Here is a 71020-nt window from a genome sequence, read left to right as displayed (position 1 = left end):
GCCACTTATTAACTGCTTTCTGCATGTCAGGCACTTGATTCCAGTTAGCAATATGTTCACACGCATAAAACAGAAGCCCCCTGAATCCCAAAAGAGTGGCTTAAGCAAGAACTCTTCCTCCAATATGAGCAGTCTAGAAGCAAGTGGAATAGAGTTTATGTAGGTGCCCAAGGATGCCATTTGGGAGTCAAGTTCCTTCCAGCTTCTTTCTCCATTGCCCCAAACATACAATGTTATTCTCATGGTTTCAAGGTGGCTATGTGTCCCACATATGTGTTCTTGTCAAGAAGATACACAAAAGGTGCCTCTCATGAAGCTTTGTCCTTTTATTATTCAGGGAGAGATGCCCTCACCAAGACTTCCTTCTACTTTTCACTGGCCAGAACTGAGGCATGTGGCTACCATAGCTGCAAGGGAGTCTTGGAAGGTTAGTATTTTGTCAGGATGCATTGCCACACCAACAAAATCAGGATAATTACTATAATTTTACGAATGAGGGAACTGAGGGATAGACAAGTTAGGTAATTTTTAAAAGGTTAGATAATAAATGGAGGAGCTAGGAATGGCTTGGTTAACTCTATATCTCCTAGGACAGTGGTCAGCAAACTGCGGCTCGTGAGCCACATGCGGCTCTTTGGCCCCTTGAGTGTGGCTCTTCCACAAAATACTGACTCCTGCGCATGGGCCACGAAGTTTCAATCGCACTGTATGTGCGCTCCCACACGTGGTATTTTGTGGAAGAGCCACACTCAAGGGGCCAAAGAGCTGCATGTGGCTCTCAAGCCGCAGTTTGCCAACCACTGTCCTAGGAGACCATAAGCGATTTGAGGACAGGGCCATGTATTTATTCTTTTACTTGTATTTCTATATCCTTATCACCCGGCATGGTATTAATGGGCTTGATGACTGATTGTATGCTTTATTGACAACCTAATATAAATCAGTACTCATCTCATAGCTGGCTTCTCTGTCCTCCACCTCATAACAATGGAAAGGGAACTCAGGAAAGGTCTCCACCCTGCCAGGCCATTGCTCTTAACCAAGGTCAGCTTGGACTTAGTACAAAGACTTAGTTCTGCAGGCTGCCAGCCCAGCCATGCTTGGGTGAGCACACCAGAACTTAACAAGGTCTGATTTGTTTCTAGGAGTATTTTTAAAAAGTTGTAAATGTATTTCACCAAGTCCCACTGCTGTATATAATTGATGCAGCTGATGAAAAGCAATCATGATCCGTGAATCATTTCTGTCTGTTTACAAGTACATTTCATTTCCCATCTTCCAGAAAGATGCACAAAGCACACTTTAAAGGAAAATGTACTTGATAGTGACATATGGTAAGACGGTCTTGCATTCCACTTCCTCACTGGCTCATGTGATATGTGAAAAAGAAAAAGGCAAACTCATAATTACTACAGGTTTTATTTTATTTTAAATACCCACAGATAATTGCTTTCAAGTATAAACAAGGGCAATTGCAAGAATGATTATATTATCTCTACTTGGTTTACTTTAAGGATAAGAAATATGGCAGGCACCTTGAGATATAATTATTTGCTTACATGTCTGTCTCTCACTGAAAGAAATAAAATGTATTTCATTCCAATCTATAGACACCCCTCAACTGCTCTCCATTGCCCCTGCTAAGCTTAGTACAAGTCTTCATTTGTTGAAGGTATGAACAAATGAATGAACAAAAAGAATACATGTTCTGGGAAAAAACTGAAAAATCTCAAAGAGGAAGTATTTCTTATTTATAATAATGATTGAGATTGTCTAACAGTCTGCATTGGCAGTTGAACTTAAGGAATGAGAGTAGTGAACCTGACCTAGCAAGGTTGTATCAGTCAGTTAGTTCTACATGAATGTTACATAACAAACACCCCCCAAAAGCAGTGGTTGAAATGACATTTTTTCTCATCATCAGGGATCTGCTTACAGAGTGGCTGATCTAGGCTGGCCTCAGCTGGGTGGCTATGCTTCAGGCTATTGGTCGCAGGGAATGGCTTCAGGCACACTGTAGAATCAGGCCTATTCCATATGTGTTTCTTCTGAGGCCCAGTCTGAAGTGGAAGCATCTACCTGGCACATAATCTTCTCAGATAGCTCATTGCAGTACAACCAGGTCCTGAGGCATCTCAAAGATCCTTCCATGTCAAATGCCACAGTAGCACACACCTTACTCTGTAAAAAGCAGTAAATATAATTTCCTGAGAGTCATCAGGTCTGTTGATGAGAGTAGAGACCAAAAGAGCAAAGTGGAGGTGTGGGGGGGCAGGCAGATGTGAGATAGCACCAGATGTGTGAGTCCTCCAGGCCAGGTCAGCCCTCCACGCCAGGTCAGCTCACCCCTCACTCACCCTGCTGCCACCTGGCCTGGGCAATTTGGGCCCACTTTTCTGACATGGCTCTCGCCAGGTCATCAATGAATTTCTCCATGCCAAATCCAGTGGACACATCCCAGCCCTCTTATCCTAATTCTCCGCAGCATGTGACACTGTCAGTCACTCCCTTCCTGAAATTCTCCATTCCCTTGGGATTCTGCTTGGTGATTCTCATTTTCATTTTCCGCCCATCTCCCTGAACATTTCTTCTTAGTGTCTCTTCCAGGCGCATTTGAATTTTCAAGGAGGAAAATGTTGGTGATGGAATTAGAGAAAAGAAGTATTTGGCAGTAAATGGTCCAAAAATCTTTAGCCTCAGAAGCAACTAGAGCCTCGAGCTAACAACGGTGCCTGCTGTGCTATGGAATTGGGTGGATGGTGACTCATCAGGGGCCAATGGAACACTGATCCCCCACCTCCTATAATAAATGCAGACGTAAGCTCAAGCCTGTATTGGCCACACCGTCGTTTCTACTTCCTTCCAAAGGAAATTTCTGGGGCGGGCTTTGTAGTAAATCATCAGTGTCTCCCACACAGCCCCAGCACAGGGTCTGGCAAGTAGTAGGTGTACTCTCTCAACTGCATCAAGTTCAAGATATTGAATATGCAGAGGGGAGGGAAGCACAGCCTTGAGTTATAAGGTTAAAAAATAGGCTTCTCCCACTTCACAACAACCTTCAACCTACCTTCCCACTCCATCTCTCACCACCCTTCACCGGCCCGCACTCCACCAAAAGTGCTCCCATGTTAGTCTGACCGAGCCCACCTCAGTGCCTTAGCTCCTCAAAATGACTGTTTACTTCTCCACCTGTCCCCAGCCCTTCATCCTTCATGATTCAGCTCAGATGCCACTTCTTCCATGAAGCCCTCCATGATATCCCAACAGGAAGAGGCTAGTTTGCCTCTGAACTCCTGTAGCCCTTTCTCTGCAACTCTTCTAGAGCATTCATTACTGCCCACTGTGTATCACCCTCCCTTTGCTGGCTGTTTGTATATTTCCCCACCTGAGCACCAGCCTCCTTGCAGTGGGGAGTTTGTTGCAAGTTTTTGCTTTCCCCATTATTTAGCTGATGTTTTGAATACAGTAGATCCTCAACAAATAGCTGAGTAATAAGCAAACTGGGGAGGGAATGGCAACCTGGAAGAAATCTGATATGTTCTTAAAAAAAAACCTCCACCTCCAAGCTTATAGTTTTGGAACAGAGAAGAGTAAAATTTGTTTTTATTGAATCCATCTCCTCTTTGCAGAATTATTTTGTGATCTCTTCATTGAGCCAATTATGTTTATGAAGATGAATTACGACAGGCGAGAACCACTTGCGCGGATTACTGTGTGCTAACTACGTAATTAGCGGCCGATGTCTAGGAGGGAGTTCACTGGATAGTTCCATCAGAAAGAAAGTACATTATGATCCATAAACAACAATGAGCAATGATCATTTCATTTTTATTGGTCATTTAAAAACACTCACTGATAATTCTCCTATCCTTAATAGGCACAAGTTTGCTTCCTTCAAAATATACCCATACACTTGTTGCAAAAAAACCCCACTCTTACATAATTGTTCATCCTCTAGTCCATCGTAAAACCTAAATGAAAGACTTTCAAAGACAGAAAGTGTGGAGTTCACCGAGGGCATGTACAAGGGTGGTGCAAGGTGTCCTGAATCAGCAGGTCTTTCCTGGGAACCTTCCTCACCAGGCCCAGTGCTCAGGACTGCGTTGTCCTCAATAAGGGAGTCTCCATACCCCAGGGGATGTATCTCTGCTCCGCATTTGAATTCGAGCAGGAGGAGCCCTTGTAACTAGTATCCCTTCTTTTCCATAGATAATCAAGAGGGGGCTTTAGGTCCTTTTAGGGGACCTGAACCCCAGGGCCAGGTCAAAGGGAGACACATGGCAGGTGATCATGAATGTGAACTACGTGAGAGAACGACCCTTGGCAGGCTGGCCGGCTGAATGTGTGGGGGATGGGTGGATGAAGCTGAACTGAATGAGATTTTCCACTCCCGTCCCTTGAGGTTCTGGCAGAGCCTGTGCGCCCCGTGGTCCCTGGCTCCCAGCTCCCATGGAAAGAGGACCAGATTGTTGAGCGCCCAGGGAGCTGATGACAGCCTCAGATCTGCTGCTCGAGTTCAGAAAGGAAAATGCTTTCATGTGTTTCCAAAACCACCTTAGGAAACTACTTCCATCTTCCTAAGTGGAAATTAAGTCCTCCGTGTGAAATGTGTTCTTTTCCTTCCCGCTCCTTTTGGCTACAAAGCTCTGTTTTCTGGCTCGCGACTGACCCCTGGCCCCAAGGTCTACTTTCCAATCCTGTGGGAGACCAGAAATCATCAAGGATGAAAATGGAGACGGAGGAGCTAATTGGCGGCCTCCCAGAGGGAGGAACCCAGCTCACCAGCCTTCAGGACATGCTGGTTTCTCCTCAGAAATAAGATCCATCAATTGACTTGTGCTTGAAGTGCTGGGGGCCTGACAAGTCTTCTCAGTGTGTGTGTGTGTGTGTGTGTGTGTGTGTGTGTGTGTGCGCACATGTGTAACTATGTGTGCATGTGTGATGAATGTCTGTGTTTCTGTTTCCCAGAACCCTCCCTGTGGGGGGCAAGTGGACAGGGTGTGCCCCTTCCTCCTCCTGAGCATCAGGCAGGGCTGGGTGGACGGCAGCAGGCAGGTGGGCCAGGCCCCCGCTGGTGTGCTCACTCCTGATTGAGCCCCAGGGAATGTGGCCGCTCGCTGAGCTCAGCTGTCTGCAGTGTGCTCGCCAGCACCCAGCCTTCTCTGGGACTGGGGGGCAGGTTACTCCTCCCACATCCTTGTATCAGGAACCTCCGTGCTGCCAGCACCTGTGGCTCCACAAGCAAAGCCACAGCTGCAGCCTGGCGTAGGCGGCTCTCCGTCTGCCCTTCCGCTCCTTTCCTGCGTCCCGCTGGGCTTTCTTCTGCCTCCAAACACTTCCTGCCTGTGTTGCTCTGACACCAGCGTTTGTCCCTGGAGGATCATGGGAGGGGTGTGGGTGAGCCAAGGCCACTCACCCTGCTGGCCGGGGCACAGCTCTGAGGTCCTGTCTCCGGGGGGGTCATCAGAGCATTGTCCCAGACCCAAAAGGATGAGGTGTTCTTCTCTGTGTCCCTTGGGAGCATGTTTGGAATGACGCTCCTGGTGCTGATGGCATTGTCCCGAGTGGGAGGAGGCAGCAGAGTGAGGGAAGGAAGCGCTCAGGGCCATGGCTTGGATTCTGGAAAGGGCCTTGCTTTCGTCAAGGAGGTGGATAATTTTTCTATATTTGTGTGACTTTCCCTAATTATTCATTTGCTCATTAATACATTTGCTTATTCATTTAACAAACATTTAATGAGCACCTAATGAAACTACTGCGTCAGAATGATTAGCTCAGGAACTTGGCACCCTGGGGTTCAAGTCCCAGCTCTGCCACTGCACAATCTCTCTGAATCCCCATTTTCTTACCTGTTAAATAGGAGTCAATACAGTGTCTGCCTCATGAGACTGCTCTGAGGGATTCAATAAAGTCACATTTTAAATCCTCCATGCATGTTAGCTTCTACCACTGTTGCTGATGTCATTTTGACTATTACTTTGAGCGAGGTGTCGAGGGGGTGCTGGAGAAACAGAGGCGAATAGCACAGCCTCCGTCCCACAGACACTCACTGTCCAGCTGCAAAGGCAGGGATGAGAAGCATCAATGATGGTTGGCAGCAGAATGATGACAATGGAACCTGGGGGTTCCAGAGGAGAGGCCCATTCATTCTGCTCCAGGGAATTCCCTTGGAGAAGGCGGGTCCATTCGAGTTGGGCCTTGAAGGATATTTAGGACTTTAATAGCCAGAGAGAGGGAAGAAAGACATTCCCAGAAGATGAGAGAGCACAATGGGCAAAGGACAGAGTGGCCGAGCATCAGTGCAAGAGGACAGCCCTGAAGAGGATGGTTCTGTGGCCTGACCGCGGGGGGCCTTGACTGCCAAGCCAAGCGGAGCATTTGCGTTTTATTCTATTGGCCATGGGGAGTGATTCCAGCGTCTTAAGCAGGGGAGCAATGGGATCTGATCATTGCCAAGGGCACAACTTGCCATTATAAAAATAAATACGTTTACCCGAGACTCTGCGAAAATTGGCAGGAACAAGTGGCCAGATTGCAGTGCTTTGCCTGTGTGAGTTTGCTTCCTGCCACCGGCAAAGGGGCCAAGAATAATGATGTCATGGGGGCCGTGGGATGCCTCATGTTCAGAGCAGGCAGCCCAAGTGCACTTCCCCTGGGCCGCGAGGCAGGGGAGGTGAAGAAGAAGGCATTCAGCACCACACCAAAGTTCCTCCAATCCACGCAGTTCCGGCGTGCTTCTAGAGATCTGGGGAAATTAGAGATGGGAAACTGAGGCAGGGGGGGCCAATAACAAGGTAAATTGGAGCCTAATGGACCTGAGTCGGAATCTTCATTCTATCATTTAACTAGCTCTGTGACCTTGGAGACAAATGGTACAACTTTCCTGAGGCTCGGTGTTCCTCATCTGTAAAATGGGTATAATGGTGGCTCTTCACAGGGTCGTGGTGAGGACTCAGGGAGGATGATGGACATACTGCCAGGTATGCAGTAAGTGCTCATCAAATGGTAGCTGTTAGGAGGGGCTTTGGAGACTTTGAAACGGCTCAGCACACCCCCTGCCCCCTTCATCCCCTCTCTCCCTATGATCTGTCCCAGGTCTGGCTAGAGAGAAGTAGGAGTGAAAAGAGCAGCCACCTGCCTGGAGGGTTTAGAGTCAGAGAAAACCAAACCATATAATGCTTTCTTATTTTATTTTATTTTTTTACCACTTCTCTCCTAAGAGGGCAAAATACACATCATACATCGTTTTTCCCTGGACCTTTGAAATTTTTGCTATAAACCATAAACCACATCAATGAATTTCCCCATGAATATTTACTGAAGTAGCACTTTTAATACAAAGCCATCTGAAAAGTGAAACTCCACGGAAAATGCATTTTGTGTCGCCATTGATCTTAAAATATTTACTATGAACATACTCATCCCAGAAACCCTCCACACCGAGTTTTATGATTTGTTCTGGGTGCTGTTGCCGGGATTTGGCCTAGATGGTTCTTACACGCGGAATAGTGTTGGCGAAATGATCTCCTGGACTGCATTCAGCTTTCCTTCTCGCCAGCCCCTGATTCTCACCAGCTGGTGAAGGCGGACTAAAGACACACCTGTAACCGATGAGCTCTAAAAACCGGTAGAGAAACAGGGACACAAGCTAGAAGGAGCTTAGAGGTCACCTTGCCCATGCCCTCCCTGACACATGCAGGAGCTCTTAAAGATCGGAAGTCATTTCTCAACCCGCCCATTAGATGGGCAAAAGTGGAAGAGTGGTAGCTCCTACGACCCTTGAAGATGTAGGGGGAGAAAAGCATCTTCTACATTGCTGGTGGGAAGATGAATTGTTATGGACTTCTAGGAGAGCAGGCCACCGATATCCACTGAAATTAACATGCCGTATACCCTCTGAATCAGAAATTTTGCTTTTGGGACTTTGTCCTAGGAGCTAAGAGCACCCGTGTACAGATGCACATGTGGAGGGTGCTTATTGCAACAGTGTGCAGTGGCCCCAACGAGGAGCAGCCCAGATGCCCACCAAAAGGGAAACGTGTGCCTAAATCGTTCCCTGATTCTGTAGACTGGTGGTCTTTGCGTATTTTTGATTGCTTGTTTAGTGATAGCATGTACCTCCAAAATATGGATATTTGTTTGCATGTATGAATATCTGAAGTGGAGGATAAACAAACGCAAAGTAGACATTTAAAGAGATGAGATAAAAATCAAAGTTAGGGGACCCCTGTGAACTCTGGCCGGGAAGAAAGGCCATGAGGTCAGACTCAGACTCCAGCTCCACCACTACGCTCGAGCGATGGACAGGGTCAGAGTCTTCCGCAGACACATGGACAGTTAGGGGCAGAGTCAGTTCTGGAGCCTGAGTTCCCCCAGGATCCTCGGTCTGGTGATCTCTCCACTCCTCAGCGCTGTCTCATTCTCCACATCCACAGGTGATGGCCCTACACAAGATTTGCTCAGTGACCAACGGGATTAGGACAGGCAAGAGGTGTCAAAAGGGGTGTTTCTGTGGGAAATGGCAGAGTGACTCGTAGAGCAGAATGTGGCTTTTTAGAGGAGTCAGGATAGGTGAGGATGTCTCTGGATTATTTTCATCTGTTGTTCATCTGAAATACAAAGTCTGCCTAGATTGGTGTAGCCAGTTGTGCCATCCCATGCACTGAAAGGTCATAGATTCGATTCCCGATCAGAGCATATGCCCCAGGTGCAGATTCGATCCCTGATCAGGTTGTATATGAGAGGCAACCTTGATTGATATTTCCCACATATATGTTTCTATCTCCCTCCATTTCCCTTCCTCTCTCTCTCTCTCTCTCTCTCTCTCTCTCTCTCTCTCTCTCTCTCTCTCTCTCTCTCTAAAGCAATAAAAAAATATTTTTAAAAATCTACCTAAAAGAGTTCACTTTGGAATTCACTGTCTGGTGCAGCTCTGAGATCTGAAAGTTTGTAGGCATCCTGGGCATCAAGCATCCTCTTCCTGGCCAAGAGGCCTAGCCTGACGCTGAACAGTGTAATAGCTCAGCCCACTGATGACAGAGAGAGAGAGGGGCAGGGGAGAGGGCGGGAAGGAGAGAGAGAGAGAAAGAGAGAGAGAGAGAGAGAGAGAGAGAGAGAGAGAGAGAGAGAGAGATTGCATTCTGGGACATGGGGACTATGGTTGGTCTGAGGGGGCCAGGAGACAGAACCAGGTCCAGTACAAGTCCTTGATCAGAACTCGATGGCATCAGAGATGGTCCTACTGCCCTTGGCTACTGGGCTATTTGAGGGGAAAATTAAATTTTAATCCTAACAACCTTTGTACATCTAGAAGTTTGTCATAGTAATTAAATGCTAATAAGGCGAGGGAGAGTAAATGGATAGTTTCCTTAAAGACTTCACTCCACCACCCAAGGTCAGGTGGAAATTATAAGTAATGTAGTGGTACCGTCAGATCGCTCCAGCTGAATAAATGCCATGACAAAAGTAAGGAGCCATTCAGTTCTCTATATTTGAACATCTCATTAGAGTCTGTGTCATTCAAAGATGTATGGGGTGGCAGAAAGGTGACATTTAAGGTCTCCCACAGAAAGCCAAGCCTTTAATTATCTGATGGAGGTTAATGTGCCTATGGAGCAAGGGAAGCCTGGCTGTAACAGGGAATGACACATTACGCTAAGAGCAGATTTCACGGGGGAGCCCATGGGGTGGGCCATCTCCCAGGATGACTGTCTGGTCAGAGTTTTCCTGCCTTGTTGGTTCTCTGCCAGGATGAATGTGGGACCAGGAGAGTTCTTGGTAGAAAGAAGCGATGGCCGTAGTTGTAAGGGAGAAGGCTGCAGGAAATGAACCCCTACCCTCAACCTTAATGTAGGCAGGAGCTCAGCCAGCCTGAGGGTCTGGAGGCACATTGCTGAGAATGCTGAAGGCTGTGCAGTGGCTCCATGCAGGGTGGACTGTGAGGTGCTCAGCTGGATGATGGAAGGCAGCTACCACAATGGCTCCCAGTGATCCCACCTTCTGTTATAATCCCCTCCCCTGAGGGATGCACCCAGTGACTTGATTCTAACAAATATAATACACTGAGAGGGATGGGATGTGACCTCTAAGATTAGGTTACAAAAAACTGTAACTTCTATCTTGCTCACACTCTCTTTAGCTCGCCTCCCTTTCTCACTCTGATGAAGCAAGCTACCATGTCAGGCGATGCCTTTTGGAGAGGCCTAGAAGGCAAAGAACTGAGGTCTTCAGTCCACCAGCCCATGAGGACCTGAATGCTGTCAGTGACAATGTGAGTGCACTTGGACATGAGTCCTCTCCCAGTTAAACCAGATGAGACTGAAGCTTGGTCAGCTTCTTGATTGTAGCCTCATGAGAGTCCTTGAGCTGGAGGACCCAGTTTAAGAGTTTTCTGACCCACAGAAACTCTGAGTTCATGACTATTTGGTTTAAGTTGTGGCTTTACGTCATGCTTTAGTTTTGGGGTGATTTCTCACACAATGATGGATAGCTAATGCAGTGAGTGTTAGACTCTATGATGATGCTGGGGTGGGAGGTTCTAGGTGCTTGCATGCACCTAGCACCTTTATCTCTGCACTTCTCATCCTTACCCCAGCCTATGGAGAGAAAAGATCCACCTACACTAACCTCAGGAGTGGGGGTCGGGGGAGAAACCTTTATTCTTTCCTTCCTCTCTTTGTCCCTTATCCAAATACACTATCCCTCCTCTTGCTCTCAGAAGGAGTGGATGTCTCCGTATTATACTTTGGGGCATAAAATAGAAAGGAGTTTTTTATTTAAAAGAAAAAAAGTTTTGCTATAGGAAGGATTATCTTTAGGGAATGAGCTGCCAAACTGAGCTAGAGAAGCTCATCTATCCCAAGGCAAACAAGAATGCCCCCCCCCCCCCCCACACACACACACAGCAGTGGAGGCTCACATGGGAGCAAAGGTGGGGCTTATACCATTATCTTCCTGAATGTCCATGAACAGGACTTTGGAGGACAATCCTGCTGATTTATTTCTTGTTCTTTTCCAAGAGCCAGGAACAGAGGGTTGACCTGTACAGTAGTTCAAAATAACTCTTCAGGGGGATTTGGTGGCTGCCATAGTTCTTCACTTTTTTTTTTAATTTTTTTTACCTGTAACACTAAATAGTTATGGCTGAACTCAGTTCCCAATATGCAGGTGATGGAAAAATTCAACCAAGTTTATTCAGCAACATCCTCTCAATTCACAGATAAGCAAAGCAAGACATTATATTTTTAGGAAGATATTATTTTCCTGAAAAACCTTAAAAGCCAGGTGATTTAGGGTTTTCATGCATCCCTCCTTCTAGTTCACTAATACTTCCTGTGCCTCCTGCATCCTTGTCCTGTGCTAAAGGCAGAGGTTACAAAAATAAATACAAGACACAGCCTGCCTCCAATGGTTTAAAATCTAGTGATAGACATCTGTAAATGCAGTTTTCAAGTTAATGAGAAATGTTGGTGAATTGTTAAAATGAAGAGTGGCGGGAAGAAACAAAATTTATCCGAAGGCAATTTATTTTTCCCATGGCACTCTCCATTTGCGGAGATTCTGGACAAAGATTGGCTTCTCAAGTGAAGTTCAGTCTGTTATGACATTTTGGTGAGGGCCTGTATTTTGAGCAGGGACAGAGATTGTTCCTTTTCACCAGATTATGCAGATGAGACAAACACAATTTTAGAAGGCCAAAGCTGGATAAGGCCTAAGACAATTTTTATGTCAAACGTTTCATTGTTTTCATGAATAAGTTGAGATGCAGAGAGAGGAAGTCACTTGTCCAAAGTCACATAGTGAGGAAGCAATGATTCTAGAATAAAACTCTCACTCCAAGCCAGGAATTTTTGCCATCATTTTAGGTCACCCGAGGACATCAAAGATAGTGCTGGTGCCTATGATGAAGGAGCTGGTGTCCATGATGAAGGCTCTGGGGTCCATGATGAAGGAGCTGGTGATCATGATGAAGGAGTTGGGGTCCATGATGAAGGAGCTGGTGTCCATGATCTTGGCAGATTAAGCAAGTGCTTGCTCTGTTTTTTTTGTTTGTTTGTTTTTTTCCTCCCTGAATGAAATGTATATGATAACCTAGCTATGCTTGAGAACAAAAAGAGAACCAGAGTGGACCCCGAACTGAACAAACTCTGAAAGACAGAAAAGAGAAAGATGAGGAAATCAGCACCCAGGACATTGCTGGTAGCTGTGCCTCAGAAAGGTGACTGCTCCCTATCAAAGTTGGAGTTGGAGGGCAGGAGGTGGTTTGAGGTAATTAACAGAGCCATTAGTATCAAACCTGGGGCAGCCAGGATGGCTGACCCTTGCACAATTCTCTTCCCCTTTTATGAATACACAATCGCCAACATTTTGATGAAAACCAAAACTATGGGAAAGACGGCAGAATCAACCAATGAAAAAACTCACACCCCCAAAACAGAATTAATTGAGCAATCAGTAGAGAACATTTACATATGTATATTTAATATCCTCAGAGAGCTATGAAGGGGCATCATCTGTGAAACAAGTTCTAATCACTTAGAGGTATTGGGAATAAAAAGGATAATTATAGAAATTAACAGGTTGGTTGAATAGAATAATGTACACAGTGAAGAGTAAATTATAATTCTTTACTGTCAAAGGTAAGACCCCTCCCAGAACCCAGCAGTGGAATTAAGAGATGGAAAATACATAAAAAGAGCTGAGATGTGGAAACTAGATTTTCGTGTTCCAGCATCAGTGTAAAGGAATGCCAGAATGAGGGATTAGAGAAGGAAAGAGGTGGCAATATTCAAATCAATAATGGTTAATAATGTCCTAAAATTAAAGAAATTATTGAAGGGTCCACTATGTGTTGAGCAAGAGAAATAAAGAGTGAGTATAAAGGTGGCCAATATGAATTGGGGACGTTCCTAATGACTCTGTTAATGTCAGGGCAGTGGACTGGGGACATTAGACTCACACTCATTATCACATGGATATAACTTGATGATTCTTCAAAATATCCACTGCATTCAGTGAAATCCAGTGGTCAGCAGTGCTCTACACAACATAAGGAATGCACTGATTTCTGGACTTTTTCCATAATGGTATTACGATGAACAGATCTAAAGATGGTCCCCAATGGTCCCCAATTCCTGGCATTCATGTCCCTGTGTAATCTCCTAGCCTTGAGGGTGGGTAGGGTCTGTGACTTGCTTCTTATTCAGAAGCAAAGGTGAAGAGGTGGCGTTCCCATGTAACGTATGTCAGACTGTCTCACACTCTGCAGCCAGCCCAAAAAAGCCAACAGCGGTGTTCTGAGCTGTCTACGAGAGGCCCACTTGTTGAGAACTGTGGGTGGGCTGGAGAGACTGAGAGCCTCAATCCTATAACAACAAGTGACTTAATCCTGCCAACAATCCGTGAATTAGACACGGACACTTCCCCAGATGAGAACACAGCCTGGATCACACCTTGATTGTAGTCCAGTGAGATGCTGAAGCAGAGGACCCATCTAAGCTGTGCCGAGACCGCTTACCTCCAGAAGCTGGGGGGTAAAATGTGTTGTTTTCATCTACTCAGTTTGTGGTTATTTATGTAGCGATAGAAAACGAATCCAGGTGATTCTGGAGAGTTGTGATCTCAACCTTGGCAACGTCTGATGGTACAATGTAGATGACTGAAGGGTGGGTAGAGAGGCAAGTATCTGTGCCTGATGCCACTGCTCTGCATTCCCAGGCATTCTCCCAGACACACTGTGTGTGTGCCCTGGCTTCCCTGTGTCATCTGGATGTGGTAGCTCTGCTTATGGGAGGAAGAGTTATCCAAGTGAGTTGATGCCAAAGTCATGTGACCTGGCTCTTGTCACTTGTAATGCTCAGGTAGGCTGGCCTTCGACTCAAAGGGGCAGTTGTCTGTCAGCAGCTGGAGCTCACACCTGCAAGCATGCATACTCATCAACACATACACACTGCTGGGCTCAGGCCTGCCAAAGATGCTTGCCTGTCAATATCTTTTGGGAACAGGGCTTTTCTGGTGCCTGGGATGTCTGTGACACAGGATAGAAACCCCAAATTCCTTCCTTATGGCAAGTTATGGTCCATCTTTCCAACCTCACTCCTGTGAAAGACCTGCACTATCTAACCAAGTTTTCAAGTACTGAGGAGGCTTGATAAATGACTCTTAAAATTGAATTCAGGTGCCCACAAAATAGTACTAGCAATGAAATTAATGGGGTCGCTTCCAAATGAGCTTAATGGCACATTTGCCTCATTTCCAGCAATTTCTTGAAGAGTTCCAGGAATGCAGTATGAGGGTAGTCAGGTGGTTTCATGGAAGAGCCCTCTTTCCAGCCCTATCTCCACCATTCATTCTCATAGCATGACCTCGTGGGAAATTCTTTCCCATTCTAAGTCTCATTTTTCTTATCTACACAATAAAGGATGTGAACTTTGGGTAACATACTCAGAAACTAAATTTCTCTCCTGGCCCTTCCATGGAAATTATAATGTCCACCTCATTGAGGCACATGTGGAATGATGTTTGTAGAACTTCATGACTTGTAAGAACACTGTTTACTGTTATGAATCATCATTGGCCACACCATCAAGCCATGTATCTGTAACTGCTGATGTCTGAATCTAAAGAAATGTCTCAGGTACTGAAGACAACTTGGAAAGGTAGTTCATTCAGCTCATACTTATGCTTACAGCATCAACTGGAATTGTTTTTATTTTTGTTTGATATTAAGATTCCTTATTTGATATAAGCAATTGTTCTTGTTACTTAGGATGGACCTCCTTATATTTCCCATGGCAGAGGAAAATATACTCACATCCACTTCCTGGGATTCTTGGCTTTGACTACGTATAATACAGACCTTCATCCTGCATACTGTATTAGAGTCAGACATTCCAAGGAGAGTTTGAAGATAGGGGCTATAACTCCCTCTGTCCCTCTAATTTTTATCACACAGTAGAGTTAAAGAGGGGAGGATGGAGGAGGGGAACTCTGTTTCATCACTCACCTCTCCTCCAATGGCAGCGATTCTGCTCTGCCCCAAGCTTGCATGTCTCACTCAGCAAACCAAAGCTGTGACTAACCATACATACCCTCCTTTTAAGGCAGTTTACTGCCCATCAGCTATTACTAAAAGATGTCTCTTGAAGGAGGTCACACCTTCAATCCAAATAGTGTATCAAAGCATCCCTTCCAAGATCACATCATATTCTTTATGAAAAGAGTTATGGTAAATACAACAGGGCCATACTCTTACAATCATTAAAGTCGGTGTCCTAGTCCTCCCATCTGTCAAGTAGAGATGATAACAAAGTGTTGGTTAAGGATTAATTTGTGGTTTGAGCTGGACAAGGAATACTTTTCTCAGGATATATAGGTGACTTCACTGTGTACTGACTTAAAAATGCTTCTTGTCCTGGCTGACTAAGCACAGCCTTCTATCAAACATTTCACAACCAGACCCGTTCCTGTAAAAAGCAACTTTCTAATTCTACCAGCTCAAACTGGTCTGAGTTTTGGTCTTTACCTACATCAGCCAGAAACAGAGAATGTCAGGATGCCAGGGCCTTTTATTCAAGCCGTGCGGACATTGCCCTGGGATGTAACCAAAGCCCAACTCAACCCAATTTAAACAATAAAGGGAGTTTATTGGTTCATGGAACAAAACTGTCCAGAGGTGGGGCCAATCGCAGGCAAAGCTTGATCCTATCCTTCAACAATGTCACCAAGGACCTGGCTTCTTCTGCCTCTGGACTCTCCCTTCAGTAGTGCCGACTTCAGGCTGAGAGTGGTTCTCCTTCATGGTCCTGAGACAGCCACCATCAAGACTCAAGACTGAAGACTACCTACTTCCTCTTGCACATCCAGCAGGTGGAGAAAAAGAGCCTCTACCCAACATTCCCAGAAAAAGTCTTGAAATACCAGGTACCCTCTGGATGCTTTGCTCACATAGCCATACCTGAACCAATCACTGTAGCCAGGGGGCTGGAATGTGATGATGGCTTAGTTTAGGTCATGCATTCAGCCCTGGAAGTGATAGTCAAGCCAGCCCAGCCAGATCATAAAACCCTCAAACAGAAATCAGGGCCTGCTGGGAAAGGAAATGGGGGAATGAACACTGGGGATGCAGTCAACAACATCCACCACATCCCTCATTTTATGGATGGAAAACTGAGACCAGAGAGGCCTCCCCAAGATCATAGCAGAGCAGAGCTTTGGGGTACACCCCAATCCTTCAATCTGCAGACCCTGTATTGTTTCTACTCTACTCTACTTGCCCACTACTGGGTAGTCATCAGTGAGGGTTCCGACCAATCAATTTCTCCCTAAACCTGAATGAACCGGAGGCATCACATTTCAAACACCTCCAATGAGTTTCCAGTCAGAAGAACACAAACCTATACAGCCACAAAGACCAAGCCCAGCATAGCATTTTCATCTCCCCTCTTGGGCCCCCCTAAGTACCAAGTAGCGCCTGCTACTTTTAAGAGAAAAAAATGCATTCTGGTGTGCAAACATTACTGCATATTCATGCACTCAAAATCTAATTTTAGCTGCAAGAGACTTCATTACAAGATGCTCACATAATTAAGCAGCTTTCTTCCCAGGATTTGGAAGCCTGTCTATTCTTTTCTCTCATTTCCACATCACTGGGATTATCAGAATGTGATTTAGCTTCTTAAAATTATATATTTTGGTGTTTCCAAATTAATCCACAACAGGAGATGAAATCCATGAAAATTATATGTGTTAGCACAGGTTTGTGCAACCCCAGAGCCTGGCTGTTAAAGTTGGAATCTGTAGACAGTCAGGGTGTCACTCTTCAAAGGTCCCTGATGCATTTACCACACGCTTCCCCTGAATATAGGTCTGCTTTTACTCAACCTGGCTGGTGGGGACAGCATCCTCTTTATGGAGAAGCTGCGAGCTATAGACAAGCCCCAACTTGGACACAAATAGACTTTCTCAAAAGGACAGACGGATCCCCCTTCCTGTGCTCTGCTCTCCCACAGAGCCAGGCCCGGGCTACGGCTGCTGGGAGCCAGAAGCAGGTAGGGCCTTTGCACCTCCTTGCTCACCCAACATCCAGAAGCACCTGCCAAGTGTCAGGTGCCATTCCATGGGCAGTGACTCGTCCTGACCTGGATGCACCCTGACCCCATCATTCTCCTCATCTGCATGCCTGGCTGAGGTGCAAGCAAGCTACAAGGCCACTTGAGCAGCTGACTTGCCAACCTGGAAGGAGAGGTCTCTGGGTACCTGGTTGCAGAGAACATACCCACCCATTCACCAGGAGGAATGGGCTGTGCTGTTGCTCTCTTGACTCCTGGGGTGGGGAAAGGGGACGCTCAGGGGGCTGTGCCTCAGCGGTGGTCCTGCTCCATTCTCCAGCTACACGTCTGCCTCTCCAACCCCCACGGCTTCTGAGTCTTCTACCTGAAGACCGTCTGGTTGGCCAGGGCCACAGCCATGAAGCCCGTCGTGGGAGGATGCCAGCTTCCCGCTTCTCCGTCAGTTGGTGCTGCTGTCTCCTTTGAGACTCTAGGTTTGCTCTGGGATGCAGGTGTCCCCTGGCCCTTCCACTGGTGGGTCTCAGCTGCTCCTAGAACTCGGGAGACAGCCTCACCAGAGGCCTTCACAGACTTGACCGTGGAGCCCAGGCAGAGCCAATAATGTTTACAAAACCCCTGGTGTTCCCAGCTCTGAGCTGAGCCAGATGGTGCCATGGGAGCGTCTACAACAGCCTCAGCATCAGGGTGGGTTTGGGGAAACCTCAGGAGGAACTTGGAGGCCACCCGAAGCACAGATGCTCAAGCTCAGTCATTGGCAAAGCAGGAAGCTGGGGAGGCCTCCCTCTGAGGAAGGTTGGCTCCGCTGGGCCCTCTGGCCCTGCCTGCCTTTCCTAGGGGTGCTCTTAGCTCACCCTGTCCCACCCCCCTACCCCCCCCCACCATGGGCCAGGAAGCAGAGGGCCAGGCCATCCTCATGCCAGCTTTCCCAAACCCCTTGCCCCGTTTTCTCCCCGTGATGCAGCGTGGCTCAGGCTGAGGGGATGTCAGGTGAAGGCAGTGATCATCAGCACCTTCGCCCGGCTCAGGCTGAACACTAAGTGGCTATGAGGACAGAGTCCTTTTCTGTGTCCCTACCTCTGTCCTCACCCACCCACTCCCCTCCTTCTGCTGCAGACTTGGAGACATGCACGCCCCACACCCCATCCACCAGTGTTTTCCAAGCCTCTCAGCCTTTGCACACGCTGTTCTCTTTGCCTTAATCACCTTTCCCCTCTGCTTTGCTGGGATAATCCCTACAGATTTCTGGAGACCAGGTCAAAGTTGCTGTGGTGCATTCCCTGAAGACCCCAGGCACAGGGGCCCAGCCCCGTGAGCTGCACAGCACACACGCTCCCGACTCCTCCCCCGACCCCGCTAGACGGAGCTGGGCTGGGGGAGGGGCCTTTCACACAGGTCTTCTCCGGGAGGCCAGCACACAGCAGGTGTCAGCATCTGGGAGTGCCTTCCCCCTTTTGTTGAGGAAATGAATGAACAAGTGGGAAAGGTGGCAGCGTAGCAGAAATAGAGACAGATGTGTGGCAGAGACCGGTGACAGGAAGTGGTGGGTGAGTCACAGAGCGACAGAGAGGGCTCAGCCATGGCCACTGGGGGTCAGACAGAAGCTGTGGCTATGGCCTCTCCCCAAAGGGTCCAGGGTTGTGTTGCTGATGGACCGTGCAGCACCCCCTCCTCATGACCCAAGGGCAGAACCGCCCTGGAGAGCAGGGACCTGTCAAGATGGGCAGGGCCACCAGTCACAGTGACCCCAAGACACACTTCCTGTGTTTCCCCATGCCCACACAACCCCGATCCTAATGGCATATGGGGCCCTCAGGTCCAGGACTCCCCTGAGGCCCAGCTCCCCCCACCCCCATCCCCTCACTCTCACACCCTGTATGTGAGGCATGGGGTGAATGCCCGGCTTCCCTGGGGACAGGTGGAGAAAGAAGCCAGGAGAGGAGGCCCGCCTCCAAGGGGCACTCATGTTGGAGGAGTGGCAGGGGGTGCACAGGACTTGCGGTGGGTCCTGAGATTGGCGCGTGGCTTAGGGGTGCTCTACTCTGCCCACAGTGCCGCCAGCCCATCCACAGAGCGGGAGGCAGGGCCGCAGAGTTCGTGGTGCCCAGTGGTCACACCACACACATTTATGGGATGTCAGGGCCACGTGGCCCAGCAGCAGCAGTCCGTGAGCCCACCTCCATGCCCAAGTCCTTGCTGCTCAGAGCAGGTGCCCGCCCAGCCCAGCCCCCACAGTCAAGAAGCCTGACCAGCAAGTCCATGCCTGGGGCTGAAAACAGGAGACCTGGGGCCTCTGAGAGCCTGGGTGCACGCGTGTCTGCGAGAGACAGACGGAGCCTCTGGGAACACGTGGCCTGGAGACTATGCGTGGCAAGTCTGGGAGTGTCTGGCACACGTGGCATGGTGACTTGGGCTTGTCAAAACAGGCACTGTAGCGTGGGGTGGTGTGTCTAAGCGTGTCTAGCTAGGAGCGTGTGTCTGTTTGTGTCTGTCCTGTGGCATCGTGTCTGCCTGGGTGGGCTAAGGGCTTGTGGCTGGTCTCCCTGCACCTGCGGGAGGCGGCACCGGGCAGCCCGTGTCCCAGCGAGGCCACCACCTGAGCATGTGAGCGGGTGCAGCCCCGGGGGCGGCTGGCTCTCAGCAGGGCATGCAGAGCGGCGGCCTATCATCTGGGCACGTACTCCCTGGGCAGGCCAGCCCAGTTGTGGTCACGCAGGGCCTTGTCCACTGTCCGGATGTAGCCATTGATCAAGTCCTTCATCTCCGGGGTGAAGGGCTCGGGGTCGTGCGGGCGCCGGCCGTGGCGCCGGAAGCTGCCTTCCTTGTTGTTCTCCACGCAGAGCAGGCGCTCCTCGCTCACGGACACGTTGAGGAAGGCCACCATCTCCCGCAGCGTGGGCACCAGGCTGCGCCGCAGCTCCTCGTAGTGCACCACCAGCAGCCGCTTGCCGTACTTGAGCCAGTCCAGCACGTGCGAGGACCACCACGAGGCATAGCTGTTGACGAAGTCCGGCCACTCTGGGGAGGACAGAGGGGTGCCGTGTCAGGGCCCGGCCCGGGAGGGCTGCTGGTCTCCCTGGATGCCCAGGGAAGCGGCCAGGATTTTCCATCACCCACTGCCCAGGGCCAACCTGCCTGAACCCCCTGCTGAGGAAGGTGACTTACTGTGAAAAAGGGTTAATATCAGGCTGCGCTCTGAGGAGTCCTAAGCCAGGAAGACGTGACCTTGATTGAGTCTGCCTGCCTCCCAGCAAACACATCGAGTTAAAACAAATGTAAACTGCACGGACCAAGCACTGGCTCGCTCTCTCATGTGCTATGAATTCCTTGATCTTAGCCACTGCACCCGGCCAGGGAGAGCTGGGCTGCACCACGGTGCATGGCAGCCGCATTAAAGACAGGTGGAAATCGAGGCGCCCTCCTTCACCAGGATCTTGTCTCTGATGCACACCTGATGTGGGGTGCAGGGACGGGGCAGTGTGTGGGGGGCAGCTGCTGGGCCTCCCGGTGAGAGGAAGACGCTGTGCCGGCCAGGCTTCCTCTCCTGGCCCCTCCTGTGACTCTAAGGCGTGCAGCCTGACCCAGGCTCACTGTGCTGGTGGGTGTGAGGCCAGCTGAACCTGGGCACAGTGGGGCAGGAGGACACACCATGAAGCCACGGACAGGGCGATTGCAAACTTCCACAGATGACCGACTTCATGAGATTTTTTTTCTAGCAAATTAAGAGATGAGGTGTTTTGTTGGGGGTGGGGGCGGGAATGCACATGTTAAGGATCACCCCAAGGAAAATAGTTTCCATAACGGGGCTATGGGGAGCATTTGTTTCCTCTCATCTTCAACATGACCCTCTAAGGTGGGGACCACCTTGTTTTTCAGAGGAGGAAACTGAGGCCCCGAAGGTGTGCAGCTTGCTGGGGTGACTGGGCTGGTAAGAGACCCAGGAGGGATCAGAGCTTATCTGGCCTCCATCCTAACGAGGAGTCAGCAAGCGGGGTAGGGATGCTGGGGGCTGGTCTAGGTGAAGGGTGATGGCGAGAGCGGGGAGCGGGGCAGGGAGGGGAGACACAGGTCAGCCCCACCTGACCCAGAGCCACGCAGGGACAGACGCACAGCCTGCCTGGCCCACAGCCCTGCATCTCATCAAGCCACCACCCTGCTGAACGCAGCTTTACTTTGGAGGGACACACTTGGCTTTATATTACTCACCTCTGCAATTCACTGCCTAAAGCTGGCTGTGCGCGCCTTGAGGGCAGAGACCGTGACCCCTTTCCCTGGGCCCCCCTGCCTTTCCCAGTGCCTGGCACACAGTAAGCATGTGTCAGCAGGCTGACTCCATGAATAACGTTGCAGTGAGGCCTCACCCCCAGGCCCCTTCTCTACCTTTGCTCTTCCAGTTGCGGTCAGCTGCGTAGCCCAAGTGCCCGGCGCACTTCCTGTTGAATTCGGCCACCAGGGACCTGTACGGGTTCCGGATCAGCAGGATGGCTGAGTCGAACATCTCGATCTCCCTCCTGCCACTCTCGTGGGTCTTCACACAGATGGTGCGCCGGCTCCGCCAGTGGTCCTTCTCGCCCTTAAACCCTGCCCGGGGGAAGGAGAGGGCCGCTTTGGAGGAAGGCATTGTGGGACCCACATGGCCAAGGGGCAGACAGGTCCTAATGCTCACCTGCCTGCCTGAGGGAAGGCTGGCAATAGGGGCCGAGCAGAGGGCACTGGAGGACCTATGATGGTTGACAGGAGCGGCCTCTATAGGACTGACACTGCCCAAGACAGCAGGAGATGTCTCAGAGTTGGGAAAGATGGCATCTGCTAGACAAAGGAGATAAGGCGCCTCCTGCAGATCCCCAGGAGTCAGATGGCTTGACCATGCCTCATCTCTAAATGCTGGAGATGCATACATTTGGGTATTTTCTTGGCAATTTCACCTGAACATCACAAATACCCCTGCGAGTCAACTATAGCTGCACGCATAACTGGATGAAGTGACTGAGGTTCAGAGTGGGTGTGTGACTTGCCCAGGATCACACAGAACCATGGCAACAGAGCCAGGCCTCTCTCCACGTGGCTGTGTGTGTCCCTGAGAAGCACCCCACTTCCACCCAGCTCCCCACAGTAGGAGCAGGATCCCCATCATTACACTCAAGGCTGTGAGCAGCTGCTGCCCCTCCCTCTGACCTCATGCCACGGTCCTGTAACAGGGCCCCCGCCTGCACCTGTGGAGATTCTCTACCTGGGACCCGAGAGCAGGTCTGGCCAAGGTCTCATCCACAGTGGTTGAGCCTGGCCCTGCGGAACCCGGGGCCCAGTTTCTATGAACAGAGCCCTGCTCCCCTGGAACAATCTCTCGGGGCTGGGGGCCTGCCTTCTTCCTGGGTCCCTTAGGCCAGTCCTGGGCGTTCGAGCCCAAATCACTTCTGGCTGAGAATGTCAGACTCTACCCACCACACAGAGTCACATATTTATCAACACTGATTATCGTGTGCTCATGCTGTGTCGGATTTTATGTCAGGGATCAAGACTGTCCTTAAGCTTACAGCCTAGTAGGGAAATAGCCCATGTATACTACAGAGACCAGAGGCTAAGGCAGCAATGGGCAAACTATGGCCCACGGGCCGGATCTGGCCCGTTTGAAATGAATAAAACTATTGAAAAAAAAGACCGTACCCTTTTATGTAATGATGTTTACTTTGAATTTATATTAGTTCACACAAACACTCCATCCATGCTTTTGTTCCGGCCCTCCGGTCTAGTTTAAGAACCCATTGTGGCCCTTGAGTCAAAAAGTTTGCCCACCCCTGGGCTATGGGAACAAAGTTTAGCAGGGACTGGTTAGAGGGTAGAGTGGGATGTCATAGAAAAATGTCCCCTGAAACTTGTTTCCTGACCACATCCCGGCGTAGCTATGCAGCCAGCTCTGGGGACATTCTCCATAGATGTGCATGAGCTTACCTTGGGCTCTCTGAAACATAAATAAGCCTTCACCCCTTTCCTGACTGGCTGGGAAGCACCTGTATTTGCAAGTTTCTTTTGAATCTGGAATTCTGGGTTCACTTGCTGAAGCTTCCCACGTTTCAAACTCATCTCTTTCATGGGCCAAACACTGAAAGTTTCGCTTTGATTCATTCTGTCAAGCAGCTGGGAGTTTCCGGGAAAGGAGGAGTCCAGCTCTGGGCTGTGTAAATCTGAGATGCAGTCTTTGATGCTTGAGACCCAGGGCGCCTTTCCCACTGCCTCCGCCTATGCCAACAGCGGCCACTTTTCCTTATAACTCAACCACATTCACCCAGGACAGGGTTGGCACTTGGCTCTGGAGCTGCCTTGTGAATGTCCCATCTGCACGTGTCATTGCTCTGTAGTGCTCCGAGGCAGTGGCTGCATCTAACTGGCCCTGTAAGGCTCAAAGATGTCCTGGCATCTCTAAAGCCATTCCGAGGCAGCCACACAACGCTTATATGTGGCTGTTCAAACCACTGGGCCACTTAGCCATTTGTGGACCAAAATAGCCAGCTGTGAGAGACAGGTGAAAGCCTTCTAGATGAACAAGGCGGGTTACTGCAGCCTGTACAACAAGCATGTCAAACTCACGGCCCGAGGGCCACATGCCTCATTTATTTGGCCCGTGTTAGCCTTTGAGTTTGACATGCTTGCTGTACACAGTGGGTGGTGCCCAGGGGACTAGGACAGAGTGGGCAGGACCATGTGCTTCCCCTGACCACTCACCTGTAGGTACCCATGACCAAGGCTCCCAAGGACAAAGGGTTGTATGAACAACCTTGGCTTTGTCCCAGCCAGACTGAGGTTGCTGTGGGTGAGTCCAGAACCCACTGCCAAGCTCAGAAGTTTCCGTTTCCTCTAGGATGCTACTATAGCACCCTCTCTTCCTACACCAAACTCTAGTGATGAAACTTAGTTGTTGTGACATGACAACAGAGAAATATATTTCACACGTGGAGATGCCACTGGACTCACCTGAGATTCTTGGTTCTGAAACAGCGCAGACTCACGCCATTTAAGGCCCCTTATTTCTGCAAGATTTTAAACCATAAAACGCTTGAAGATTTTAAGACCAGTTTTTAAAACATAGCACTGTGAGCCTAGCCGGGGTGGCTCAGGTGGTTGAGTTTCGTCCTGTGCACCGAAAAGGTTGCCGGCTGATTCCCGGCAGGGCACACATCTGGGGTAGGGTTGGATCCCCAGTGGGGGTGTGTGCAGGGGGCAACTGACCGATGCTTCTCTCTCACAGGATTATTTCTCTCTCACTCTCTTTCCCTTCCTCTCTCTAAGTATGTCTTCAGATGAGGATTAAAAAAAAAAGCATTTTGATAAGCTACCCCTTGCCTAAAAAGAAAAAATAATTGAGGGTTCTGAAAAGCAAAGAAAATCCAGGAAAGGTTTCTAAAGAGGGAGTCCATGCCACTAGGCGTTCCCTTTGAGTCCAGAGTGGAGCCCATGAGCTGTCACTCTCAGTGTGGCCCGAGGCCGGCCTCCATCGTCACCGGGAGCCCAGGCTCATACCAGACCATCACCGGGAGCCCAGGCTCATACCAGATCAACTGGGCCAGACTCCGAGGCGCTGCCCGGGAATCAGCTGAATTTACCAAGCCCTCGGGGAGGCTCTGACACACACGCGTGGGAGAAGCACTGCTCCCGCACTCCCAGGGGACGGTCTGGCCACGGGAGCTGCCTTCCCCACTCTCTGCCCTTGCTCACCTTTGTTGTAGAGAGTTCCGTCGAAGTAGTAGCTCCCGGTATAGAAGCCAGTGGCGTGCTCGATGAGGTGCCGCGCCCAGGTGTTCCCGGCGCCCGGGAAGCTCGACAAAGCCACGAACACTTTGGACTTGGTGGGCAGGAACCTCCTGTCTGTGCACCGAGTGTCTGAAAGTCAGAGGTCATGTCAGGGTCACTCACCCCTGTGGTGATTCAGACTCACGGCCCGACTTCCCTGGATAGAAACTGCTGACCCGAGACTCCCGCTTAGTACAGGTGTGAACTGAGGGGGAGGGGTTCGCCGCCTGCACGTGGCTGGCCAGAGACAGCCCCAGGGACCACGAGGCCCCAAAGCCCACGCAAGAGTGTGGTGCAAATTGGCTCCTGTGGACCCGCAGCCCCTGCTTTGTCTCCATGGCCACAGCCAAGCCTTGGCTACTGGCACAGCACAGGTAACTCCAGGGGAGGTGGCTGGGTCATAGCTGGGTGGACCAATGCCATACCCTGAGGTGCAGCCAACAACAAACTTGCCGGACTAATTTCAGGCAAGTGACCTCTCTGAGCCTCCTCTTCCTCCCCCTTCCCCCCGGGGCTGCCTGAAATCTTCAGGGGGAAGCCCCAAAGCAGGCTCCGTAAGGGGGCAACATCCCGCCCTCTCTGCTTTTCCTCCACCAGCTCCTAGGGCCAGCCGGGCAGACGGGATGCTACGCACCACAGCCCAGGAGCCTTGCTGGATCCCAGGTCCTGGGCTGCCTCGGGAAGCCTCTGAGGCCCTTGTGGCCTGAGCTCCCATGGCACCCAGTGCTGCCACCTTGCCCTTGCTGTCCCCCTGGACCCTGCCTCTCTACTCTTCCTTCCTTCCTCAAACCACCTTCAACCCCCAAGAGACTCAGGTTAAGGTCAGGTGCTTTTCAAACTGAGCCCTGTATCCTGGCCTGGCCTCCAGAGATGGCGGAGGCCTCCTCCATCCATTATCCCAAGCTGAGACCATCCACAAGGATACCGGGGTTCTTACACAGATGCCGCTCCTACCCCAGGACTGCACACTCCACCATGGCCAGCATTTCCAAACCTCCAGACCACAGGCCACCAGCAGAGGCAGGCACGGGGAGGAGGATCCTTCACGCCCTGCCCACCTTGGGGGCGGGGCTCACCTTGCACGGGCGTCTGGTAGACCTCGCAGTACTCTGCCAGCTTCTGTGCCTCAGACTCCTGGCCACACAGCGAGCTGTCCACAGCATCCCGCAGGTTGAACTGGGAGGTGGGGTAAGCACAGTAGCACTCCCAGCCTCTGAGGATGGCCAACGGGAACTCCTGCCAGACGAGGAGAGGAAGAGAAGCATCGCGGTGAATGCAAAGGCCATGCCTCCCGCAGCTGCAGGATGAACACGTGGACCCACTGCCGGCTGCAGGGGAGCAACAGGGATGTCTGTCTGTCCTTCTAGTGCCGGGCTTGGTGCCCAAGCCCACGGAGACCAACTCAATGAGATGTGACTCCTGCCCTCCAGCAGCTCACAGCTGGCCGGCGACAATCCAGCAGGCACAGTGCAGTGGGGCTGTGGCAGGTGAGTCAGGTGTGCAAGGAGGGAGCGGAGCCTGGATCTGGGCTCCCGAGGCATCCAGGAGGCAGTCGGGAGCACCGGGATGGGAACAGGCCCTCCAGACAGCGGCATCCATGGGAGAAAATGTGTGTGGGGTTCAGAACGGGACAGATAAACCCCCACAGGGCAGTTAGGGCTCAACGTGTCACAGGTTTAACTAACAAACCGGGAGCCCTGCCGGGAGCTAGCGTCTGGAATCCCCACTAGCTCTGCCTGGAAAGACCCAAGCCAATCCTATGCCTGAAGTCCACAGCTGGGGGTTCAGGACCAAGGACAGATGCCCACACGCCCACCTCTCCAAGACAGGAGGGTGGGCAAGGGTAGACTTGGATCCACGGAGGTGCTGAGCCCCATGAGGGCTTCCTGAGGACGGAAGGGCCCTGCCAGGGTTCAGCTCCTGGCGGTCTCTTGCATGGTTTCGTGTTCCCTGAGGGGCTACGCTGGAGGATGAAGAGCTGGGCCCTGGCACCCATTAGGCCTGGATGTGAATTTGGGTTCAGGGCTGGATAACCTCGGGCAAGGTGCTGAACCTCTCTGAATTTCCCATTGAACCAAAGTAATGAAATACACCATGCACGGTTATTATGGGGACTAGATGAGAAGGGTCCTAGCCGCCCAGCACTGGGCCCGGCCCAGGCTCAGTGCTCAGAGGAGTGGGCCATCCTCTGTCCCCTAACCCTCCGGCATCAGCCACAGCTCACGCACAACTTCCTTCACCCACCTCTCTCACAGGTAGTTTGGAGCACCGACTATGTACCTGGCACTGCACAGGCCACGTAGCCCCATTTCATCTCTGCCCGTCCCTGCATCTTGCATGCAGGACATGCGAGCCCCTGGAGTGTGGAGACCGGAGAGGAGTCTAGGAGTGTGAGCAGGAGGGAGGCTGTGGGCGGAGAAAACTTCTCATTGCTGAGAGAAGCGCTGCACAAACCTTTCTTTTTTGCCCACGGAGAAGTCTCATAAATAAGTAAATAAAAGGAAATCAATAGCGTCTTCTGAGCACGGCTTGGCAAAGCCAAGGATCTCAGAGAAGACCATAGAGGTGGTGTCCCAGCCAAGGGAGGGCGGCGCGGATCCTGGGGGAGGAGCCTGGGGGAGGGGAGAGGGTGCAGGGGCGAGGGGAGGAGATGCTGCCTGAAGCTGCCTGCGTGCAGGGCTGTTGTTATAGGCACAGGCTGAATTCTCCACCAGATGCCCAGCCTCCCTGATAGCCCCTCCCTGCTTCCCTCACCCTCTTCAAGGCGGAGGGGCAGCTTCGCCTCTGCCAGGACTTTTACCAGGGCCCAAGCCCACGTCTGTCTCTCAGAGCTGAGCTGTCACGTAGGACAGGGGGAGGAAGTTTTCACTGTTCTTCCACTACGCATGTACCCCTACCCACCTACACCTACACACACACACACACACACACACACACACACACACACACACACACACACCCATCTCACTAAATGCTCTGATTCTAGAGCTCAGAGCTCCCTTTTGCACTGGAAAAACTCATGAACATTCTCTGGGACCATAAGCAAGTCACCTCCCCTTAGTTTCTCCACCTGTAAAATGGACATGTTCCATGAATGGGCCTGCCTGGAAGAGCTGGAGGATCTCATTTCTCTGTGGCCCCCTCACTAGTCCCCCCTGGCCCATCCCAGGGGCAGTGAGACCAGGACGGCTACCCCCAAGGCTTTCCTGGGAGAGGCTTGACATGGGGATGGAGGATGGGGGTGGGTATCCAGGAACTTTTATGTCAGAGGGAGGAAGCACCACATAGTAGAGAAAGGACCATGTTTATCATCTGAAAGACCTGGACTCAAGTTCCAGAGTCACAATTCCGTACCTGTGTGACCTTGGGCAAGTGCCTGCCCTTTCTCAGCCTTGATTTTCTCATCTGTAACGTGGGGGTAACGACACCCAGCTCAGAGTGGGGGGAGAATGAAGGGAGGACCATGCATGAGAAGGACCCAGCCCAACGCCCAGCACATGGTACGTGCTCCCCTATTTTTCTCTCTTCAGGCCTTTAATTGTACTAGAGGTGCGCCCCAGACCACCTGCCTCTCATTGTACCAGGAGTTTATTTCAGACGTGGGCAAACTATGGCCCGCGGGCCGGATCCGGCCCGTTTGAAATGAATAAAACTAAAAAAAAAAAAAAGACCGTACCCTTTTATGTAATGATGTTTACTTTGAATTTATATTAGTTCACACAAACACTCCATCCATGCTTTTGTTCCGGCCCTCCGGTCCAGTTTAAGAAGCCATTGTGGCCCTCGAGTCAAAAAGTTTGCCCACCCCTGGTTTATTTCCTCAAGTTCCTCACTTTGTCTCCCCCTCCAAGGCCTGGACAGCTCAGCACCAAGGGAAGGCCAGAGCCCCTGTGAGCCTGTGGTCCTTTAGTCTGGATCAGGCATGTGCAGAAGAGGATGCACTGAAGGCTCAGCGGCCACAATGAGGCCCTCACTTGGGAACCAGCCATGCCCAGAACCACTGCTGCCCCCAATGTCAGCTTCAGTGGCAATCCAGCACCGGCAGCCAGGGCCACTGTCCCGGTGCAGGGCCAAGGGGACGGGACGTGGGAGTGAGCGGACAAAGGCTGACAAACCCATCAGCATGTCCAGCCAGACACCATCTCCCACACCCGCCTCCGCCGGGACCCCCAGGCCACTACTGCAGAGAAAGTGAAATCTGTGTCCATCGGGCCCCTCCATCAGAACACCACTGGCTTTCTGGAAGCAAGTTCTGCTGCCGTGAGTTGGTGAAAAGCCGTCACAGGAACCATGACCTCCAGCCCCCACCATCAGCATCCATCCCCTCCCACAACCCCCCTCCTGCCTCCTCCCAGATCAGCACCTTCACCACAGCAGCCTGGGCGCCCACGGCAGCGATGGGCAGAGCACGCGGCCACCTGGCTGTGTCCCCGTCTGTTCACACTGGCTGTCATGGGCGGAACGGTGTCCCCTAAACTTCACATGTTGAAATGCTAACCCCCCTACCTCAGAATGTGACTGCTTTTGTGTCTTTAAAGAGGTAATTACGTTTAAATGGGGCCATGAGGGTGGGCCCCAGTCCAATCTGACTGGTGTGGTTATTAGAAGTGACTAGAACACAAACACAGGCGCAGACCAAGGGAGGGCCCCGTGAAGACAAAGGGCCAAGGCCACGTGCAGTCTGGGGACAGAAGAAACCAACACCTGGATCTCAGACCTCCGGCCTCCAGAGCTGCAAGGAAACAATCTCTGTTGCTGAAGCCGCATCCGTCTGCAGCACTTGCTACAGCGGCCCTGGGAAGCGAACACACCAGCTTTCCTACCGGTCCTTGGCTCGGCCAGTCACAGACCCACCTCAGGGCCTTTGCACTTGCTGCTCTCTCTGCCCAGAATGTTCCTCCCCCAGACACCCCCATGGCTTTCTCCCTTACTTTCTTCAACTTGCCTTCTCCCCGGAGGCCTTCTCTGGCTTCCCCACTTCAAGTCACAACATCCTCCCACCACCACCGACACACCCTATTCCCCGGCTGCTGGGCCTTCTAATTTGGTTTCACTGGGGTGTCACAGCGATGAAACCCTCTGACCCTAAGTGTACCCTCAGCAGTCCTGATGTGTGTGTATCAAGACCAGCAGTTCCCTCACACCAGTTTCCTCCACCCCTTTCCAGTCAGCCCACCCTCCCTCACAGCAACCTCTTCTGATTTCCACCGACACAGATTCATTTTGTCTAGAATATAAATGGAGTCATCCAATGTCTATTTTTGGGTGTCTGCTTTCTTTCATTCAGAAATGTATTTGTTAGGCCCACCCATGTTGTTTTATCTGTTAATCGATCATTTCTTTTTTATCCCTGTTATTCGGTGTGTGAATGTACCAATCTGTTGATTCCTTCACTTGAGGGACACATGGGCTGTTTCTGGTCTCTACCTATTACAGATAAAGCTGCTATGAACATTTGTGTACAAGACTTTCAGTCAGTAAGTATTTCCCTTTCTCATGGGTTAATACTGAAGGTTCCTGCTTCATTTTCCTCCACGTAACTTGTCGGCATTCAACATCCGCTCTGTTTTACTTACTGACCTGCTTATGGCTTGCTTCCTTCCCCGAGGGTGTGAGCAGGGATTTCTGTGTGTCTGTGAGCTTTGCTGCATTCTCTAGAACATGGTGGATGCTTAATGACCGTTTGATGGACAAACCAATGAACAAATGAATGAATGAATGTCCTTTACACTCCCAACTCCCCCCCCCAAATTACTGGCAATGGACTTGGGCATGAGCTTTTTGTTGGTCATTTCGCCCTGGGCAAGAGGGGGAGAAGAAAGCTGCCGCATCTAAGCAACCCCCCCCCCCGCCCCCAATCCCAAACACTAGGGACCCCAGGGGGATTGGATCTCCTGGGATTCCTGTTCAGAGGAAATTTCAGCAACGTGGTAGCTCTGCTCAGCGTGGCTGGCTCTGTCTCCCTCCCTGGCTGTACTGCTGCTGCCCACGGTGATGCCTCCTAGTCCTGTCTCCCAGGGCTGGGGAAGGGCCGCCCCCACCAGTGACCCGAACCTCTTTGCTTCCTTGAGTGGATTAAACTGTCAAGTTTCCGGGTGTGTGCAGAGCATGGGCAAGCTGCAGACAGTAATGTGGTTTTACTTACAACATAACCACTTCGGCGACATCACTGGATTCTGAAAACACAGAACAATTTTTAGCCCCTTGGGGATTTCTAGGACATGATTTCCATAAAAATTAAATATTGGAGAATCTTATCTCTCTGCCAACTTCCCCAGTCCTCCCACCCCTACCACAAGCTTGAGACAGAGAGAGAGAGGGAGAGAGAGAAAGAGAGAACACACAGAGACAAAGGAGAAGATGATTAGAGAAAGCAAGGCAGAAAAAGGAAGCACAAACCAGATGTGGACCCGTTTCAATAAACTAGCCGAGGGGTTGAAGAGGGAGCCACGGAGCCCAGCTGGAGGGCGGGTGGATATGCATCCTACTTCAGACACCTCACCACCAGCCCCAGCCAGGGTGTCAGCCTGGAGCCAGGTCAAGACTCAGCCAGGGCCTGGGTCTCTGGGTCATGGGTATCCACATGCAAAGGCTTGGTCATGGCCAAGGGGTCAAGGAGTGGACATTCCAACAGGCAAGAAGAACACCTCTAACAAACTGGCCCAGCTGGGTCTCATCTCCTCCATCTTCATTCCTCCTTGAGCACCTTGCTTGGGATCTCCCTGGTTATCAGAATTACAGAAATCTAACAGATCGGTGCTTCAAGTTTCCGAAGGGGGAATTGAGGCTTGGAGGCAGGTGGCGAGCAGCCCGAGACCTCCGACCATCAGGGTGAGTGGAAGAGAAGCCAGCTTCCTGGAGTCCAGTCCAGGGCTTTGCCACACCCACACTCAACTCCTTGGAGGCAAACACATGAATGCATGGATTTTTTATGAAATCTGCAAACTAGCACAGAGCTTAGCTCTGACCAGTTTTTACTTCCTGGGCCATTCCCTTCCCTCCAGAGGCAAGTCTGGACACAAACAGGAAATGAAGACAGCCACAAAGATGGCTGCGAATATGGGGGATGAGGCCAACTTTTGCTTTTGGTGCTTTCGGGCAAATGTCAAGCTGCATGCAAACCTGTCAGCTGGTGCTGTGATTGAGAGCTTGTTTGCTCCAAGCCAATACCTGTGGGGTCTGACTGCAGGGGTGGGCTGGGGGCGGTTTGTGTGGTTTGGGGAGGCAGCTGCGGGGAGGCTTGCCAGACGAAGGCTTGGTGTCAGGAGCAGTGTCGACAAGCTAGTGAGCATCTCTGAGCCTGGGTTTGATCACCTTTATGAAAGGGGCATAGCTTGATGATTACAGGCTTGGGAGCCAGCAGGCGTGAGATTAGGTTAAGATGGACTGAGTCTTGATTTCCGCACCTGTAAGGGGGCGTTGAGGATGGAATGAAATACTCGTGAGGTGCCTGTCAGAGAGGAGACACCCAGCAACTTGCATGGCCTGAGTCCAGGGAAGGCTGAAGGTGTGGGATGGGGCAGGGCTTCTCCATGCGAAGAGCTGACTCACAGCCCCCTGCCTGTGTCCAGCCTCAGAAGTGCTGCTTCGGGATTGTTTGGGGCAAATGTCAGTGTCTCCAGGGGCCTCTGGATGTTCCCTGGGGCAGTGGCTCTCTGCAGACACTGGGTCCCCAGACAGTAGACCCACTCCCCCGCTCCATGCGACACCCTCCCGTCAAAGCCAAACACGCACCAGAAAGAAGGCCCATTCAACCGTGGGTGGCTCAGCACCACCACACCCGCGGGGCCCCAGGGGCCCGGGTTTCCATAGACATGAGGAGGACCAGCTGCTCGTCTTAGGCAGTTTCTCAAGCATCCCACGCACAGCAAAGGAACCAGGGAAGCCGCATAGTAACGATCATCATCCCATTGTCTGCAGTACTCGCTACGCAAGAGACGCCCAAACCACAGCAAAGCCAGCGAGTCCTCCTCGCAGTCTGGTGAGGCACTGCCACTGCCGCCAACCCCGGGCAGCACAGGAGGACACTAAGGCTCAGGGCTACGTGACTGGCCAGGACCACAAAGCGAGAGAGGGCCGAGCAGGGCTGTGCCCCCAGCTCCTGACACCTCTAAAGCTCCCTCCTTCCATTTTTAGAAAGATATATATATATATATATATATCTCACAAGGATATATACTTTAGAAGGAGATATATACATACAAAAGTGTGCAAAGTGTTATTGGTTGTTTTCTCCGGTGCGATAAAATTACAAGTGAGTTTTAATTTCATTTCTGCATTTCCAAAAATTTCTAAAATTTCCTTTTAAAAAGCCTGTGTAACCTCCCCTTCAAAGAAAACAGTATGTGTGCCTTAGAGACTTACAACATAATATCAACAGGTTTATGACAGAATTTTTATAGGAAATCTAAAGCCACCCTCTATCAGTCACCTACTGGAATGACTATACAGCATTTTGGAAAAAAAAAAATTCTTACTCTCCAGGTAGGAAGTCACAAAGCCCAGACTCTTACAGGCCCACCCTTGGCAGAGCGTGAAATTGCGTGCCCCACGGAGGCAGCGAGTCCACCAGCAGAGGCTGTGTCTACTGGGTCCAAGTGTTCTGAGCCAGCGAGGCCCAGCAGCCTCCACAGTAACACGTGCTTTTCCATTTCACAGGCGGATGGGTAAGCGCTGCTATTAAACAGCCAAATAAAAAACCCCTAGAAGAATGTCAATAGGAAAACACCCAGGGGGTTAATATTCTCTATGAAGGACGCATGCACCCAAAAGAGGCTCGAAGAGGACAAGAAGGAAGGGGAGCACCTCCTCCCTCCCCGCTCTCCCCTCCATCCTGTCCCTCTGGCTGCATTCTCAGTAGAACCAGCAGCAGTGGCCTGCAGATAAAACCTCAGATCAGGGGCATAATGCTGGGGAAGCTTCACACCTTAGTAGCCTGTTTACAGATGGTGTCAGATTTCGCTCACCAGCCCACTGTGGGAACCCACGTTCCCACACATGGCCTATCTGTTTGCACACAAATAGTGGGCTTCGAAATGAATCACCCCCTGATCTGAACTGGTAGCAACGCAAATATCTAAGCTCCCCCGCGCCCCTCATCCTCACCTCTGTCCAAAGGAAGGAGCCGAGTACTGAGAATGAGCAGGCTTCCCCCCATCTCCAAAACGACCGCAGAAAATTAGACAAGATCATTGTACTGTGTTTAAAAACGCATTACATCGGTCCAGTCTCTCTTGCTGGCAGACAGTCAGGTCATTAAGATGCTGCTATTCCCCCAAATGTTCTCCTCCCCGTCAAACTGCACTCTTGGAGCTCCCCAAATTCATTGTAACTAACTAGCAAAAAACAATAGAGATTTCGATCTGGGGCTACAAATAGACCCCAGATGGTGCTCAAAATTGGGGTGCTGCAAGGAGGGCTCCCCTCTTTTCCTGTTCCCAAGCCCCAACTCTCACATCTGCTGCTGGGCCCCACAGTCCTAATTAAGCCCCTAGTCCCCTCCCCCAGATTTAGCTCTGTCTCATTGCACATTCTGCTGTGAGCATTTTCCATCATAAAAGTCTTTGAAACCATTTTCAATGGCTGCATTATAGTCCACTGTATGGCTGTGGCTTAATGTAGCCATTCCCACATCATAGAACATCTGAGCTTGTCTTTCAGCCAAATTAGGATGAGATGGAGCTGCCACTGGGTCAGCCCTGCAGCCTTGGTGCTACTGGCCTTGCTGGAGAGAAAGTGCTTGGCACTTCAGACAGGGAAGTACAGCCAGACATCCGAGTTCACCTCTCTCTCTGCCCCTCAGCATCCAGGACAGGAGAGGGGAAACCATTCCTGCACAGGTCGCTGGTCCCTCAGGCCTGGGTCAGCTGACCCCCAACTGACCTCACAACCCCCAGACATCAACACCAGAGGCAGAATTTGCTTCCTCATCCTCACCAAAGAGTCGGATGAGACAACTGTTCTCCAGGATTCAGACTCATGGGGAACGTGGGCCGTGCCTGGGCCTTGCTGAGCCAACACGTCCAAGCTGGCCCTGGAGGGCAGTGGCTCTTGACGGGGCGGGGCACGAAGAGACAATTTTGTCCTGCAGGGGGCATGTGGCCTTGTTTGGGGACAGTTTGGGTTGTCACAACTGAGCAGGTAGGGGCTGTTGGTATGTTATGCGTAAAGGCTAGCAATGCTGCTAAATACCTTGCAATGCACAGACAGATGCTAAAATGAAGGTGACCTGACCTGAAGTGTCAGTAGTTGCAAGGCTGAGAAACCCGGCTGTAGAGTGAAGGCAGAGTCCCCATAAAACCCTGGCCAGGAAACTGCAGAGCTCAGAGCTGCCCAATGAGGGGCGGGGGCGGGGGTCTGCTCCCGAAGTCTTGAGTCCAAGTTCCACCAACACCCATGAGGGAGGAGGGATGGACGGCTTGGGAACCAAAGGCTCACTCAGTTGGGTAGAAGGTGGTTTTCCTTGGATGAGTAACATCTGGGTCTCGCCCTCGCCCTCCCTAGAATCCCTAACTCCAGAGCCAGGCCACAGGCCACCTTCTATCTCAGCTTTGCCAAGGCATCTCCCAAGGTGCCTCTGAGGAGGGTTGCCCCCCAAAGGGATCCACAGAGGACGCCTCCACTCCCCTCCAGAGCCTCACCTACGGCTGTGAGGTGCCACGCTGGGCACGGCATCCTCTCCCTGCTACGCCACCAGTGGCTCCCTCTTATGCACCAAAAGCATCTGGGCTTCGAGGCAGGCATGCAAGGCCCATTGCAATGTGTCTCCACCCACCCTCCACGCCATGCCATGGAGCCCTCCACTCCGGCAAGCTGGGCTGCTTCCCACCAGCCCCCGCCTGCTCAACAGTTGCCTGGTCTTACAATGCACCCCTCACATCCCTCATCCGCCCACTGACACTGCCCACATCCTCTGGCTCCCACCCTGCCACACGGGCCAGATGAGCTGCCACTGGGCCAGTCCTGCAGCCTTGGTGCTACTGGCCTCCAAGTCTCCCTCGCCCCCCTCAGGCACTGACTTCACTCTGTCGTGTCCTATCTCAGTCCCTCCCCAGGGGTGAGCTCTACCTCATGAGAGGGGCCAGGTTTCTCCCACCCCTGAGCTCTGCTGCGCCCCCCCTCCCAAGTTTGGCCACATCTCACTAAATGACTCCTGCCAAGATCTGTTTTCAACATGAACGCTGGAAATGAGGACTTCCTCCCAGCTGCAAACTTCAGAGCACCTAAACAATGGTCCTGGAGGAAGCCCCCACCCGCCCCAGCCCATCCGACAACGCAGGGAGGCCAGGAAAAGAAACAAGCAAAGGCACCTCGAGGACCCGGGATGCCCTCTCCTCCCTGATCTGACCCGAACAGTTCCCACCGGCATTGGCCAGAGCTGAGCCTGTGACTTGTCCTTGAAACACGTCATGAGGGGAGACGCACAAGGTGCTAAAGCGAAAAACGGGGAAGAGATCGGGAGCCTGCAGGTGCCGCTGGCACAAGCTCCAATGCAAAACTGCAGCAACATGGATTTGTGCCAGCAAAAGCGAAGAAAGGCTGAAAACAGAAGTTGGAGAGTGTAACATCTTCAGGGTGCGTGTCTGAAAGCACAGGGCGGACATCTCTGGGCCCTCGCGGGCCACCCAAGAGGAGGTGCCCCCAGAATACTGGGTTGTCTCCCTAGGACAGTGATGACGAACCTTTTGAGCTCGGCGTGTCAGCATTTTGAAAAACCCTAACTTAACTCTGGTGCCGTGTCACATATAGAAATTTTTTGATATTTGCAACCATAGTAAAACAAAGACTTATATTTTTGATATTTATTTGATATATTTAAATGCCATTTAACAAAGAAATATCAACCAAAAAAATGAGTTCGTGTGTCACCTCTGACACGCGTGTCATAGGTTCGCCATCACTGCCCTAGGATGCTGCGCTGAAGTCATCGTCCCTAAAAGAGGAGCCACAGGCTGCCTCATTTCCCGCTCACACAGCGCTGGCGGGGGTGTGCGGTTAATATAACCTCAGCCAAGGGCAACGTGGCAAAGCCTGCCAACGTGAGAGGGACACAGGGCCTGGAACCCAGCACCTCCTTGGAATTCCGTCTCCCAGATCCACCGCAACAGAACGCCCCACCCACAAGGGGAGTCACTGCAGCCTTATTTGTAGAAGCAAAGGACTGGAAACCAGCTAAATGTGTAGCAGCAGGAGGCCGGTTAAGTAAATGATAGGACATCCTGTAAGGGAATGAGGGACGGGGAAAGCACGCTCCTTGCCAATAGGAAGCCATGGCTCCCTGTCCCACGCAGGGCGGCGGTGAGTAGCTCGTTACCGCCTGTGGGTTTGTAAAGGAATCGTGTCTTTGAAAGAACCGATGGCTGGAATAGACACAGATGCTCTCTGACTGTGGACACAGGAAGTCAGGACCGTGGCTGCCTCCGAGGAAGGACAGACGCTGGGTGGTGAGACACCGGGCGAGAGGAAGACGCTCCCGTCTGAGCACTTTGGTGTCTCTTTATTGTGTGAGCACATTTCCTACTAAAAATAATTTAAAACACTAAGGACACACAGCGGTGATGTCTGTTTCCTGTCACGTCCCCCTCTTTCTTCTCTCCTGTTGCCTCCTTTCTGCGCTCACCCACTGGGGCCCCTCCCCCCAATGTCACATAAAGGGAGAAGCACGAGGGGGAGGGGTGGTGGTGGGGGCGGGCGGCAGGGTGGGCTGTAAAGCCAGTGGCTCCCTGCTTGTGTGCAGATCTGCTCTGGCTCTGTCGCAGCAGCCGGGATCAGAGCACCTCCCTCAGGGAGTGCTGGGAGAGCAAGACAGATCACGGCTGGGGAGGTCCCCCGCACAGCACCCAGCACACAGGACACAGGACACTGCCCTGGGCGGGCAGGCGAGGGACCCTAGGAGGCTGCCCTCAGCCCGATCTGGCCCAGCTGAGCTCCTCTGATTCCAGTAGAGGCTCCTCGGGGACCTGCTGGGACCTGCAGGTGTGCAGGCCACCCTGGAGAGCAGCTTGTTTCCTTGTGAGTACATAAGCAGGTGTCCCTGCTGCCTCTACCGCAGTCCCTGCTCCCACGAGGGGGAGAGGGGAAGTAGAGATGCCCAGGCCAGATGTGTGCAAATCAACAAGCTGCTCCTGGCTTGCTGCACATGTCTCGTGATTCCCTGATGCCCTGAAAGCTTCCTCGGAGGAAGCTTTCGAAAATGCTGGACGGGCAGGAGCCTCTTCAAAGGCTGTGCGTGCGCAAGAGGAAGGCGCACATGCGAGGCTTTGTCTCCACCCACCTCCAAGGGGAGCATCGCTAGAGTGGGGAGGGCAGCTCCCAAGGAGGGTGGGGCACCCCTGGAGGGCAGGCTCCTCCGTGTCCAACCACACCTGCCTTCGCGGAGGCCCACTTCCTGCACCCTCAAACCACCAGCAGGCCATGGAGCTACACAGCTCAAGTCCTGGCTCCCCCGTTACTGGCTATGCGACCTCGGAAAGAATGCTCAAGCTCTCCCTGCCTCAGTTTTCTCACCTGCAAAATACAGATAATCGTAACACTATCCCATAGGGTTGCTACAGGATTAAATTGGCTAACACATTTGGGCTTGGAACAGTAAGTAGGTGGCATGAAATAAACAAGCAATACATGTTAGCTACTGTTGATAATTACTGTCGTCATCATCATCATCATCATCACCATCGTTGCCAAGGCCCCTCTCTTAGCCCCATGGTGTTATACTGCCAGGTATCATGGTCTAATCAAGGCTACTGAACCCCCACACAGAGGAGCAGCCCCAAACCCCAGCCTGTTGCCACTGAGGGCATTTCCAGGGCTGCAGCATCCAGACCCATTTGGAGGTTGCTGGACTCCAGCCCCAGATCTCAGTGCTCTTTGGACAGCTTGCTGGTTCCACCAGCCTCGCTTCACAACGCCCCCCCCCCCCCCCCCCCCCGTCCTGCTTTCTGCAAATCCTACCTGGCCTTGGCCAATTCCCCCACCCCAGAGCTAGCCTCGGTGCCCAGCCCAGCCCCCGCACAGTCACACCCCACTCCTCAGCCCAGGCTGAGCCAAAGTTGCCCCTGGGACTCCAGCCCCTGTCGTCAGGTTCATGGCCAACACCATCAGCACACACAACAGAAAGTCCGTCTGTTCTCTCCAGGTCCGGACCCAGCATCTTCGTGCTTCCAAACCAAGCCAGTCTACCATCTGACACTTGTGCCAAGAGCTCATGACGGGAAAGGCATGATCATTTCAGCTTCTACAACCTTCGCTGACAATTCCCCGCTCGGCCTGGAATCACCAGCCCTAGCAACAGACTCCCCGCGGGCACCCTCAGGGAGGTCTGCTGCGTGGCCTGCTGCTCCGGGCGGACGGATGTCTGCAGCCCAGCACCGTACCTGCCCCCTCTCCGGGGCCACCGCACATGCTGATGTGGAAGAATTATAATTGGTCTTACTTTCTTGGAACAAAATCCCGAACACGTCTCCACTGTCACGTTGGCCTGCAGCAGGGAGTCGGGGAAAGCGTGTGTGATGTTCTCCGGCAGTCTGAAGCACCCACGATACGTGACCGACCTCCCTGGGGGAAAAACAGGATTTCGGTGAGAAACGGTGCTCCTGGTCGTTGGCGCCTGTCACGAGGGAAACTGGTGGCTTCTGCGTTTCAGCATGTGAAGGGGCGTCCTCAGGAGGGTGGGTTTCAGATCAGAGAAGGCAAACTGTCCTAGACGGGGTGTGGCCAAGCCAAGGCCCTGGGGGAAGCCAGGCACCAGGACCTTGGTCACCCGGGATCACCGACAAGGGGCCACTTGTCTGACTTCAGGTCTCACTATTCCCACCAGCTCTCGGGGGACGGTGTCCATTCACCTTTCCTCCCTTTCTTCCTCCCTTCCTTCCCCCCCTCCCTCCACAAATCCGGACTGTGCGTCCGTCGTGAGCCAGATTCGGCACTAGGGAACCTGCGAGGCGCATGTGCTGGAAAAGCGCATGACATCCCCGTGAATGTGCGGAAAGAAAAGCAGGCGTGGAAATCGACATCCTGCCAGGTTCCCGTCACTGCGCCACCCAGTGACACACTGTGTGCTTCCCCCTCAACCATAAGCTCCCACCAAGCTCGAGGACTAGGCCTTATGCCCCGTCCCAGGAAGCCTCAGGCCACAATGTTCCTCAGACCTTCTGGTGGAAAACTGTAGCTCCCTAGTTGGCGTCCTTGGTGCTGAACAAGCCTTCTGGAATGTTCCAGCACCAACTGATCAGTTTCTTCCAGACTCATCAGAGTTTCTCTAGATGGCATCGCGATTCCTATCCCAGATCTCCCCGGGCTCAGCATCTCTCCCTGCTCCCCGCCTGCTCAGCGCCTGGCCAGCAGCAGAAACCCTCTCCCCAGCCAGCCCCGCGGCCAGAGGGCTCTCCACGCAGGACTGCAAAGCAGGATGGAGCCCTGGTCTGGAAGCCCATCTGCTCAACCACGTCTCCAGTGTCTGCACATCAGGACACCAGCCTAGTCGGGCACAAATGAAGGGAGGCAGCTGGTGCCGGGGAGAACCCTCCAGGCCGAGCATCTGACTGGCCTGAGGGCAAGTCCTGGTACTGCTGACGACTCGCTCTGAAACCTGAGTGTGTCGTGGACTCAAGACCCTCTGTTTCCTCACTGACATAATGCCCGGCAGCTAGAGTTGTTTTGAGGGGCAACGTGCACCCACAAGCCAGGCCCTGATGTGGCTGCCCTGGCCTTGGTATAAGGACTTGGGGTGATGGCTTGTGCTGAGCTCACAGAACTCCTTCTTGTCCTGTGGCATGAATGAGCCTCAAAAGGACAAAACAGCTAGATGGACTGGGCTGTGGTCCTCAGCCAGCTGCTCTGGGGTGGGACAGACACCAGGGAGACAGGCTCCGGGGCACATGACTAGGAGGGTGAACAGCACAGGCAGGACACAGGGCCAGTGGGGTGATGGGCATCCCAGCCAGTCCCAGGCTGCAGGGAGGCACAAACCAGAGTCCCAGGGGCAGCTGCATGGGGGTCAGCCTGTGCTCAACCACACCCAGCCCTGACTGACACAGCAGGTGCCCAGTGAGCACTGAGTGGATGAATGAACTGAACAACAGGGCACGTGAGGGCACAGCATACACTGCGATGCCAGCGCTGCTGGGATGGCAGCATCGGCTGCCTCTGGGCATCACCGAGTGACTGTCTTTCAGGGAAGAGGCTGTCGTCTAGTGCAGTCTATCCACACCTGCCTCCCTCGCTTCCCAGGTGACAGCCCCAGGGCCAATTTAGGCAGGACACCTCTCTGTTCCTACCTCTGATCCCAACCCGGGGAGCTGAAATTTAACACGGGTGGCCACCTGGTTGCCTCTTGACAGAGATCCTGTTGACTCATTCCCTTGAGAAGGGAGCGGGCAAAGTTCAACTGCATGGGACCCGCAGGCTGCCCAAAGGGGCAGCTATCACACTGTTTTCAACATGAGCCATGACATCAAGGCTAGCCCACTCAAGATCTGAGGCTGAATAACTGGGCCACCTCACCCTTAACCAACGGGCAGCCTGAAGCAAATCAATGATCCCTAAGAGCCAGGGGCTGAGCAGGCGGGAGGAGCTGGCAGGGCTGCCGGAGCCCACACTGGACCTGGTCCTGCTGGGGGATGGTGGTGGCTTTGAACCCAGGGAAATCAACGGTCCAAGAAGCCAGTCTGGAACATTCTGGTCCTCAGGAAGCCCATTTGGATGCCCAGGTGACAGAGCAAAAGTTGACAGATCCATGCACCACGGCAACCTCTGTGCCAGGCCCTGTCCTGGCCCAGAGTAGGTATCAATCACGATTTGTTGCGTTAATGGTCTCATTAGTGAATCCACAAAGGTGTTGCCAGGGTTACAACCCTGTCCCTGTCCCCACATCTGGAGCCCTTGTGCCCAGATATATCCTCTCTGACTATAAGCACTTACGCAGCCTCGGTGGGCTGGGCCTGAGCATCAGCCACTCCCCCCTGACACGCTGGCCCCATAGCAGTCACCATGGTTCTCACAGCTGGGCGGCTGTACTGCGTGGCTAACACTCTTTGCTAGGAGAGCTCTCAGGACACCCCTCTGCAGTCCTAGCGCCTGACCTCAGCCCTCTTTCCCTGAGCTCTGCCCGTGCCAGGCCTAATGCATTAGCTGCCCTGGAGCCGTTACCAGGTGCACAGCCAGAGGCGATGTGTCCGAGAGCCCGTGTGCCCCCATCGTCCACGGTCTCACCCCGGCCTGTGGTGGGGACGGCCTCCCGTGCCCTGACTTCTTCCCAGCCCGGCCCCTCCCAATTATGAAAAGGATGGCCCTGGCCGTGCTCTCAGCCATCTTTATTTGATAAAGGAGCCTTTTATCATTAGGTGAAGTGGATCTGGGACTCAGCATCTTGTAATCAGGACAAACCTGAGCTTCAGACACATCTAACGGGGCCCCCTGTATTTAAAAGCACTTTCCATTGACATTCTTGGGGGTTCAGTCTGCCTGTCTGAAGCATCAGCTGCCTCCACCTCCTGGCTGATTATTCCTCTTCCGAGTTCTGTACTTAAACTGTAAGCTGACCTTCAGTGAGAGCTTATCTCTGGGAACGCTTACACCTGGGTGGGTGGCACAGCTCTGAGCGGTGTTGCATTTGCCCCCGCCGGCCCTCCCGGTGGTCCAGAGCCGATGTTTATGTTGGAGTGTTCAGGACCAGGAAGATCATGTAAATCTGAACCCCCAAACTCGTACGAATGCAGGTTGTCCACAGTTACAAATTCTTAGGGAGATTTTTCTTTTTGTTTGTCCCCGGAGCTCATGTCAAACGGACAAGTTTTTTTTCCATCTCCCTGGACTATATTTTAGAAACCGAACTATTACTGATTTACACTTCAGTGGAAGTGAATCCCACGTGAGGCAGAGGTTTCCATCCAGTTCCCTATCCTGACCAGTTCGAAGCCTCCTTCTCTGTCCTATGTGGACGCCAGGACCTCAGCCCGCGGCCACCAAAACCAGCGACTGCCCTCTGCGGAGACCAGAGCCGCACAGCCAGTTCCCGACTCACATGGCCACTGCAACTTCGATTCCCTCTGCATTTCTGGAGCAAGGGGTTCCTTACTTGCTTGCTAGTTCGGCTATGCATGTAAAATAGCATTTGCTCCATTTTACCCTCCATTCCTAGGGGTTGGGTAGCTAGGAAACTTCCAGATGACCTGGTCCACCCCAATGCTAGAAATCCAGGTCTGCCTCTGCACTTTACAAAACAGCCTGGAGCCCAGAGAGGGAAAGCAAGCTGCCAGAGGCCACACAGCACGTTTGAGACCTACCTAGGCCTTGGCCCCAGGCCTCTGGATCACTTTCTCTCTCCTTCAGGCGATAAAGAAAGATGTGCTTCAGCTATGAACTCAGGCAACCTTTGGCACACTCTCGCCCCGCACCCCACAGAGATGAGGCTGTCCAGGGAAGCTGAAGAGAAAGGGGGGGGGGGGCAGGGTTTCTGTTCCAAGTGATTTGGAGGAGGGGCCAGAGGCGGGGGCAGTGGAGAGAGGGGCAGACAGCCTAGTGGGGGCTGCACACTCACGCTTCCTGGAGCTCGGCTGCAGCTCCTCCACGCGGTACACGGAGAGCCGGCCGACACCTCCGCACGACGAACCCTTCTCCCCCTTGCACTCCTGCTTACACTCCTCCGGCTCCACGCTCAGCACCGGGAGCCGGTTCCCGCAGTAGCACTCTGTCCCAGCCTCCAAGCCGGCATAGACGTAGGACCTGCGGGGAAAGTGGGCCTGGGATAAAGCTGCCCTTGGCCCAGAGCCAGGCCTGGCGTCCTAACAGCTGTCTCTGGGGCCAGGTTGAGGGCTGGGCTTGAAGCTGTGGTTAGGTCTGGATGAGAAGGCAGGGGCCACGGCCATCAGCGTGTGGCTGGCCTCAGGGGTCATCTGCCTGGGTTTAGGGAACAGTCTCTCCTTTGTGATAAGCTGACTGAGTCAGCCCCACTGGTTCCTCTCCTCAGCCCTGAGCTTTGTCCCCTAAGGTGCAGGTCATGATGGGTCTACAGCAGTGGTGAGCTGGTAGCTGGCTCTTGGGATGGGAGGGAAGGGGCCTAATTGGTGGCATTTGCCAATTTCTGTAGGTGATTTCAAGCTAGCGAGGGTTCAGCAATGGGCTTATAGCATTTCTGAAATTTAACTGTTTGCTCTCGTGAGCCATGAGCTGGCTCCAGCTCACCACTGGTCCAAAGGGCCCTCCACATGTTACAAGCAGGCCCCTCCACAAGCCTCCCTGCCCCAGAGACCGCTCTTACCCGCCTCCACCCAGCTGCAATGCTGTCAGTAAAGAAAGAGAGAGAACGGAACCGAACGGAATTTAACATTTTCAAACTCCCTCCTCAGCGGACCAAGGCATAAAAACCCAAATTGAAAACCCAAACACCAGCTCCTAACCCTTGTTTGGCCCCTGCTGGCTGTGTGATGCTGAATATCCCTTACTACCTCTGAGCCCCCGTTTCCTGAACTGTTAGGAGAATAGAATGAGATAGTGTCCATCTCAGTTTTAGCGCCCTTGACAGGGGCCCTGTCCTTTCCTTCTCTGGCCTCAGTTTCTCCACCTATAAAATGGGCATGATTAATTTGTTACTTAGCAGAAGGTGGTAAGGATTTATGACACAACAAATATGAAAGTATCAGATGAGATTGAAATAAACTAAGAGTACCATCTGCTGATTCTGTTGTACGCTTACAAACACACACGCACACGCACACACATGCATGCAGAGTGGTCTGTGACCGCCTTGATGGTAGAGACCACTCCCTGGCATATGACTAGTGTCTGGTAATGACTGGGTGAGTTGGCAGCAGCAGAAAGAGTAAATCTTGTTTGAAACACAGTAGCTGTTCCTACAGAGTGGGAAGGGTCCTCAGAGAAATCTGGGGTAAAGCCCTTGATTCTATTTTAAACATATAAGTAAACTGAGGCCGAGGAAAGGCAGAGGGCTCAGAGCTAAGTCACATGGCGAGTCCCTGGCTCAGCAGCATTAGAACTTGGTCCGTGGACACCGAGCCCAGGGTTCTATGCACAACCCCAGCCACCTCATCAATAAACTTTCTCTCTTCTGGACAGCTGGGCCCCGATCAATCAAGCTCTAATTAGTTCCACCCTGGATGCCACTGGCAGCCGAAGTATCCCCTCCCTCTGGGGAATGTCTCTTGACCTTATTTCCGGTGGCATCTGGGGTCCGGGGCCCCACACTTACCGCTCAGCACAGGCGTCCTGGCAGTGGGAGACGGTCATCTTTCTCAAGTCAAAAAACACAGTGCCCTTCAGCGTTCTCTCCTGGCCGTCGTCACGGAAGCAGCCAACATAGGTGCCTGCAGGCAGAGAAGCAGAGCAGAGACTCGGAGGCCCTGAGGAGGGAGGGGTCCTGATGGAAGCCCACCCTGAGCGAATGCCAAGGTCACCCCCAGCCCTTCTGGGCAAGGGTGCCTCTCAGAGAAGCCGGGGCATGAGGCTGTGGGCCAACGTCCCCGGCAGTGCTTCTGGATACTTCAACCCTGTTCCCTTCTGCCCCTTTTCTTGGTTAATGGCCCACTGGCCCCCAAGACACCCTGCCAGGGCCCTGGTGTCAGTCTGAACACCACCTTCTTCCATCACAACTCAGCAAGTCAAGTACCTCCCCTGGACCACCCCCATCCCTGCCCTTCCTGGGCTTGGAGAGGCCTCCCAGCTCCACCAATGTCCCGAGTGGCAGGTTCTGTCACCTCCTTGTCATCCAGAAGAAGGAAATTTATTGTGGAAACTCTGACTGTAGAGAATATAAACCAGATCCTGCAGATAGAGCTATTTCAAGGAAAAAAAAATCTGCCGTCCCAGGTGAGAGCAAGCCCCCATCCCCGGAGGGGTGTAAGAAGCCTTGAGCGTGTAAGGGAGCTGTCCTCTGCGGGGCTCAGCAGGGCCACGGACTGCGGGGCCTGCCAGTCCAGGCATCCCTGGCACATCCCTGGAGGGAGAACATGGCTCCACAAAGAGGTGGCAGTGCTGACCTAGACATGCACATGCCAGGGAGTCTGCAACAGCCCTGCCCTGCCACCCTGAGAGGGCGGTATCTCTTCCTTTCCAGGCAATGAACCTCTTAGATTCCACCAGCACACAGGTGGCCACACCCCATGTCCACACAGAGGCACATGCTACACCCTCCACGCAGGGCTTCCAGACCCCCAGGCCATGGAAGCTTCTCTCTCCTTTTCTGTAAAGTCTCAGGACTTCTGAGACCAGAATGGACCACTGCAGGAAGATTTCACCCAGGTCAGCAAGAATAAATTGCTCTCCTTAGTCTGCCTGCTTAGTAAAAGAAAACGAATATTTCAGAAATTCCTCATGTGTTGCTCAACGACAAAGAAATTCTATTACAGCTTTCAACGGAACATCCAAAACACAAGCTCGGGGGTGTTAAACATTTATCACTGTTGGTGAGGAATTAACCTAAAGGTTGTAAAGATGCCCTGGCTCAAGACCCTTGAAGGCTGAGAATGGCAGGTACATGTTTCTGGGGGAGCAGGGAACAGCTTTTGGGAATGGGCTGACTTAGGTTCAAGTCCAGGCTCCACCCTTATCTGGCTGGGCGACCGTGCATATGCAGCTTCCCCTCAGTGAGCCTCAGCTTTTACCCATCAGTGAACTGGGGCTACAGGCCCATAGAATTCATGGGGCGCTGATAAAAATTCCACAGCACCTGGGAAAGTGTCTAATGCAAGGCATGGCACGTGGTACGGTACCCACTGTCGTGGTTGTGTTTATTGTTAATGTATCATTATTAATATAAACCTTTAAAAATTACTATACTTCCCTGGAACTCAAGTTCTTCATCATTAAAATGGTGATAGCACCACGTACATATTAGGCTGTTGGAAATTAAATGAGATAACAGATGTACATCCACACAGAACAATGCTTGACCATTAACAGACGTTCGAATAAATAACAGCTATTATTATTCTGATCCTTCACTCTAACCTGGGACCTGGTATGATGATGGATCAGTGAGTATCGGCTGAATAATTACCACATTCATAAAAGAGAGAAAGAAGTGGTTTCAAGCAGTCAGGCTCGGGTTCTTCGGGGAACAGGGAGGGGCGAACCAGTCAGCAGCTGCCCACATCGGAACTGTCCTGCCCGCGCCCGGCTGTCCCGCTCAGCGTGTAGCAGGGGCCTGAGACGCAGATGAGGAGGAGATGAACTCTTTCTTCCGGAAAAGTAACGAATGGCTTTTCTAACTCCCTGACAGAGGCAAGAATGTGCGGAAAGGAAAGGGCTTCCGAGGGATACGCTGGGACACATTCCGAGGCGGATTTATTACTTTCGGCTGAAATGGAGGCAATGCATTATTGTCTGTGACTCCACATCTGTTCATTTGCACATCAAAATGGACATGCTGCGAGGCTATTAATGATGGCTTTGGAGATATTGGAATGTCTTTGGAAATTACTATCAATAAAAAACAAACCGGCCATGGAGAAGTTACTATTTTTCCCCTAGTAAACGTACTGACATTTTATTCCATTATGGATGTTGTCCAAGGTATAATGAAATGCTCAGTGATTGATGGAGCCTCCTGCAGCTTCCTCGGCCTGCAGGATCCCTTTTCAGGAGGATGGCAGGCTGCCCGCGCCTCAAAGAGACGCCCTCTTTGTCTGCAGTCCCAGCAGCTGTCTCAACGGCTGGACTGAGGGCTACTCTCCACCAATGAGGCCTGCCTGGTTGTGCAGGGCCCCCGGGGCGGCAGGGGGCTCCCAGAGGGTTTTCAGGCCAGTGCCCTGCCTCTTCCCTCTTTCTCTGAAGATTTCCAGCCATGTGACACCACCGCCTCACCCAGAGCACAAATTCCTCCTGAAATCTTGGGGGATATTAAAATCTTTAATAACCGACGGAGTTACTGACCATTCAACACTAAAGTTCCTGCTGTACCAGGTATTCACTCTTCACTTGCTGTTGGGCCATGGGAAGGTTTTGGGGGTCACTGGGGAGGGCAGCAGAGTGCACAGGGCACTCCAGGCACTCAGGATAGTCACCATTCCAATATTTTAAGAATTGATAAGGCCATACTGGTGTATAGCGGCTGACCTAACCACAGTCCTTCAGCCTTCACTGGAGCCCCATTCTGTCACTTTTTTAAGTCACTGAAGATGACTTAAAGGGGGTACCCACTGGTTCTCCTGGACACATGCACGCAACACCCAGGGCTATAACTAGGTCACCCTGAGCCCTCCCCTCTGCTGGCCAGACACGTTGAAGTCAGTTTATAAAGAACTAGTCACTCAGTCTAATAAGCCCAAAGCCCTTTGCACCTGCCTTCCTCATGCCCTAGTCGTGCTATGCAGTAAACATGTGGGTGCATGTCTGATCTGTCACCAGACCCAGATCCTGAAGTGCACTATGAATAGCATACATGGAGACCCAGACACGAATCCTCAATAAGTGCAGATTGAGAGCAATAAAGAGAGGAATTGCAGCTAATTTTGCCCAAGGTCACAGAGCCCAGAACTGGCAATACCAAGAGAGGCACTCAGCTCTGCTTTCAAAACTTGTGCTCTTTCTGTGGCTTCGTCTCAAGAAATCCATGTTGACCTTGTCAGTCATCGACACTTTAGTCTAAATGAGTTATACTGGTGCCACCTGCATAGGGACCCAGTCTCTGGGTGAGTTGAGGAGAGTTTATAGAAATCATACCTGCATAAAATGAGCAGCAGAATCAGTTCCTCGTTTCTCCCATGAAAGCCTTGCTGAGGAACCCCATGGTGATGGCTTTGACCCAGATGGTTTTAGAAGAAATTTCCTTCCATGCAGACGGCAATGCAGTCTTCCAGTCTACATTTTACTGAGCCACTAGGGTCATCCTCCTAAGGTGAGGGAAGCCTGGGCTCCTTTCTCTTCCCTGGCACCTTCTCATTATCCTTAGAATAAAGCCAGATTCCTAGGCCTGACCCTCATAGCCCCCCCTGACTCAGGCGCCAGACCTGAACTCAAAGCCCACGCTCCAATCGCCTCACATCTTTCTGTATCCTGCCATGGAGGCTTCATTCTCCAACCACACTTTTTATAGGTAAGACAGCAATTCCCCCTGTGACTTAGGGTGCAGGACCAAATGGGGCGGTGACAGAGATGCTGAGATGCTGTCGGAGCCGTCAACACCCAACAACAGCCATGACACTTTCTGGGTGCTCATCACATGCAGGCTCCGTTCCTGGGCCCACACGGGGCCTGTATAACTCAGTGCACAGAGCCCCGACCTGAAGCCAGGCTGTTCCCATGTTAGGATCTCAGCAGTGTGACTGTGGCGGGCCCACCTGTGTCCCCCAGGCTGCACCTTGAGATGCATGTCCCACCCTTGTTCTGAGCCCCCACCTGCTCCGTTCCATAACACACCCTTTATTGGCTGTCTTCCCTTCCCTGGCTCACTTCTCACACCCTAAAAGTGTTCCCAGGATCACAGCCCTACTCTACCACATGCATTGGAATCCTGGTTTCAGGGTTTGCTTCTTGGAACCCAAACTAAGAGAATGACCTTGGGAACTGACTTAACTTCTTTGTGCCTCAGTTTCTTCATCTGTAACACTGGAATATAACATAGAGCCCATACACAGCACATTTACAGGAACATAGTACATGACATGGGAGTTACCTGTTTTTATTAAGTGATAACAGCTGCCAGTTACTGAATGCCGACTAAGGTACTACAGTGGGGCCTTGACTTACGAGTTTAATTCATTCCGAGACCGAGCTCGTTAAGGAGCTCGTTAACTCAAATTACTCTGTCAACTCAAAGCAAAAAATCAGCTGAGAGACAGCTGGTATTTCAAAAAACTCGTTAGTCGGGACACTCGTAAGTCAAGGCCCCACTGTAGGTCCTCCAGCCCAGGCGTCCATTAGGTGTATAATGTACATCAGAATCACCGGGGAGGGTGGCTACATGGACTGCGACCCCTGCCCCAGAGCTCAGGATCCCCAAGTCTGGGAGAACCCGAGAATCTGCACTTGGAACAGGCTCCCCGGTGATGCTGAAGCTGCTGTTCTGGGACCCCACCTTGTGAGCCATTGCTCTACACGATCACATTTAATCCCCACAACAACCCTGGGGCAGGCATCTCTATCTCCGTTTCAGAGGGACCTGGAGAAGGTAAGCACCATGTTCAAGGCTACCCAACAAGTTTGTGGCTAAGGCAAGATTCAAGACAAGGATGGTCTGAACCCAAAGCCTGAGCTCAAGGCGACCTGCTCACACATCCTGCCTGAGCCACGTGGAAGCCCAGCTGGTGAGGGAGCGAAACTCCAAGGGGCTTCCCATCACAGGCCCTCCCCGCGCCGTGCGAGCGGGAGGGGAGGGACAACAGGTGAAGGCCAGGGGTCTGCAGTGCCTACTCCTCAGGCCGCCCCAGGGGCCAGAGAAAGGGGCCCTCTGATCCAAATATGCCAGAGGAACCAGGGCTGAGCACCTACCTCGGCTGCTGGCGGCTGGCCTGGGGGCCACGGGGCCCAGGGCGGGCAGCGCCTGGGGGTCAGCCATGAAGTGGTGGAACCAGCGGCGCCGCAGCTGGCGCAGCTCCGAGTTGCGGCTCCGGAGCCAGCGGGGCCCAGGTCGGGGCCGGGCCAAGGGGCTCTGCAGCACGTCCACGCCGAGCAGCAGCTCCGGGCTGACATGGGGGTCCTGCAGGGCTCTGCTGTCCAGCAGGCCCACGCCCAGCGCCATGGCGGCCACGGGCAAGGCCTGCAGGGAGCCAGGAGCCCGGGGCCCCTGCGGCAGGGCCACTCGGGCCCGCTGCAGCAGCAGCAGGCTGCCGGTCATCAGGTAGGCGGCCGTGAGGAAGAACAGCAGGAACTGTGTTCTGCGGAGAAACTTCTGGAGTCGGAAGAAAGGTTTGGCCATGCCCCTGGGTGGCAGGGCTCCTGGCTGGAGCCTGGGCACGGCTCCTAGCGCCCGGGCGGGAGGGAGGCCGGGGCCTCCGGAGGCATCATCGCCGCATCCTGGAGCAGCGGGTGCTCTCCGGGGGCTACTGCTCCTCCTGCCCCGCTTCTGGCAGGTGCTCAGCTGGCACCATCACTCATCTCCGGCCACTGGGCCCTGGGGCTGCAGCTTCTGGCCGAGTGTCACGACCTTCGCCATCCCTGAGCTCTGCCAACCTTCACCTCCCGGCTCAGAAACCTGGAAAAGCAGAGAAAACCACGTAGGTGAAATAGGAGGGGCCACCACTCCCACCGCTCCAGGCCAGGAGCCCCTCGCTGCTGGCTCTGTTTACCAAACGGGCTGGCTGTGCTGCAGGCACTGGAAAGAGAGCGGGGTTCAAGTCTCAGCTCTGCCACCAGCCAGCTGGGTGCCATCTAGCGAGTTACTTCACCTCACAGGCCTCAGCTTCCTCACCTGTAAAATGGGACAACCCTGTCCCCTGACCGGCAGTGAGGATCCAGTAACGACAGCGACAGGGAAGAGGGAGAGCAGCAGCTCTGCACTGAGTCCTACTGAGCATCAGGCACTCGGCTCAACGCCTTACGTATTATCTCATTTCATCTCACCACCAATCCAGTGAGGTGGATCCTGTAATAGCCCCAATTACAGATGAAGGAACCGTGGCCAAAGGGGGCAAAGAAACTTTCCCAACGTTGCACAGCTGGTCAACGGGGGAGCCAAGGTTTGCAGTACAGCTGGTCTGTACTCAGAGCCTGTGCTCTGAACTCCACAGATAGCCCAGCCACATCCAAGCGCACCCAGCCCAAGGCACGAGTATACAGCAGGTGCTCAACACAAGCATGCAAAACTCCCAGGGGCACACGAGGACAGCAGGCAGTGCTATGGAAATTGCTTGGCAGAGGCTGGTCAGCTTTAACATGGGAACAGGCACCGGGGATGGGGGTGGGGGCGAGGGTGGAGAGAACTTGCACTCTTCCCAGGCTTCCTGAAGGCTATGGGCCAAAGGAACATGACAGTCCAGGGCCCCGCACCTGCGATCGGGGGCTGGGGCACCTGATGTGGAGAAAGCAAAGGGCTCCCAGGGCAGCCTCCCAGGGACCCCTCCACTCCCCAGCATCAGCTCTCCTGCTGAGTGGTGGTTCCCGCTGGCGGGCCTCTGAAGTGTGCTGTGGGGGGCGGGCAGCGGGTTCTGCAGCTGCCTGGAGCTGGGCTGCTGCGGGAGGAAGGCCCTCACACAAGGACAGGCTTGTCCCAAGAAGAAAGGCTCCGAGGAGCGTGACTAAGCCGCTGCCCGTAACTAACATGGGCCGGGACTCCCGCCAGACTAGCGGCCCCTCAATGGCTGCCCTGTGCGCTGGGAACAGGCGGCCGGGTGTGAGAGGAAAGACAATGTTTGGGCTCTGTGGCCTGGCATTCCAGGGGCGAAGATCCGGGGGAGCCCGGACCTGCATGACCCTTTCTGACTGAACGCTGATAGCTGCCAGTTCTGAGGCCTCTGGGGAGGGCAGGGCTCTGGGAGTCCAGGCGGCGGGCCCTTTAGGCTGAGTGGGGGTGGCAGGCTGGGTAACCAGCCAATGAAGGTGGAATTAAACTCTGAGTCGGAAGCCATTTCAGACCTTTATTTTCCCTCTAAGCTGGTGTGTGCCAGGCCCGCTCCAGCCAGCCTCGTCAGATTTGTAAAACCACAGAGAAAATCCCGAGAAATCCTGACTGATCTCCCCGGCTCCAGCTTCGGCCCTTCCGACCCACCTCCACAGGGCGGCCGGGGTGATCCTCCTAACGCACAAATCTGATCACAGCACTCCCCTGCCTAAAACCCCTTTCAATAGCTCTCCATGGCTTTTGGGATAAACTCCAAGCTCCTTTGCACAACATACAAGGCCCTTTCATGATCCGGCCCATAGCTCATCTCTTGCCAGGCCCTTTCCATTGGCTTCACCATCACGCATTCATGCACATGTGCACGCACACACGCACGCACGCACGTACACACACGCCCACCACGCTCCAGCCCAACTACCCAGCACATCTGTCTTGATGCCTCTGTACACAGTGCCTCTTATGTCCTTTCCCCCCTCTTTGCCTAATGCAGGGGTGGGGAACCGTTTTTCAGCCAAGGGCCATTTGGATATTTATAATATTATTTTCGGGCCACACAAAATGATAAACTCAAAAATTAGCTTGCTATATTTGGTCAAACATTTAATTAACTCACCCCTCATGCCTTGGCAGGGCCGGACCAAATGATTTCTTGGGCCTTATATGGCCCACAGGCCAGACGTCCCCCACCCCTGGCCCTGTGCTCCCTCCAAGGCTCAGCCCAGGTGCTACTTCCTCCGAGCAGCTTTCCCCGTCCACCGCCCACCCACTGGGAGATTCCTCAGTCTCCCACAGCCCACAGCTGGCCCCTACCCCAGCACTCACATCCTGGGACTATTTTAATTGTCCAGCTACTTGTCAATCATCCTGACAGGACTGTGATCGCCGCAAGGCTAGAGGTCCTACCCTTTTCATTTTGGTAACTCGGGCCCCCAGCGTGAGGCCCGGCAGTGCAGATGCTTGGCGATCTTTGGTTCTGAATACATTTTTTTAAATGAATGATGAGATAAATTGACAGGCGGATCCCGGTATCAGAAACCTGCCCCTGTGGGGTCTCTGGGCAATGACATCTCGAGTTCCACTTATCCGGGGCTGTGGGAGGTCAGCCTGCAGAGCAGAGGACACGGTGCGTGAGCACAGCGCCCGAAGGCAGCTTAGCACAGGGAGGGCTTCCAGACCACGGAGGCCGACGAGGTGCCTGAGGTTTCTGCTATCCTTTCCCTGCGGTAAGTCCATGAAGAGGTGTTTCCAGCTCTGCTCACAGAGGACTGCTGGTTACAAGACCAGGATTCTATCAGCAAAAATAATCCTGTAAGGTGAAACCAAAAGGGGAGAAGGAAGGGCTCCCACTAGGGAAAGAAAGGCCCTGATAAGACAGAGCAGAAATGTGGGCAGAGGGTTAATAGTTCAGAACCTGGAAGATGCGGTGTGGCTCCCACACACACTTCACATACAGGCTGTGGACACGAGCTACAGGTCGGGTGGTGTACAGTGAGTGGGCATTGTCAGGGCTACAATCAGGATTCTACTGATCACACCCAAGTTCCCCAAGGCCTTCCAATGTCCTCTCTAGAGTTCCCCCTTCCCCGAGGGGCTGTCCCTGGTCTGAGGAGGGGGACACAGGGCGTGAAGGCAGGGGTCAGGCGGGAGCTCAATGACCCAGGCCTGCTATAAAGCAGGCTGCCAGTCCAAACTTCTAAAATCACAAAGCAATTCCCAGCCCAGAACACCTGTGTTGGGGGCCTGCATGCCCAAAGCATTAGGAACTTGCCCCTCTGCCCTAGACTTCTGCCACACTTCCCCACCAATATTATATTTGCCAATCACCCCCTCTCTCTGCCATGCCCATCTCTCCTTCTGGCTGGCAGCCACTCTAGGGCACAGATCACATGGGATTTATCACCACATCCCCAGGTCCCAGGGCACAGCCAGCAAGCCAGGGTTGGCCACTGTTTGTTGAGTGGCTGAATCTGAAAGAGGCCTGGGAGTGGGCTGGGGGGTGGGATACATCTGCGCAGGCGCTCACAGCCAGCCAGGAGGTCAGTCGTACAGCAGCACTCGCTGACCCCTGGGGACATCCAGCCACTGTCTGAGGCACTGGCCCGGGAGCCCATCAGCTGTGCCCACTGCCCCCCAAAGCGGGGGTGAGGTGGGTGGGGTGGGAGGGTGGCGGGGAGGGCGGGGGGGGGGGTACTCTCCACCAAAGCAAACCCAGCTTGGGAAAATCATTGCCAGGGCAGAGCCTCAGGCTCCTCACCTGTTAAATGGGCGTAAATCAGCATTGTTGTGGGGTCAATCAGGGAGTAAAACTGCTTCCCACCAACCATGGCCAACACTGGTTATGAATACAAAGAGGCAAACAAGGAAACGCCGGAGGGGAGGCCTGCGGAGGCTGTGCCATGGGTGAAATCAGTACCTTCGCCTCTTCTTAGCCCCTCACCCCTGGGGTGGGCCTCCTATCCCATTCCCACCTGAAGCTGGTCCCAGCTAAGATGGCTGTTAGCATCACCTTATTTTCCCAGGCCACCATTTATGAAGCACGCACCGTGTTAATACACAGGCTAGGCTGCGTTGGATACTTTACCTGCGCCGTCTCCTTCACTCGTTACCTCCCACCGCGGCAGATGCCCTGGTTGCCCCCAATGAGAGCCAACGTCGCTAAAGCTCAGCTGAGTGAAGTCCACTGCCCAAGGTCAGACACACCGGGGCTGGCGCTCAGACCCAGGCCACCAGCTTCAGAGCCCGCCCCGTGCCCACTAAGCGTCCTGCTCTCCCCACACCAGCTCCAGCTTCACACAAGGCAAGATTTATTCCGGAAAGAGTGAGGTGTGCCTCCCTCAGCACCTTTCTGAAAGCATGCCAGGCAGAGCTCCTGGAGGAAGTCCTGCACACGGCGTCCCCGAGCCAAACCTCCTGGACGCTGCCATGTGGGTCAGTGTGCCGCCTTCTGGGCCCTCCCCTCCGGAAGTCTGGGTCATTTCCCCTAAGCCATGCTTCCCATGTGGCACCTCCCTCCTTCGAACCACACAAAATGCTTCAGGGGGACGATGGGGGGCTCCACCCTGCCTGAGGCTCAGGCCTGGTTGGAGGGGCGCCAGGGCTGAGGACACCTCTGTCATGCCCAGTGGCCGTCTAGAGGCCTGTTGTCACCCCAGAGAAGGGCAGGGCCTGGGGGACGGAGACCTGGAGTTCCCTCAGGAATGAGAGGAGAAATAATAGGACACAGGGGCTCCCGGGACCTCAGGGAGGGAGCAGGAGCCTGGCTCAGGTGGGCACTCAGGCAACCTGAGCCCTCTTCTGTTCCTCTGTTGTTATCTGGGTCCCAGGTAGAAGCTGAACATGAAGGAGGTGGGCGGGGGGGATTGGGCAGATGGCACCTGCCTCTCACCCAGGTTTGGGGCTTGAGAAGCTGAGCAGGGGAGGGTGGCAGCAGCAGGGAGAGGAGCGGGGAGGGGAGGGAAGAGAAGAGAGGAGAGGAGAGCCATAAAGACAAAGGAACAGGGCCCAGCATGTTGCTCTCCAGACCGGGAGATGGGCACTCTGAGCCCCAGCCTCTATGACTGGCAGCCGGGGGGGGGGGGGGGAGTCTCAACAAAGCCACACCAGGGATCCTCCCCTCCCTGTCTTCTCCTACCTCACCAAAGCCTGCCTCTGCCCTGCGCTGGCTCTGTGCCTGTCATCTGGACCCTACCCTCCCAGTAGCCTAAGAAGGCGATCTTTCTAACAAGAACTAATACTACGGCCTGCAGAGGATCCCCAGGGCTCAGGTGGCCAAGTTGAAGCTCCTCAGCCTGGCATTCAATGGCCCTTCTTGGTTCAGTCTCCCAGCCCTTCCTGTCACTATTGCTTCCGGAATGCAATCTCCCAACCAGTGTCCCCTGGCCAGCAGGAGAGGCACTCTGCACCCCCTCACACATGTTCTTCCACTGGCCATAGATGTCCGTGCCCCGTCTCATGGCTCTGCAATGCACTGTGGCCACCAGTCAAGGTGGCATCAGTTCCAATGCCACCTCTTCCATGATGCCTTCCTGATCCCTGGAACAAAGCTGCCCTCCCCGGCCCTGCAGAGCTAGATGACAAAGTTGGATGCTCTGTGAACTGTGCCTGGTCCTACCTGGAGTCAGGACTCTGCAACTCTGGCTATTCCTCCTCCCAGCCTGTGAGTCCCTTGCGGACATAGTCAGTGCCTCTGCCCACCTCCGAGTGGAACACAGAACAGGCTCCCAGGAAATCTGTGCCCACTGGCCACCCTCCAATGCTCCAGGCCATGCTGCCCTCACCCTGGGCTTCCACGCCTCTGGTCTTGGAGACTCAGAAAGAGAGCGAAGGACCCATCTATATATATAAAAGCCTAAGAGACCATTTCACCATCCAACCGTTCAACCGGTAGCTATGACGCGCACTGACCACCAGGGGGCAGGCACTCAATGCACAGACATGGAAACATGGAACAGACTGATGAATTCCAGAGGGAAGGGCGGGAAGAGATTAACCAAAAATCTTATATGATACTAGAGGACCAGTGCACAAATTCGTGCACCAGTGGAGTCCCTCAGGTTGGCCTATGGGGATCACCAAAACCAATAGTCTGACAACCCCGACGGGTCCTGGATTGCAAGAGGGTGCAGGCCAGACTGAGGGACCCCACTGGTGCACGAATCCATGCACTGAGCCTCTAGATAAATATAAACCTGCTGGCTCTTGGGTGGGATATGGTCTGGGAAATGGGAATGGAGTGGGGGTTTCCTAACTTTGAAGAGACAAATCTTTGGTATATGTGCTGCCAGAGTGAGCACAAAGAGGCAAATCTTTGAACTTCTGAACTTTTGAAGAAAGCCGAAAAGTAAGAAATGTAGCTAAAAAAGTTATAAAACATAACAGTAAGGTGGAAACTCCAGTCAATGCAAAAGCGAGGGGATCCTCCATCAAACCTACTGCTGAAGTTCATATAAATAAGAATAAATTTTTCTATGCTACATTAGAGACTGCAAGGTAGTCAGGCTCACACACTATCAATTGTGTTGAATGAACAGATCAACAAACCAAACGAATGAGTGATTGCTCCATAAACTTGTGAAGTCAAAATCATTATCATCCCCATTTTATACTTGCAGAGTTTGAGACAGAAAGAGAGCCAGTTAATGTGGGCAAAGATAAGTAGCTATTGCTGGACTGGGCTCCAAGTTTTCTGATTTTAAATCTGTAGTTTCATCTACCATAGCACATGGCCTTCATTTGTTCAACACCAGAGATGTAGGTTCTTCCAGGCACCTAGGGGCCAGGGCTGCAAAGAAAGACAGAATACCACTGCGGGGGCTGGTGTGTTCCCTTTTTAGTTAATTGATCTGGAGTCCAACCCACTCTTGAAACAGCCAAGCACAATGTCTTCTGGGCTACCTCTGGGTCACCTCTTTCATAGAACCCTATTTTGTTCATTTGCTCATATGTTTCTCCTTCTCAGTGGTGCCCTTCTGCGAGTTGCCTAGATCCCATTGAGCGATCAGGACAAATCTGGGCAAGTGAGTGACGTACCCACCCAAAGTCAGCCTGGCCCTTCTCTGGCTCTCTGCCTGCTGTGCCCGCAGGCACTGGGACGAGGGGCCCAGGCTATAGGAGGAGACTCAAGACACCTTTTCTATCATCAGAACCCTCCCTCTTGGACCCCTCCTGCCAAGACAGCCACCCTCTGGTTTCCAGCAGCAAGAGAAGAGAAGCAAAGTAGAAGGGAGAGACCTCAACAGCCACCAATCGGTGCACTGCATTTTAAAGCTTACAAAATTAATCGAATCCATTCTTTCCTCCACTTCTCACATCCACACTGGGAGGCAGAGTTCCTCCCTAACCACGTTCTCCAAAAGCGGCACATTTCTGATAATTATCATCTGATAATATGTCAACATGGATTATTAGAGCCACGAGGAGGGATTAGAAGAATCAGTGTGTAAACAAGACACGGAGCCCCACGGAGAAGGGAGTCAAAGGCCGGGTTCATGCATTCACTCCCCAGATGAGCGGGCCTGCCTCTAGCCCAGCTCTGCCCCTGCTGGCGGGTTTGATTATCATGCATATCTAACAGGTAAAGACCCCGAAGGCCTAAACACTGAGCTGCCCCAAAGCCTTTGGCCTTGACCTCAGTGTAGCGTCCCAGGGAGAGTCAGGGAATGGGTCTCACCAAGAGTGACCGGGATCTGAGCCAGATGGGAGCACAAGCCAGGAGTGTCTACAAAGAGAAGCACCCATTCCCCCGAGGCCCTGCTCGGACAGGATTCCATCTGGCCTGGAGGCTCGGTGCAGCCTGAAGACTCTACAGGGAACCAGCTCTGTCACTTACTCCCCAAATGCTGGGCCTTACCTGACTCCGCTGGAGGCTCAGGCTTCAGCAACTGACCAACTGGTGGCCCGGAATACCCTCTTCTGCCTGCTTAGGCAGACAGGAGGGAAGGGACAGGGATCTGGCCTTATGCCTAATCCAGGCTTCTCTCTTCACTTCCAGCCAGATAGGCTGCAGGCCACAGAACAGCACCCCACAGGCTCCAACGCCCACTAACCCCCCCCCCCCACCACCACCACTGGGATAATCCCTCTTCCTGCCAGAGGAGCTGTGGGAACGGTTCCGCTGAGCACAGGAGGATGCAGCAGCAGGTGAGGACCCCGGCATCCTCCTGGGGAAGGTGGGCTGCCAGCTCAGCCCACCAGCCCGCCACCCAGCTCACCAAGCTCCTTTAGCAAGGGGGCTTGGGAGAGACCAACATGCCCTCCCACAAACCAGCACCACTGCTCCTCCTTGTAGAACACCTTGTCTGTGGTGGCCCAGCAGGGCACCTCCTCCACGGGACTCCCGAGGGCCAAGCTAAGTGTGTATGAGGTAGTGAGAGGCATAATTGAGAGACACCTCCCCCTGGCCCTCTCTCCAGCCCCTACAAGCACCAAGTAGGGCTGCCACAGACAGGGCAGGGCCCGCCAGCTTTCCACCTCCTCTGTTGTACTCCCCCCTGGCCCTCACTTTCTGAACTCTGGCCTAGGCAATGCGGAGGAGAAAAGGCCCATCTCCTCATCACAACCATGGCATGGAGTCCCAAGCTGGGACAGCCCATGTGCCTCCATAAACCGCATGCTGTTTCAGCGACAAGAGGGCCTCTAATGTTGTTGGAAAAGTAGTGGAGTTCCGAGCCTGTCCATCTTGGGAGCAGCGGGGACCGGCTAGTGTAGGCAGCAGCTGGATCCCAGGGCAGGACTAAGGGGGAGGGGGGGTGATTGGAACCCTTACACGCATCCTCCCCAGGACGCAGCAGGCTTAGCAAAGCAGCAGAACTCCCCGCTCTGCGCTGCCTCCTCGGGGCGAGCCTGTACGGAACAGGCATTATCGGAGGGCGCAGATGCTCAGGAAAAGACAACCCCCAGGTTACCCAGAGGCAGGTACTCCTGGAGGCCTCTCGATACAAAAGAAAAACGCAATTAGCAGCCACCAGGCGTGAGTTTCTGTCCACGCCTGTGAAGACGCAAAGCTCTACTTGGGGTAGATACCGGGACAAAATATATATACATCTTGCTTTAGCTTCTGCCTCTGCTCAAGTTCCCCAAGCTGGAGCAAACCCTCTGCTGACCGGAAGCCTGGCTTGGTAGCAGAACGAGAGGGAGCTGCCGCTGGGTGAACTCTCTCCTCCTAGGAGAGGCGGTGCGCACCCCAAAGCGTGTCCTGGCTCCCCTCCTGGTACCAGATCCGCGGCTCATCCGGGGAAACGGAGTGTCTCAGTAAACCAAGAGGGGGATGAGCTTGAGCAACTGCCTTGCGCCCCCGCCCCAGCCCCAGCCCCTCATTCCGGGGCGCTCCCCGCCATGCGCACACTCACACTCGCTGCCCCCCAAAGGCGCCCCGCCAGCGCGCCCGGAAGCCGGGGCAGGTGCAGTCCCACCGCGTCCCCAGCCTCGTCTACACAAACTTGTTCGCCGGCCGGACCAGGGGAACCCTGCCCGCAGCCCGCGCGGGTGTCCTGGCCGGGCACCCGGGGGACAGGACTCACCCGCGATCGCGGCCGGCTGGGGCGCCCGCTCCGGCGGCCACGCGCGCGCCTCCCTGGGGCGGCGAGCCCGCAGCCCCGCAGTGCCCGAGCCCAGCGCCCCGGCGCCCGCACGCCCCCGGGCTGTCCGGGGTCCGCGGCGAGCGGCCTGACGCGGCCGGGCACTGGGCGCCGCTGCCGGGCTCGCTCGGGCGGCGGACGGACCTCTGCGCGGAGCCCGGCGGCAGAGCCAGCGGGCGCCGGGCGGGCGGCGGGCGGGCGGCGGGCTAGCGGGCACCGGCTCTGCACATGCTCACTCGCGCGGCCGGGGGACAGCGGCCGGCCGCCGCCGGGTCCTAGAGGCGCCCGCGCCGCCACCCTCTGGCCGCCCGTGGGAGGGGTCTCGGCTTGCGGGGGGGCGGAGGCCCACACCTGCCCTGGCCCGCCAGACCGAACCACTGCGGGCCCCGTGCCGAGCAAGGACGCTGACACCCAGTCCCGTGCACATACCCACATGCGCACACAGCCCCACTCGCTGTGATACACACACCGGGAGAATGCATGGCGCTCACACCCAGACACACTTACACACAAGCACACTGGGCACCGCCGCACCGGGGAGCGCGTGGCCACACTCGGATACAAACACACAGGGCAGATGCACACTGCCTGATACAAACACACCGAACCGCTGCTCCACAGACCTCTCACACTCGGAGCACTGTCCCACACACTCAGAAACAGCCGGGGGCACTGTGACAGGCACACATGCACACTGCCACACGGTTGGTAGCACTCTGATGCCAACACACAGCCAGACACACTTGGATCACTGTCCCGTGCAGAGCTGGACGCTGACGCCCACGTCCTTATACACACACACTGTGGGAAATAGTCATACACGGGATCACTACCCCACAGACAAATACGCGGACAGTAGCTCCTTGCCCACACTTAGGGCTCTGCCACCAGCTGCTCCACTGCTCCACACCAACCCGGCGACAGACCCAGGCCTTGACATAGACCTCCACAGAAGCAGAGCCACACACGAGTCCACTGACACACACTCTTATACAGAGAGTCATCCTGGGCATGGCCCACAGGCAGGCACACACACACACACACACACACACACACACACACACTGAGATGGACAGGTGCTGGTACAGACACACAGGTATACAATCACAGGCTATACACACCCCTTCTTTAAATAAGGGTTAGATCCAATCCTAAGGATTTCCCCTCCACGCCCCACCCCTGCTCCTCAGCAATCTCCAAGCCACAGGGCCACCCCTGCCCTCCCAGGTGCCTCAGTGGGCCCTGTCCTCACCTGTGGCTGACTGTGAGAAGCTCCGGGAGGCTAAGGACCGCAGAGGCTGTGGGAGCAGGTGTTGCAGCTCTAATCCTGGCTTCCCGAAAGCAAGTTTCATGCCTCTGACTCCCGCTAGGGGCAGAGCTGCTTGCCAAGGCTCAGAGGAGCCTTTCAACAGGTGCTAGGCTGCGGGGAGAGGATTAGCCTGGGGACCAGTCAGAGCCCTGCTTTCCTGTGGGTCAGCCAGAGAGAAGAGGGACTTGCTGGTCTGACCAAGCACCAAGGTTAGAGCAGTCAGCTCGCTCCAGGGGAACGTGTGAGCTCCGGAACTAGCAGGGGCACGGGCATAAGAGACACATCCTGTTGGGCCCCAGCACTCCTGGCTTGCAGAAAAGCCCCTTAGGCATCCCTTTCCGAATGTGAATGTGTGTGTTGCTATAATTGTCAACAACAATAACCACTGCATGGCTTACAGTGCATTTGGGGTTCAAGGCCCTCTCCAGGACCTGCTGCATACTAGTAATTGGCAGGGCCCAATGCAAAATGAACATGTGAGCCCTTTGTTCAAAAATTATTAAGAATTTCAAGAGATAAGAGCAGAACATTAATGCCAGTGTGGAGCCCTTCTGAGCAGGGGACTGTACCCTACACTTGCCTCATGCCTGTGAAGCAGATCCTGGCTTTCTCACGCCCACTGCCTCACTTCAGACTCATAATGGGTCGTGGGTGCCTTCGTGGGCCCACTTTACACATGAAGCTGCCGAGGCCCGAAGGTGAATGAATGCCTCAGGCTCACCGCAAGCCCCAGGGGAACTCAAGCCCAGCTCCTCTGGGAGGCCTGGCATTGCCCTGCAGCTACCATTTGGGACAGAGGAGTCAAGCAGAGGAGAGTGATGTGGCTGCCACAGGGAGGAGAGTTGCCTCAATAAAAGAAGAGAAAGGGCTGCCAGGCATCTGTGCCATTTCTGTGGGCAATGCCACACTGCCCCTGCTCTGCAAAGCCCTCTAGGGGCGCACCGCAGGGCCTCTGAGTGGAGAGAGAGGTAGGGAGGCCCACCTGCTGACTCTGGGGAGAGATGTTGAGAAAGGAGGTGCATGAAAGCATCCAGGAAGTAGTTGTGAAGGGCCTGGGACATGTTGCTTGGGCCACTGCCAGTATTCAAATGGCCAGGAGTGTTTCAGAGTTGGGATGAAGCCCTCCTCTGCGTCAATGGAGATAGATAAGAGGGTACCAGGAGGCCCTGGACTACACCTGAAAGTGGAATCACTCCCAACACCCATACAACTCTCTGCCACAGCCCTTCTCTCTCCGTAGCTGGGACTGTGTGATGTGAATTCGCATATCATCCCTGTCTCTATCCCAGAAGCCATTGTGGGAAGATATGTTAACATCACAGGGCTATGGAGGTCCCATGACGGTACTGACACATGTCCTGATCCTGCTGAGTTATGCACTCTCTTATCTCCTCTGCAAGCCTGGCACTTCAATTCCATCTCCCTGTGTTTGGCTCTTGGACTCCAACTCCTCTCTTGTGGCACCCAATGACTGGATCCCAAGTATTTGAATTGCCTCCTAGCCTCATGCTATATGGTGGTTTCTCCCTCCATCATCCATCCTTCCATCTATCTATCCTTTCACTGATTCAGTGGGCAAGGCGCCCATCGATTTTGTGTTCAACATTGGAAACCCTTTGAAAAGAAGAACCAGAACCCTCAATGAGTTTCCAGTGTGGAGAACAGGGCAAAGAAACAGACCCAAAGAGACACCATACCACAAAGGAGAAGCTCTGCTATTCCTGTTAGGATGCTTGCAGCTTCAGGCACATGACCACTTGCTCAAATAGTTCCTCTGTTTGCAGAGAAGAGTGTGATGGCTGATGGGAAGACTACTCACTGTGTGTGCCATATATGTGCATGGTGCATCGGAAATCAAAAGATCTGCAACATCATTTTGGAAAAGTTCAGGGAAGGCTTCCTGGAGGAGGTGACATTTCACCTGACCCTCGAAGAAAAAGTAGGCATCATCTGCATCACAGGGAGCAGGGGCCATTCCAGGGCAGGTAAGCATCCTGTGTGAAGGTAGAAAGGCATGAAATGCACATTGTATTAAGGGAATTGCCAGTAACTTGACACAGCTGGTGCAAGGTCAGGGGTGGTTGGAGAGGAGGCTGGACTGTGACTGGCCGCCTGAGCCCTCATTCTGATCATTGACACCAATGGACATGGCAGGGATGCAGATCAAGCCAGTGCCTCCACCACAGCGATCTCCCTCCACAGGGGGTTCACCTGGTCATCAATCTTTAAAAATGGCCACTTAACAAGTTAGTAATTGTCAAGCCCACATTTCCGTGTCATGTTGTCAAAGGCAGCTGAGTTGTCATTGGCGTGGGGATGACAAGTCCAGGCAGGGTGTCAAATCCCAGCTCCATCTCTCTCTCTCACCTTGAGCAAGTGATCATTTCTCTGAGCCTCAACGTCTTCATCAGCAAATTAGAGAAAACGCGCCCACTGTTGGGTTCCTAAAAGGCTCAAATAAAATGCCTCTTGAGTTTGTACCACATGGTCACAGGTTAAGCACACAACACATTTTAGTAAATATTATATGAAGAGCTTTCTCCCAAGGCTTTGCTACAGTTTAGAAATGCCATGGGTGCGATGCTCTCTTGATCTACCAGGGTGGTGGCTTCTTGTCCTCCAAATGACACCCTCCCCTGTCCAGAAAACACGTCACCCTGTCATGACCTTGTGTGATTTGTTTAGTGTTTGTCGTTTCCTCCCAGACCCTCACAGCTAGAATTTCAGCCCCCACACAGCCAGGGATCTTTCTGTGCCATTCACAACTATACCCTTAGAGGCAGGCTTAATTCTTGGGTACAGCCACGCTCACTAAATATTTATTGAATACTTGGGTTTGTTTTTTTTTCAATGCAATGTGAACCCAGCAGCTTTCCCATTGTCGCCATGTTTCTTCCCAAGAATCCAGAGACTGCTTGGGTGGAGGACTGATCCCTGTCTGTGTCCAGCCACCATAATCGTCCCTCGGAATCTACGGGCCCCCAGGGAGACCAGAGGGAGCGTGTGTGCGTCTCACTGCACTGCATGCCCCCTGCCCGGGCATGAGGAGGAAGTGCCCACCCACACCCGGGAGCACCTGGATCCAAGCATCCTCCTTGGACGTGTAGCTCTTAGCTACTGCTCCTGGACACCCTGGCCTGCAGGGTGGCTGAGCTGGACCCTTCCGGGGTAGCCTTCCCAGGGTGCCTTCACTCCCACGGAGGACCCCATCACCGGGGCACCCAGTGTTCAGAGACCGAGAACCTTAGGCAACATCTCACAATGGGGGAGGGGAAGAGATGTGCGCCTGGTGTCTGGGAGGGTGGAAAACCGAGGGCTGGGATCAGATGGGGAGGGGATCAGAGCATGTGGAGGCATCTGTATCGTTCAGGTAGGCCCTCCAAACCTGCGTCACCCGTTTGGGCAGCTCAGAAGAGCAAGGAACCCGCTTTGGAGGAATAGAAGTAGAGGCTGAGGAGACACTTCCAAAATAGATATGGGCTGATGGAGTGGTGGGTGGAGAACAATATTCCAGGACCAAGAGGGGATGATGCTAGCTAGTCCATTAAGACTAAGGCAGCAAACATGCTTGGAATGCCCAGGGAAGGTGAGCCGCCCTCTCCGTGCAGGCAGACCCGAGACTGAGCTCAACGATTTGCTGGGCTGCTGTTTACTTGTCTCTCCTTGAGTACTAGCGACTTAAGTATGCCTCTGAGCCAGCGACAGATGGTAATTGCACCCCTTGCTGAGCTGTGCCTGCCAACACCCAGAGGGGCGGCAAGGGCGGGAATCTGCCTGGGAAGAAAGGAGCCCCTCTGAGCACTGGTCTGGTCTGGGCACAGCCAGGCTTCGTAGGCCTGGGCCAGAGGTGCCTGGAAGTTTCAGGAATTCTGAGGCCGTGGAGAGGGCACTGGGCTGAAAACAGGAGGAAGCCTGAGCTCCTTTATGGTTCCACCTGGACAGGCTGTGCAGCCTCAAGCAAAACTTCCCTTTCTGGGCCCCAGTCTGCCTTTCTGAGTCCTGGTCTGCCTTTCTGGGCCTCAGTCTGCCTTTCTGGAAAATGGGCATGTTGTCTCGCTGATGTTGAAGGGCTTTCTTTAAGTGAGGCAGGGAATGAAATGAGAGTGCTTTGGGATCAATCCCTTCTGCTTCTCTAGTTGGGCAAATAAAATAATTTCTCCCAGTAGCTTTTAATTTTTATTTATTTGTTTGTTTCAATCCTCACTCTAGGATAATTTTTCCATTGATTTTTAGAGACAGTGGAAGGGAGGGAGGGAGGAGAAAGAGACACACATGGATTAGTTGCCTCCTGCACGTACTGCATGCACCCTGACTAGGGCATGGGTGTGAATTCCCAACCCAGGTATGTGCCCTTGACCAGGAATCAAACTTGAGACCCTTCAGTGTGTAGGCTGATGCTCTAACCGCTGAGCAACACTGGCTAGGGCTTCTCCCGGTAGTTTTTCAATCTGCAAAATGGGGAAAGTGTTTTCTTTCTAGGGCATAGTTCCTGGCAGAGGTGTATATTTAATATGAGGATCCTTCCAGCTGGTGGGAGTTATGATGACAATTTTCACCAGACCTGCCTGAGGTCTGATTGGCAGGTGCTGGAATAAGGTCTGATGGATTGGGTTTGTGACTGCCTGACCCATCACCCATCCCACCTGCACAAAGACAGCGATGGGGTGGGGCCGCGCGCAGAAGTCAGTTGGTTGGGGATGCTTATGGGACCAGTTGTCAGCTAGAAGGTGTGAGGGTGCTGGGGTGGCAGTGGGCCTGGTGCTAGAGAGGGGCAGAGTAGGCGCCCTGCTCTGTTCCTCCCACTGCCTGGTCACTAGCGGGCACAGGATGTGTGTAGCAGAGGAAGCACCTCATCTTTGTCCCATTTTTATGAACTTCCCTCTAAGTCACTTATCAAAGGCCTTGAACTTGCAAGTTGTCTTCTGAGTTAAGCTGTGGAGCAACTCAAGCCCATCACATTGATAAAAGAGGAGGTGGCCCTGGCTGCTTTGGCTCAGTGGATAGAGCGTCGGCCTGGGACTGAAGGGTTCCAGGTTCGATTCCGGTCAGGGGCATGTACCTTGGTTGCTGGCACATCCCCAGTGGGGGGTGTGCAGGAGGCAGCTGATCGATGCTTCTCTCTCATCGATGTTTCTAGCTCTCTATCCCTCTCCTTTCCTCGCTGTAAAAAGTCAATAAAATACATATTTTTTAAAAAAGAGATGGGTTCACTTTTGTACACAGACTTTGTAATAATTTTGGATTTACTGTAAAGTTGCAAAGACAGCAGAGTTCTCCTGGGCCCCTCCCTCAGTTCCTCCCGTTGTGAACATCTCATATCATAGGGCACCTTTGTCAAAGCTGAGAAACTCGCGTTGGCACATAGCGATTAACCAAACTCCAGACTTTTTGTTTGGCTCTCACCAACTTTTCTTTACTGTCTCCTTTCTGCTCCAGGATCCAATCCAGGCTACCACACTGCCTTTAGTTGTCGCTTCTCTCCAGTCCCTTTTGCTCTGTGGCACTTTCTCAACATTTCCTTGCCCTTCGTGACTTTGACAGTTCTGAGAGGTGCTGGTCAGGTATCCTATAGAACAGGGGTGGGCAAACTTTTTGACTTGAGGGCCACAATGGGTTCTTAAACTGGACCGGAGGGCCGGAACAAAAGCATGGATGGAGTGTTTGTGTGAACTAATATAAATTCAAAGTAAACATCATTACATAAAAGGGTACGGTCTTTTTTTTTTTTTTAGTTTTATTCATTTCAAACGGGCCAGATCCAGCCTGCGGGCCGTGGTTTGCCCACGGCTGCTATAGAATGTCCACTGGGCACATTTCAAACAACTAGACGTCTCAGACTAGAGAAGTTTGGAAGCTAGAGGCATCATGTGACTATGGATGTGCATGAGGCAGGGCCAGGCTCAAGTTCATGAACGCTGCTTCCCCAGGACGGAGGACAGGGCCTGCCTTGGGCAGGACTCTGTAAGGATGTGTGCAATGGGTGGTGCTCGAGCTCCCTCATGCTTCCTCCACCTCCACCTGGGATTGTGTGTGAGGCAGAGATGTGCGCCTGGTGTCTGGGAGGGTGGAAAACCGAGGGCTGGGGTGGGTCAGGGATCTGGGGGCATGGAGGTGTCTGTATAATTCAGGTAGGCCCTCCAGACCTTGATTTCACCAGTCTGGGCAGCTCAGAAGAGCAAGGAATCCATTTTGGAGGAATAGAAATAGAGGTTGAGGAGAACACTTCAAAAAAAAGATATGGGTTGATGGAGTGGGTAGGTGGAGGAGAAGAATATTCCAGAACCAAGAGGAGGAGATGCAAGTCCGTCAAGACTAAGGCAGCAAACATACTTGAATGCCCAGGGAAGGTGACCATTCTCTACGGTTGGCAAGCAGGTGGGGGCACAAGGCTAGAAGTGTATTAGGAAACCTAGGGGATTTGGCCTTCATCCTGGAGCTGGGCGCTGGAGAGCCGCTGGAAGTTTTGCACTGACAGGTGGAAACAGTGATGTGGGGAAGGGAGAGGGGTGGTGGGTCCTGACCATCCTGACCACCCTTTCTAGGCCTGCAGTTGCCATGGCAACCAGAACCAGGGAGAGTGGAGCAGGATCTTTTTGTTTCTATATGTATGAGTTTGACCCTCAGAATGTTGGCCTGAGTTTAAGACAAATAGCTGAGGCCATCTCTTCCCCTGAAGTCAGTCCCCAGGTGAGTAGGCAGTTTCAGCACCATCTCAGCAAAGCCAAGGCCTGGTTTGTGGGCCCAGTGCCCCTCCCGACCCCTCCCCACCTGAGAGATGACAGAAGTCAGGTATGTGTCAGGCTCTCTGACCAGACTCCACCCAGTTTGGACCAAGCTCCCAGGAACAGGGAAATGGGAAGGGACAGCCAGTGCCAGCAGTCATCCGGTGTCTGTCACCTGCATTTCCAGGCAGATGGAGGTGGCTGCCGGTGAATGTGGCACTTCAGAGGCACCCTTGCCCCTGAAGGAGCCACTGAGACACGCTGAGGCCTTGCCCCAAGTTGCAGTTCCCCCTCCGTGAGCCTGTGCCACCTCTGCCTCCTTCAGCCTGCCTCCCTCCTCCCAAGTCAGCCTCCTGGAACCCTGCATCGCCAGCCTGGTCCCTGCCTCCCAGAACCACCCTTTATAAAGACAGATCTGGCTCGTCCACACCCAGCCGCAAGCACCTCTTTACCCATCATTATGACCGTCTCCTGAAAAGAAATCACCTTCTTCAGTGCTTTTTAAAGATAACCTTGCAAAGATTTGCTTACAGTAACACCAAACAGTTCTGGGGTCAGTCCCAGGAATAATTAATTAATTCGCCTATGTTCAATTTCTTTATCTCCTTTTATTTCTACTGACTGATCAAGGGGGTTCAGGCTACCATGTCTCTCCCCAAACAGCCCTGCTCTTCAAAACAATCTAGACAGCGTCCTGTTGGTTACATAAGAAATTTTGGAAGAAATCTTTTCTGGGGGGAAAATTGGAGAAAAATAATCTCATCCTTTATGTGGGCATTTGCAGTTTCTAAAATGCAGGTCTGCCCTGGCTGCTGAGCCTCAGTTGGTTGAGCATTGTCCAGGGCACCGAGAGGTCACAGGTCAGGACACATGCCCAGGTTATGGGTTTGATCCTCAGTAGGGGGCGTGCAAGAGGCAGCCAACTGACGTTTCTCTCTCCCTCCCCCCTCTCTCTCTCTAAAATCAATAAAAACATATTTTAAAAAATAAAATGCAGATGTGGCCAAGTCACACGTCCTTGTGATCCTTCAAGGTCCTCCCAGATTAGGTACAAACTCCACCAATAAAGGTCTGATGCAGCCAAACTCATCATCCACGTTTTGCCAGCCTTGCCCAAGACTTGACCTCAGCTCCTGAATTACAGTATCTGACTCCCCCAGGCTGGGTTAGGCACCCCCAACCTCAACACAGACACACATACATGCACACTTGAGTGTGTGCACTAACATATTTTATGCATGCACATATATATGCACACATGTGAATGTGTATACATACATGTGCAATATGTGCAAACACCTGAATACACGTGCACCACAACACACCACGCCCATGTACACACAACTACATGCATTTGTACATACATACATATACACATGGACATACATGTGTGCATGCACACACAGGAATACTTTTTATATGTGTTTGTTTTCATCATAGCTCTGGTTCTTAGAGCATTTATGAGTCTTGCACTGGTCTGTCCCTCCTCCACACTGCCCTCTGCTGGCCCTCAGGCAGAGGGCAGTCCCAGCACCCAGTGAGAGATTAATAGCACTGAGCAGTTAGGAGGCTGGGCTCTGGAACTGGCTCAGCCACTGCCCTTCTGTGGGACCTGGAGTGGTCCCTGCCCTTCCCTGGGGCTCAATCTCCCTCAAGGACGATGAGTGGGGCCTATGTGGGGCCTACGTGGACCAGGCTGGAGCCGGTCCCATACCCGGGTAGGGACATGAGGAGGCTAGCCTATGACTTGCGGCTGCAGCCGGCCTGGCCGCCCTGCCCAGCTTACTTACAAGGCTTTTAGTTCCAAGAGGACCCATTTCTGAACTCCTGTCTGAGATATAAATTACCTGAAAGGGCTGCTTTGTATCGTGGTGGTTGGACAGTACCTAGCCAGAAAGCTCACCTGCCTTTCAGCAAGTTCAATCCAAGGGGAGTTATGGATTTTTCTTTTTTTTTTTTTTATCCTAATTGAGCACTTCAGAAAGGGGGGTTAGAAACCTTCAATAGGTCTCATTTTTAGGGAAAGCAATTTTGACTTATTAGGCGCCGTTGGCTTCAGAAATATGCTCACTAATGACTTCTATTTAAATATTTTCCTCCAGCTGAGACTTTTAAGGGAAATACTGTGTGCGTGGAGTCAGCGTCCCCCAAATGAGCATTTCCCACCTCTGCCTCTGACCTTTCTCGGCCGGATTCTCTCAGGAATTCAAGAGACCCGGCGCAGGCCGAGTTAAGAAAGCCCCTGCTGGGGTCACCTACAGGAACGGTGGCCTCCCTGCCTCCCACAGTGACCTGCTGTGTGTAAAGCACAAACTTGGGTGGAACCGCTGGTCTCTCAAAATCCCTCACTGGCTCCCCAGCCCTTACAGGGTCAAATCCAAACCTCTAGTCTTGCACAAGAGGCCTGCCTGCCCTCATCTGGGACCACAATGGCCACTGCACTCCCTCTTGAGACCCAGGCAGGAAATGGTGGCGGTGGTGCCCAAACTCCTGGCCGGTTTCGTGTGCGAGTGACCTGCACAGGCCTAAAGGGCTCGGCATCCAGAAGGGCCTGG

The 71020-nt window shown here is 53.0% G+C and overlaps 1 protein-coding gene across 1 annotated transcript; it reads right to left on the bottom strand.

The window, feature by feature from the left end:
• Positions 1-18943: 18943 nt before the first annotated feature.
• Positions 18944-60605, bottom strand: WSCD1 (WSC domain containing 1). Its single transcript, XM_036342073.1, has 9 exons — positions 60378-60605; positions 50292-50994; positions 45055-45169; positions 43387-43571; positions 39283-39404; positions 25928-26087; positions 24777-24941; positions 21447-21647; positions 18944-20084 (listed from the first exon to the last, which is right to left on the bottom strand). Exons 2-9 carry the CDS (start codon positions 50716-50718, stop codon positions 19732-19734), a joined length of 1728 nt encoding a protein of 575 aa, XP_036197966.1. The 5' UTR covers positions 50719-50994; positions 60378-60605; the 3' UTR covers positions 18944-19731.
• Between the last annotated feature and the right edge of the window lie 10415 nt (positions 60606-71020).

Source organism: Myotis myotis, unplaced genomic scaffold, assembly GCF_014108235.1.
Source record: "Myotis myotis isolate mMyoMyo1 unplaced genomic scaffold, mMyoMyo1.p scaffold_m19_p_17, whole genome shotgun sequence".
Taxonomy (NCBI): domain Eukaryota; kingdom Metazoa; phylum Chordata; class Mammalia; order Chiroptera; family Vespertilionidae; genus Myotis; species Myotis myotis.
This window is presented reverse-complemented; position numbering and strand designations above follow the sequence as displayed.

Bases quoted from the DNA above. Each gene is read 5' to 3' on its own strand.
- WSCD1 (XM_036342073.1), bottom strand. From the start codon at position 50,718: ATGGCCAAACCTTTCTTCCGACTCCAGAAGTTTCTCCGCAGAACACAG. The intron at 45,170-50,291 runs GTAGGTGCTCAG...CTCTGCCTGCAG, and splicing joins GCCAGCCGCCAGCAGCCGAG to GCACCTATGTTGGCTGCTTC. The intron at 20,085-21,446 runs GTAGAGAAGGGG...TGTCCTCCCCAG, and splicing joins CCGCAACTGGAAGAGCAAAG to AGTGGCCGGACTTCGTCAAC.